The 72,089-nt window shown below is 37.6% G+C and overlaps 1 protein-coding gene across 1 annotated transcript; it reads left to right on the top strand.

Annotated features, from left to right (window-relative positions):
* The first annotated feature begins 38,364 nt into the window (after positions 1 to 38,364).
* Positions 38,365 to 41,335, top strand: LOC118485967 (U-box domain-containing protein 16-like). Its single transcript, XM_035982522.1, has 2 exons — positions 38,365 to 39,192; positions 40,158 to 41,335. The coding sequence occupies exons 1-2, from the start codon at positions 38,453 to 38,455 to the stop codon at positions 41,095 to 41,097; spliced, it is 1,680 nt and encodes a 559-aa protein (XP_035838415.1). The 5' UTR covers positions 38,365 to 38,452; the 3' UTR covers positions 41,098 to 41,335.
* The last annotated feature ends 30,754 nt before the right edge of the window (positions 41,336 to 72,089 follow it).

Below are 72,089 nucleotides of genomic sequence, written 5' to 3'. Positions count from 1 at the left end.
TTTTAAAGTATATTTAAAGATAAAATGTATTACGGTTGCAGCTGTTTGTAGCAATGAATTGACACTGCTCCTCATAAACTTCTTGCCTTCTTTCCATCCCAAAAATCTTGGAATCGTCTCACCTTGATACCATTCCCTTGAATTCTTAAAATGAGGAAAAGTCTCCAACACCCACATCTACACAAGAGAATTTATTTAAGGGTTATTTATATTTAATTTTATAAGTTCTCAAAAATAACTATATTCATAAACATTTACGGGTACCTTGAACGGCCACACAAATCCAGCTAAAGAAAAACCTTTAGCTTCATCCATTTTCCGATTGGACAAATTGTATATAGCACTATAAGTACTTTCCCAAAAATAATTACCCCACGGATATTGTCTGAATTCTTCTAAGTTATCCACAAGGTCTAAAATCATATTATCAACTGCATTGGTTTTTTGCCAACCCAAAAAACCTTGACCGATTAGCATTAGAAGACATATCCTCGTGCGGTCAGCATCATCAAAATGGCTAATGTTACCGAACATGTTCATTATTTGGCCAAAATTAACAGTTGATCCAGCTCCAAAGTATTTGTTCCTAAATGAGTTCGGATGGTCTATAGGTGACCAGGAACTGTGCCCAAAACGTAGCCCCGTTATTAAACAAAACTGTTTCGGGGTGAATGTAAATAGCTGCCCTCGTAATTTATACGAAATCCCAATACGGGGAAAAGGCGTCGGTATTTGTAGTTGTGCAACGCCATATAAAAGAAGGCTATCGCATATGGTGCACCTATTATCTAAGAATGGACCGAAAGAAGTTTGCCTAATAGCTGATTCAACCGCCGGAGTCATCACTTCACGCAAATTTCTTAAAACCAACCACTTCTCTCGAACTTTAATAGTTATTTGCTATATAAAAAGAGAAAAAATTAAAAATAGCATACGAATTCAATTAAAAAACTTATCTTTATTTTATCGGCAAACATTTTACCGGGCACAAAGGGGGGTCCATGAAAGCATCTTGCATCTCTTGGTCGTTTGGTATATTCTCGAAAGCATTCGGCATGTTCTCGTGTCGGTTGAAGTCCATAGTGGGGGCCCACAATTATTGTCGAAGAAGTCAGTGGTCCCGGAAGAGTCAACGATCTTTCGGATGTTGAAAGTTGCGGTCTTCAACTCCTTTGCTTTGCTCCAACGTGGTGAGTTGCTTTGAAAATGAGAAAATGAGGAAACGACATTGTTGACCCGATTTGAATTTTCGTTGATGTGGGGAATAGTTGTTTATTGGAACACGCGCCGTGAAACGGCTCAACCTGACGCCGGAAACGGCACTACTTGACAGCGGAAACGGCTCGGCCTGAAATCGGAAACGGCTTAAACTGACAGCAAAACGACGCGCCTGAAACGGCTTGCTGTAGCAGAGGAAACGGAACGGCGTTGCAGCTGTAACGGCTTGAAGTTGCAGTGCAAACGGCTCGGCCTGTCGGTAACGGCATAAACAAGAAACGGAAACGGCTTGAATATTACTTTATTGAGGCACGTGCCACGAAATGGCTCGGGCAGTTATATGTAACGGCTCGGGCAGTACCTTTATTGAAAGTTGTGATGAAAACTATTAAAAAAACAATTATATAATAAATTATTTTCAAGTTAAATAAGATCAAAAAATTTTCTTAGAACGCCGCTCATAGCACTTGAAACAGTCTTAAAACCAATAATGGCTGACAAAAACAACGTATACTGCTCTCAACCAGTTAATAAATCATCAACGTGGATTCTTAAGAAATGGAGAGCACCCAGACAGTCCGGTGAATCTTCCTCGTCTGAAACGGTCGTGCCGGAAGAAAACAATTTTTTAAATAACCGTCAAAGCTTGCACTTAAAGAGAGCCGGAAGATGGGCAATTCCAGACGACGAATCTGAGAATTGGTCAAAAGATGTTGCAACATTTTACAGTACTGGCGACGCCCCATTCTGTTATTCAGCTGTTTTCACTCGTTATGTGGAGTTGGACAAAACATTTTGGGGTACTTTGTTAGGCTATCGTTGTAATGGCTACCTAACAGCAACGGTAATTTCATTATAAATTTTTTATTATCAAAATTTGCATTTTTTCGTGTTTATTAATATATAAATAATCATTAAACAGCATATTGAGGGATGGGCTGGACGACTAATGGCTTGGAGAAAAAGAAATTTACAAAAGGATCCGACGTTAAATTTGCGGTGGACAATTCTCCCACCTCAATTCTATGACACGTTACTACAATCGGTTCCTAAAAGCGTGGTTGGTTATGGAAATGGTAAAGTAAACCCATTTCCTTCCTTTGTTGACGTGGATTTTGTGTTTTTCCCACTGTCGATTGACAATAACGAATGGATGTTAGTACGGTTAGAGTTGGCGTCCCAGGAATTAGTTTTGTACCCGTTTGAAAACTTTTATGGACGAGGAGACAAATTTAGGGCAGTTGTTATTCCACGGTTGACGAAGCTTAAGGTGTATTTAACTGGGTTGCTTGTGCATTTGAAGTATTGGAAAAAGACAGGAAAACCAGAATGCTGCATAACTCATGAGCTAAACGATAACTACGTGATTTCTAACAGGTCAATCGTAGGAAATGAAGCTGTCTATCTGTGTATGCTTATGGAGCATCTGGTTACAGACAAACCCATTAACATTACTGGAGACGTTAAGCAAATATGTTTGTCATATAGACGATTCATGGCTGATAAACTGTATTTTTGGCGGTGTTTACCACGGCCAAATGTTGTTAAATAAAAAAACTGTTCTTTGTAATATATTTAATTTAATATTAAATCTTCCCATTTTACCCTTTTCAAACCTATAAATACATACATTACTCCCTCCTATTAAACAACATTCTCATCCCAAAACTTCACACTAACAAAATGGACTCTTGGACCGACGAGGAAGATATTGCTGCTGTCGTTTCGTACATTGCCGCTCGTGAACTGGGCACTTACTCAGTTTCCGATCCTGCTTTCTGGGAGCAGGTTTTCAACAATTTCTGCATTCACCTACAAGAGACGTCCCGAAGCGTCGAGGCGTTGATGACTCGTCTTTCTTTGGTACGCTTTAAATGTACACGTTTTCTAGGAAGGTGCAAAAATGTGAAAAAAAAAAATCCGAACATGGAAGAAGAAGAGATCATACAAGCCCTGCTAGACTACGCAATACTTTACGACGAGGACTTTGAACACCTTTCAGTGTTTGAAATTTTAAAAATCTATCTGTAATTCACGAAAGAAGTTTGTAATATTCTATCGTGCAAGTTAATGTTTGGGCCAAAGAGCCGTTTGTCGATATGCAACGTGCAAAAATAAATTAATATTTTAATTAATTAAACTAATTAATAAAGTTAAATAAAAATAGTAAAAAACGGCCCAAAACAAGCTACATAGTTTGGGCCCAAGAACCCACAAAGTTTTAAAACAAATAATTTTAAAATTTATTAATTAATAATTTAACTTATTAAACTAATTTAAGAAAGTAAAATAATAAAAACGGATAAAAAGGGGGTTCTTCTTTAAAGAAACGACCCCTCCGTGGTTCGAACCTGCGCCCATTGTGTGAAAGCCAAACATGTTAACCAGTTTATCCTCCTACTCGGAGCTGGTAACAATGTTAACTAATTAATTTTTATACAGTACTTTAAAACGGCCCAGTTGACAATTATTTTGAGTCCACATTTGGGCCAGGTTGGGCTTCACGTTAGGCTTAACGTGACAACTAGTTGCAGTCCACTATTTTAATTAATAAAAACGGATAAAAAGGGGGTTCTTCTTTAAAGAAACGGCCCCTCCGTGGTTCGAACCTGCGCCCTTTATGTGAAAGCAAAACATGTTAACCAGTTTATCCTCCTACTCGGAGCTGGTAACAATGTTAACTAATTTATTTTTATACAGTACTTTAAAACGGCCCAGTTGACAATTATTTTGAGTCCACATTTGGGCCAGGTTGGGCTTCACGTTGGGCTTAACGTGACAACTCGTTGCAGTCCACAATTGGCAGATAAAAAAACTTTTCGTCGCAGTTAACAAAACTTATAACTTTATAACATGCAAAACTTTAGAACATGCAAAACTTTATAACATCCAAAATATTTTTTATATAAATATTAAACATAAACATAAAAACACTAAACAAAACATACTAAAAAAAAAACTAAAAATAAATCCTAATAGCCTCCCACTCCGAAACATGCTTGAAATCCTGTCCCTCGTCATGACGATAGTTGATCAGCGCCACCGCCTTCTGATCATCCTCTTCAAGGTCGGGCATCTCTCTCTCCACCCTCTGGAAATACCGGTCAAACCTCTCGCATTCCAACCGGACCACACGAAACCTAGAAGATAAGGCGTCCACGCTTCGGTTATGGTCCGGACCACGAAGCTGTCCAAAAATTTGTTGAACACGGACCCAAAGGCCACCCTGTCCCCGTGGTGGAGGATTGGTCACTGCCTCCTCCCAGGCTTCGCACAAGGCGATGTCGTCAACTTCTGTCCACGAATTTGCCATTTGAACAGATGAACGGAATGTATTGTCGAAATATAAAGAGTGTTAACGGGGACGGCGTGGAGAAATGAGAAGTTTGGGGGGGTTTATATAGTGGGTAATAGGTGTGGAAGTAATAATGGTTAGCCGTTTACATGGGAAGATGGAAAGGCAACGGGTAAAAAGCCCGTTTAAAAAGCCCAAAACAGTTTATTTATTTATTTTTTCTTTTAAATTGTTACTGTATAGCCCATATAAAAAGCCCAAAGCAGTTTCGTGAACTTGTTAGTGAACAGCAACAGTTTATTTATTTTTTTCTGTTAACTTGTTAGTGAAAAGCCCAAATAAAAAGCCCAAAGCAGTTTCCTTAACTTGTTAGTGCACAGCCCGTATACATAGCCCAACACAGTTATGTATTTTTTTTTTCGTTAACTTGTTTTGTGAACAACCCATATAAAAAGCCCAAATCATAATTAAAAGTGAACGAAACACATAATTTTTATTACTAATTATTACAAATCACATAAAAGATATAACATGAAAAAATTACAAACAAAACTTCGTCAAACCGCTAGTAAAGTGATTCAATTTGATCCATAACATGTAAAAATTACAAACAAAATTTCTCATCGGAACCCTTTCTCATAACAGCAGAAACGGGTAGTAAAGAAAAAATCTCGGTCTCCAAGAAAGCAGTCTTCAGATAACTTGACCAAACCACTGCTTAGAACTTAGAACCTCCCCGAGAACAAATTCAAAGTTAGGAGTGAATCAAAACCCTTCTTCTAGAATTCGAGTCAAAACGCTTGTAGCAATGATAGAGATGCGTCTTTTGCTCGATAGTTCCATCCGGACTAACTGGGTAGTTAGATCCGGCATTTCTGAAGAGTAAGACACTCCAATATGATAAGCAATATCAAAACCGAATTTGATAACTAAAGCCAAGGAACACGTCACTAGCAGATACATGTGATTTCATAAATATTTCTTGCATTTGATACACAAAAACATCTATGCTAATAACATAAAGAAACCAAGATAACATTTTATTTGAGATTTAAGTGTGTTAGATGGATTCGTTAAACAAGCACACCAAAAAACAAGTGGGTAAATATATAGTGAGAACATAAGCTCAAACGCCTTGAACAACACGTTGTGTCACACCCCAACCAATGGCGGAAACATCGGGATGAGACGAAGTGTGAAGATTGCTCGAGACATCAAAACGTTAATAATTGTGACAAGTATTTAAATAGTCATTTCATTCCATTTCTAAAGAATCAATTACAAGGTTTTGAAACAAAATACAACAACATGAATAATAAAATAACACCATATGAATACAATTCTTTTAGGTGTGTATCTAAGCATCCTACTAGATTCCAAGCATCGTCAACATCCACCTGTAACATGTTAAAATAAAGTCAATGCAAAAGCAAAGGCGAGTATACAAGTTTGGTACATACATAGCATAAGATAAAAGTGTGAACAATTCCTCATAGCAAGCATGCGATTCAAGATAAACATTAAATATGGCATGTGTCTAACATATCAAACCAAGAAAACGCAACTTGCTCATGACATAACCAAAGTTTCAGTAGAGGCGGGTCGTTAATCCTATAGCGCTACATATGTCAAGGTTTGGCTCGTACGAAGTTAATGATAAGTTCAACACATAAGAATCACCCAAATTTAAAGTATCAAGCCATCACATATACAAGCATGTTATAGGAATGTTCATGTGTTTAGACAAAAGTTCATGTGTAAGTTTCAATAGGTAAACATGTTACGCCCCAAAAGTGGTAAAAGTAAAAAGGGGAAAAATGCGAGTATACTCACATAATTGCTAAGTCTTCCGATTATCCAAATGTTGACGAGTGTGAGAGAGTAGGAGTATGGAACACCGAGGTCACCCTATAAGGGCAAACGATGGCGCATGAGTAAACGGAATTACGACAGAGGATTTGAATTGGAATTTAAGGAATGTCACGTTGATATATAAATACATGTAAATGTTTTATCTAGTTTAAGAAATAAATCCTAAATTAACCCATTAAGAGTATTACGGAAGTGTTACCCAAAATAAATATATGTTTACATTTATTGTTATAAAAAAATTCGAATTCGATACGGTTTCATTTGTGGTTTGACTATAAAGTGTGTGTGTGTATGTATAGGTATATATGAATACAAATACGTGTATTTTATATAGTTTAAGTAATAATTTAAATGAAGTCTATCGAAAAATATTATGGAAGTATTGTCAAAAATAAATATTCATATATACCTATTTTATAAAGTTTAATAGAGTTTAATAGATTTCGATTTATAAAACTATTGCGTTTCGTTTTACGGGATTTTACGAAAAACGGGCAGAGTTTCCTCTGTTTTTGGACGATCCCGACAACCAAAGTGTTGATATAAATTTCAAAATTCAACAATTATTTGCAATATACACAATATATATTTAAAAATTCTCGTTAAATGTGCGAAAAACATAAATAACCGCTACATGTATCGGTTCGAGTAATTAATGTTTTATGACTAAACAGTAATTATATACAAACAATATTCAAAAAAAACGCGTCACTTAAATTTTTACCAAATCTCAAATGAATCGTCGACCCGTCAGTTGACCGGGTCTGACCCGTGTTGACTGTTTGACCGTTGTTGACCAGCTTTGACCACGTTGACCCGGACGCGAAAACCGACCCGAAGTTGTTTTGCTGAACCAAGTTAAACCAAGTTTGAACTGAACCCAAACCAGATACGAGACCCGAACCGAAACCGAGTTGGACCGTATGGACCTGAACCGAGACTCTTGATGAGTCGAACCCAAAACCGGTTGGAACCACCATCGCTCCAAACTCCACCATCACTTGGAAAACAAAAGAAAAATTACGTTTATAGTTGATTAACTTGAGATAAAAAGAAAGTTCTCAAAGAAACGAGAAGAGTGGGAGGTGTTTACCGGAACTCGTCGGAGTAAAAAGGAAAAACAAACACCACTGCCATCGTCGGTGTCTACTACCGCCGCCGACAGCGGTGGCGCCGCTGTCATCCTTCCCTTTCTCTCTCTCTACAGTACTCTCTCTCCTCTTTCTTCGCACCAGGGGTCCTCGCCGGAACCAGAGCCACCGCAGACGACGACGACACTGCCGTCGTCGCTCTTTGTCTGTCGTCGCCGTTCAATCGAGCAGGTGGGGGGGTGTATCAGCGATGAAGGAGGTGGTTGGGTCGTGTGTGGCCGGAGAAGCTGGTGCCGGAGTAGTCGCCGGTGACCACAGGTGAGAGAGGCGGGAGTTAGAGTGAAGGGGGCTAGGGTTCTTTTGTATTTGAAGAAGAAGATGGGTTAGGTTTAAGCCAAATGACAACTTTAGTCCCTGGTGTTTTCATGTTGAGTCATAATTATCCAAACATAATTAAAATCTTATCTTTCTTTTTAAATTTCAAGTTTCAAGAAGTACAAGGAACTTCGTTAACTTGAAGGCTTAACTAACTTGATAAGTTAACTCGGTTAACTTATGTAACCTTAAAACTCTAACTAAACCTAACGGAACTAACTAGGTTATTTAATAAATTATAGAGTTTTTAAATTGAGAAAAGAAAGAAAGAAAAAAAAAAGTTAATTAGTTACAAATAAATAATTATATCGATAATTGAGTCGCGAAAATTCCAGAGGTTTCAAAGGTTAGGATTCAAGTTTTAAAACGGGTCGGATTTGGGAGTCCGTTTTGACGGATGTTACAGTCTCCCCTACTTTATGAAATTTCGTCCCGAAATTTATTCATGAGAATGATCTTGGAGGAAAGCATTTTGGGTAAAAGAATCGAGATATTTAGCATTAGCAAGAGCGTGCACATGTGTGAGTTTACACAGTTTTGAATCAACTTGGAGAGGTATAAATATAAAAATGTGTCGCATTTAAAAGGGAAAATTTAGTATACAAAAATGGTTTTCGAGGTAACGACCAACTACGGGTGTTTGCAGAAGAATAAAGAATAGAGAGGTAGTTTCAAAAGCAAGGACGTAGATTAGGATTCGAACGTTTAAATAGACTTGATTACGAACGGGGTTCATATAAAAGACGGAGAATAATGGGAGTATGACAGTAAATGGTTGATTTAATAAACGAATGCGATTATGAGAATAGCGTAAGTATCGTATAGACAAGGTAGTGTGTCAAGAATGAAGTCTCGTCATGGATAATCGGATATAATGCGTTTGTGAGTTATTTAAAGTTTACGTGTCAGGTCTAAGTAGGTCTGCAAAACACTGAATTTCTTATGGCACGTTTTACGAAATCTTTGTAACATAGTGAAAAACACTTATATATAGGAAGTACCAACGGCGTATCCACCATGTTTTAACCACGTTACGTCGATCTCGTATTCGGTGTCATGTTACGTTCCGTGTCTTACCATACGCAGTAGTACACTCTATGGTTTTCATACGCCCATCACTATAATCCCGTGTGCACCCGCGATTATGTTGATCGTCGCATGATCCGCATAGCTTGTACTATTGTGTATGAATCAGGGTATTCATAAATGTGAAAAAGTAAGATCATGTACGTATAAGAATGTAGTATGTACGCAAGTCCATGCTTAAGTATGTATGGGACCCACGCAAGCGAATCCCTCGGATTACGCTCGTGTATAGGTACGAATGTATAAATCATGTTTATGAATGAAAGTATGTGCATAAGTTTAAGTATGAATACGCATGTATGTATGAGCATAATCATAAACGTATAAGTAGTATGTGTACAAGCATAAGCATAAAAAACATATAAGTAGTATGTGTATAAGTATAATAATAAAACGTATGAAAAAAAATGAGTATAAATGCGAGTACAACATGAGTATAAGTGTAAACACAAGGCGTATGAGTATAAATACAAGTATCAGTGTGAACATAAGTTGTATGAGCATAGATATGAATATGAATATGAATATAGGTGTAACAAGGTTGTGTAAGTGCAAATGGGAACATAAAGCGTATGAATATGAATATGAATACGAATGTAGTATAGACATGAATGTAAGGACAACGTAAGTGTATAATTGTGAGTGTATTTATTAACGTAAAACGTACGAGTTTTGAATCGTGAGTATAACATAAATGTGTATGTGTGAACATAAGTGAAGGCGTAAAATGTATAAGCATGGATGTAGAAAATAATGATTTTGTTTATAGTATAAATCGAAATACACGAGTTTATGCGCGTAAAATATCAAAAGTTTTGAGTATGAAAGAAAAAGTGAACGAGTGACACGCGTGAGATTGTTGTGAGATATTGACTAAAATGTATAAAATGGTATGCATATGTAGTTGTTTGCGTAAAACGCGAAGTTAAATAGATTGAGTTGTCATGAAATGTAGAATCTAGTTTGTGAATGTAAGGGAATATAAAGCAGCTATTGGTTACGTGAAACGTGCTTAATAAAAAGAATGGAAATGCTACTACGGTTTTAAAAGAGATTACATAACTTGAAAATTTGTCGGTCCTTATGAAGTTTCCTTGCCCACGTGTTTTGAAGTTAATTGACGTATCGAGTGAGGTTTTGAAAAGTTCTAGAGATTAATAAGTTTGCGTCGTTTTAAGTAACTTTGTATTAGAAAGTTTCGAAGTTTACGGATTTCCGTGAAAAGTTGATCCTTTAGAAAAAGGAATTTGGTATATGGACTTAGTGTTTGCTGAAAAAGCGTCTTTTAATAAAATGTTTTATTGCTTTTGAAAGAAGTTTTAGTAAATGTTGAATAATATTTGTAATATCTTATAAGTGTTTCCATAGTTATGTTGAATACAAAAGTTTGTGAGCAATGGTTTTGTGGGACCGATTAAGTTGATGAGTAGCATTTCGTGAAATTTTGAATGTCGGGGAATAAGTGTTTATGGTAAAAGCTAAGAATTTTGTGTACGCGAGTGAGGTGAAATTAGATTATAGAATAAGAGGTACGTTTAAATAAATGAAGCATTTGAAATACATGATAAACGATTTAGGTGTAAACATGATTGCGTTTACGTAATATAGCCTATTAAAAGAAAGCGTTGGTAACGATCACCTAAGTAAGGGAATCACCCCAAATCCGTTGATGATGTCGTTGTAAGATGAGAAAAGAAGCGGAGTTAATCATCAAGTTAAGGAAATCACTCCTATCTCGATGATATGTCTCTGCTCGTTGTTATAAAAGCGTAAATAAAATTACGTGAAATCATGCATGCTAATAATGTATAATCGTATGAAAAGCAAGAGTATGATGTTGCGCAAAAATGAAATCTCGAAAAATTGTTCAAAAGTGACAAAAGATCGAAAATAATAAAGCGTAAGCTCGAATAAAATTTGGACGGTTCCAAACGGAACATTGACTAACCAAAGTGGTCGAAAGATCTTTTGAAATTGAGAAACATGTTTTGGCCTAATAGGTGGAATACTCTCGCCGATATCTCGGCTAACGGTATTCACCCTTCCAGTTACTACATGTTCCCAATCCATCAAAAATTCGAGACTTGGCGGGATTAATGAAAATCAAGGAGTGGAACTAGTCGACAAGGTGCGGGTTTCACCCCTAACTTGGCGATTTAGTATCCTAAGTGTGGTTGGTACTCGTCGGGTCAAAATTTGATTTCAACACTTTGACGAGGGTCCACTAGAATTCAAAATTTGAATTTCTCCATCAAGGTGAGGATTTCACTCCTATCTTGATCACGAATTTCATGTAAAAAGGAAAATTAGATGGATTGAGAGTTGTTCACCAAATTGTGGGTTTCACGCCTATTTTGGTGAAGCCGTCTCGTTTGTGTATTATGAGTGTTTTCGGATTTAAAAAAAATATCGAGTAAAATGCATGAGGGAAAGAGTATGTTAAAGGAATAAACAAACAAATATAAACGCATAATGAAGCATATCAAGAATAGCACATAATGAGTGGGACAATAAAACATGTATTAGCACATAATAAAGCAAGTATAGAATGTCAAGTGTTAACACATAAGCGACATATATGCTTAAAAGATCAAAAAAAAAAGAATAAATAAGAGCAAATAAGGTAGCATGCAAGTAGTTTCAAGTAAAACATAAGAATAAAGTTCTACAACTATAGACTAGGTTAAAGCATTCCTACTTTTCCTAATTCCCTATAGTTATGGCTCTGATACCAATCTGTCACACCCCAACCAATGGCGGAAACATCGGGATGAGACGAAGTGTGAAGATTGCTCGAGACATCAAAACGTTAATAATTGTGACAAGTATTTAAATAGTCATTTCATTCCATTTCTAAAGAATCAATTACAAGGTTTTGAAACAAAATACAACAACATGAATAATAAAATAACACCATATGAATACAATTCTTTTAGGTGTGTATCTAAGCATCCTACTAGATTCCAAGCATCGTCAACATCCACCTGTAACATGTTAAAATAAAGTCAATGCAAAAGCAAAGGCGAGTATACAAGTTTGGTACATACATAGCATAAGATAAAAGTGTGAACAATTCCTCATAGCAAGCATGCGATTCAAGATAAACATTAAATATGGCATGTGTCTAACATATCAAACCAAGAAAACGCAACTTGCTCATGACATAACCAAAGTTTCAGTAGAGGCGGGTCGTTAATCCTATAGCGCTACATATGTCAAGGTTTGGCTCGTACGAAGTTAATGATAAGTTCAACACATAACAATCACCCAAATTTAAAGTATCAAGCCATCACATATACAAGCATGTTATAGGAATGTTCATGTGTTTAGACAAAAGTTCATGTGTAAGTTTCAATAGGTAAACATGTTACGCCCCAAAAGTGGTAAAAGTAAAAAGGGGAAAAATGCGAGTATACTCACATAATTGCTAAGTCTTCCGATTATCCAAATGTTGACGAGTGTGAGAGAGTAGGAGTATGGAACACCGAGGTCACCCTATAAGGGCAAACGATGGCGCATGAGTAAACGGAATTACGACAGAGGATTTGAATTGGAATTTAAGGAATGTCACGTTGATATATAAATACATGTAAATGTTTTATCTAGTTTAAGAAATAAATCCTAAATTAACCCATTAAGAGTATTACGGAAGTGTTACCCAAAATAAATATATGTTTACATTTATTGTTATAAAAAATTCGAATTCGATACGGTTTCATTTGTGGTTTGACTATAAAGTGTGTGTGTGTATGTATAGGTATATATGAATACAAATACGTGTATTTTATATAGTTTAAGTAATAATTTAAATGAAGTCTATCGAAAAATATTATGGAAGTATTGTCAAAAATAAATATTCATATATACCTATTTTATAAAGTTTAATAGAGTTTAATAGATTTCGATTTATAAAACTATTGCGTTTCGTTTTACGGGATTTTACGAAAAACGGGCAGAGTTTCCTCTGTTTTTGGACGATCCCGACAACCAAAGTGTTGATATAAATTTCAAAATTCAACAACTATTTGCAATATACACAATATATATTTAAAAATTCTCGTTAAATGTGCGAAAAACATAAATAACCGCTACATGTATCGGTTCGAGTAATTAATGTTTTATGTGTAACACCCCGTGTTTTCCAAAGTCAAAGTCAAAGTCAAGTGTTGACTGTTATTGGAATTAAAGATTAATAAAGATTAATTTCATTTTAGTTTCATTTTGATTTTCGTATTATTTGGAGTAAGTGTTGTATAATCAAACTAACCGGCCGATAATCGAACTGTGAATCAACGACCGACTGTGAATGATAGGAAGTAACAACGCAATAAAGCTAGTCAATCAATAATCAAGCTAATCGAATCAATCATCAAACTCAAGTGTGGGAATTTTTAGTACTTTTTACACGTGTGTGTGTGCCTTATGTGTTACTTGTGCATGTTTACTTTGATGTTAAAGTGTGCGGTGAATCAATCAAATCAATCAAGACTCAAAGGTGAATCAAACTCAATCGAAATCGAATCCAAATCGTGGTGTAAGGATGCTTGTATGTTAGATATAGTAGTTGGAACTAAAAGTAATTTGATTAGGAATTCTATCATTCTCAAATCATCGTTCATCGAACTCGAAATATCAAAAATCGTCGCAAAACACTCAAGACTAGGCAAGCCGTTCGAACAGGGCAACCTGATCGAACAGGCTAGCCGATCGAACAGGGCAACCTGATCGAACAGGCTAGCCGATCGAACAGGCTGTTCGATCGGACAGCTACTCGATCAGGAATGCTGTTCGATCAGCTGACCCTTTCCTCTTTTGGAAGCCTATAAATAGGGCTGTCTTTGTCAACCTTTCCACTTTTGGAAAAGCTCTGACCGACCAGCCTCTTCTTCTCACTAAATCTCAGATTTCTCTCAAACCGGTAAGTATTTCACTCTAATCCTTGTACGTTTTTGTTCATTAATCGATTCTCCATCTTTCTATCTTTCAAAATCTGAATTTCATCCATGAAATCACCAAGATCTAGGTGTTCTTGAGTGATGTCATCATGGTGTTCTTGGTGTTCATCAAGAACTTCATGTTCTTGACTTCATTCAACCATGAATAAGCTAGATCTAACCGATTTCCACATAAATAACCTAAAAATCTTCCAAAGATCTTAACATTTCACGGTGGGAAAGGATTGGAAGATGGGTTTTCATCTATCTTTCAACTCTTTTACACTCAAACCGGTGAAAACGAAGCTCGAACCGATTTATAAACCATCTAAACAAACACATGGTTCAAGATTCGGGTTCTACCGAGAGATATACCGATTCCGGGTTAAACGTTAGACTTGGGTTCCAAACCGTCTCTGACCGAGTTTGGGTGATTCCTGCTCGAGTCAGTAGGCTAAATGGGGACTTCAGTTTTGTGGTTCAACTCGTAGTCAAAATATCTCTAAAACATCAACAAATAACGGGAATAACCAAGTGTTAAGTGATGGGTTAACTGAATCGAGAAGCTGGCCGAACGGCTAGGCTGTTCGATCGAACAGCCCAACCGAACGACTATGCCAGCCGATCGGCTAGGCTAACCGATCGACTAGCACTTAGTCCCACAAACTCATGAAGTGTAGTATTGACGAGGTACTGTTCGATCGACTACGCCACTCGATTGTAATCATTACTGCTCGAATCATGAAATACTATACTTCAAAACACTTAGACTTTTTGAAACATTGGAATGTCACCCGATCGAACATGCTAACCGATCGAGTGACATCTTGCCAAGTCCGAAATGCTAACCGATCGGTTGGACTAACCGATCGAACAGCTGTTCGATCGGCCAACCTGAAAGGTAGTACAAACCATCATACACAAACACATCCTTCACATCAAAGGAAGAAACAATCCACTTGAAGAAACCAGCCGATCGAGCCAGCCAGCCGATCGAATGGATGTTCGAACGGACTTACAAACCAATCGAACAGCCCACTCGATCGAACTGCTGTCCGATCGAATGGCCTACTCGATCCAAGTACATTGTTTACTTTTCCGCGTTACTCATCGTTGTGTTATCGAACTATTCAGGCTAACCTATTCTCAGTGCTCCCTTCAATCCACAACCAACCACTGTGAGTATACTCGATCCCTTTTTGCTTTCAGCACTTTTGGGTGTCACATACGTAATCTATCAAATTCACAAACGACACAAACCATTTGAACGCTAACCTATTTGCATGTAATACTTGTCTAAATGATTGCTGTTTATTATGTTTACACGTGGAGTGCTATCTACCTGCTTTAGCAACATAGTACTATAGTTTGGACTCAGCACCCGTTCACACGGGGGTTGCTAAGGACAATTACTTGCATGGATTACGGTGGTAATCATGTATTGCGAACTGTCTCGGACAGTCAACTCGAAGTCGTTGGTATCGATGGTCCCATGTTGATAATTTACATGCATCGTTTGCCCTTGTGTACGTGCTTGGTTATGCGTAAACTATTCGAACTCTATATGCTATATCAAACTTGTGTACTCACCTTTACATTATATGTATTGACTGTTATTTTAACGTATGTGACAGGTGTTTAAGCTACTAGCGTGCTAGGGAAGCGAGGCAATAATAAGCTTCTAGGAGCCTGTGACCTTAGGACAGTGCCCACGTATCTGTTCCAGGGCCATAATTATCTGTAGATCCTGTACTGGCACCTGTAGTCAGTAAGATTTACGGATAACCGTCTAGAAGTCTTAAAACGATATTTACTTTCGGTCTGTAATAATTAAGAATTTGAGTTGTCGGAACAGTTCCCATATTGTTTGGTTGATTTCTATGATAACTTGTTATTATTTGGGACACGGTATGGGACGTGTTATATAACTGAATTGTATGATAGTTGTTGTGGGAACTTCTGAACAATCTGTTTCGCTCAGTGCCGCGCCCCGATGATTCCGCCATCGGTTGGGGTGTGACAGATTGGTATCAGAGCCATAACTATAGGGAATTAGGTTAGACACGATCTAGTCCGGATCGCTGTCTTAGAGACCTAGACTATAGTTAGGAACCAAGAGACCAAGTTTATGTGTTCATTTTATGTTGTTTCCTTCTATTCTATCAATTACATCCGAACTCCGAGCCAAATTTCATAATTTGGACGGGATTAGGAGTGAAATCCGCAAATTCCTGCCTAAATTACAAAATTTTGCCAATTATTTTGTGCGATTTTCTAACAACAAACGGGGGAGAATTATACCAAATTAGGGCTGAAACCCGCAATTTGATGAAAACTTTCCTCTAAATTTTCTTAAAACAAGGAAGAAATTGCTGAGCTAGGGGTGAAACCCTAACCTTGGCAGTTATTCCAACTTTATTTTATCTCGCCAAGGCAATTGACGGACTCCAACGACCTGAACTCACGAGTATGACCTAGAATGCGCATGCATAATGCCCAAGAATCGAGGCAGGAACATGTCCCCTAGAGTCGAAAGTGACAACAAGTCAACTGTGAATAGTTAAATTGCCATGGTTAGTCGAAGTCTAGTAGCTGCAGACAATCCATTTTCCGATTTTGAGTGTTGTTTTGTTGATTTTATGTGATTTACCTGTTTACGTGTTTTAAGATTTGTTGGTTACTCCATTTGTTATCAATCTGTGTGACTTTTGTTGCTATCCTATCTCGATTCGAATCCCTGTTGATGTGATCTAAACGAAACCAGTGTGCTATGCTACGCTATACGACTAAGTTAGACGATACAATGTGATGCTATCCGATACGCAAAACGAACAACACTCGACTTGTGGTTATAGGTTTCTGTTTTCTGACAACCTCTGTGATAAAATTTCGTACGTGTTTAGGAAATTAAGTGCTCTACTTGCTTAATTGCTTATGTGCCCTAATTGCTTCTGTGCTTATGTGCCTCTATGACTATGTGCTTATGTGATTATATGTGTTACGTGACGAGAGATGCGACGTGATTCTAAGCTTTAGAGATCTAAGAACGTGTGAGATTCGAATTCGTTATGTTGAGCCTGTGACGATGTCTATTGCAGACCATGTCGTCATCTGGACAACCTAGATCACGCTCGCGTCTTACCCGCCAGGAGAAAAGAGATCGACGTCTGGCTGCTATCATCTCTAAGACCCTGGCGAAAGCCGTCAGTGATGTGTTCGAGAACGCAAGCAAGTCATCTGAGGAATCCCGAACCCTCACGCCCAAGGATCCCAACAAAGCTACTTTTAGCTTCAAACAATTCAAGGCATGTGGGCCAAAAGAGTTTACCGGTGAAGATGGCCCTACGGCTCTGTTTCATTGGTTTGACTCGGTAGAAGTCACCCTTCGTCAAAGCGGATGCCCAGATCACCTCCGTACTCTCAATGCTACCGGTGTCTTCCAGTCGCGAGCTTTGGACTGGTGGACCGCAGAAAGGAACAAGCGCGGGAACGACGCCGCATACGAGCTGACGTGGAAGGAATTGAAAGCGATCATGATGGACGAGTTCTGTCCTCCCCACGAACGCCAAAAGTTGGAGGATGAGTTCTGGGGTATCAAGCAAAAGGAGGGAGACAATGCTGGTCTCACCGCTCGCTTCAAGCAATTGAGTATCATATGTCCCGACCAGGTCAAGACTTCTGACATGACCATCAAGAAATACATCCGTGCTCTTCCGGATTGTGTCGCAGATTTTGTTCACGCCTCCAAGCCCGCAACGATTGAGGAAACCTACCTGCTCGCCGCTGAGATTAATGACAAGCGGGTGAAGGCTGGTTTCTGGGATAAACAAACCAAGTCTCTGCATCAAGTCACTGCAGCATCAACCGATAACACCACTGCCCAAGCCTCCAAGTCTTCGAGAAGAAGAAAGAAGAACAAAAGTTGCGCTGCCGCAACCAATGCTGCTCCTCTTCAGTCAGTACCGCCACAACAGCAGCAACCACAGCGCACTGCGCCAGTGATCAATGCGCCGCCGGCGAAGCGTGCGTACACCGGCCCCCACCCACTCTGTGCTACATGTTCTTATCATCACCCGGTGGGTGTGGCCTGCCGATTCTGTGCCCACTGCAACGTTTACGGGCATTTCACTGCGAGTTGCCGCTATGGTCCCCGTCAAGCTCAAGCTCAAGCCGCTGTTAACCAGGCTCTACTCCCAGCTCCTCAAGCTCCTCAAGCTGCACAGGCCCCGGCAAACAATGTTCGGACCTGCTTTGCATGTGGTGACCCTAACCACTTCGCGAACCGGTGCCCGAACAGGGTGGTGAAACAAGAAGCCCAACAACCCCAGCAACAACAACAACAGCCTCAACAACAAGCCGCTCACGCCAGAACTTTCAACATCAATGCACGCCAGGCTCAAGCTGATAACAACGTGGTCAATGGTACGTTCCTTGTGAATGGTATATATGCATCATGTTTGTTTGATACTGGAGCCGATAACTGCTTTGTGTCATTTGAATTTGAGAAGCTTCTTAGACGTAAGCGCTCTTATCTTTCGTCGTCATTCGAAGTAGAAGTCGCTACCGGAAGAACCATTGCTGTCAATTCTGTGCTCCGTGATTGTACTCTCGAGCTCAACAATCACATATTCCCGATTAATCTCATTCCAATGCAACTCGGAAGTTTCGATGTCATAGTAGGCATGGACTTTCTTCGTGAAAACCATGCTGAAGTTGTGTGTGCCGATAAGATGATTCGATTTGTGTTAGCTAGTGGTGATATTCTATGTGTGTACGGTGAAACTACTGCAAAAGATCTCAAGCTCATGTCCTGTCTTCAAGCTCGCAAATATCTCCGCAAGGAATATCGAGCCTTCTTGGCCAACATTGTTGTAGCAGAGACGGACAAGAAAAAGAAAGTTGAAGTCAATGATGTTCCTGTTGTCCGAGAATTTCCTCAGGTGTTCCCTGATGATCTTCCTGGATTACCTCCAAGTCGTGATATCGACTTTCGAATCGACCTTATTCCAGGAGCCAACCCAGTGGCCAAGGCTCCGTATCGACTCGCTCCATCTGAGATGCGAGAACTCTCGAACCAACTCCAAGAGTTACTTGAAAAAGGCTTCATTCGCCCGAGCACTTCTCCATGGGGCGCACCAGTCCTTTTCGTCAAAAAGAAGGACGGGTCGTTCCGAATGTGCATCGATTACCGGGAATTGAACAAGCTGACCATCAAGAACCGATACCCCTTACCAAGAATCGATGATCTGTTTGACCAACTACAAGGTGCTCAGTGTTTCTCCAAGATTGATCTACGTTCAGGCTACCATCAGTTGCGGATTCAAGAGGAAGACATACCCAAAACCGCTTTTCGAACCCGATACGGCCACTACGAATTTGTTGTCATGCCTTTTGGTCTGACCAACGCACCCGCGGTCTTCATGGATCTGATGAATCGCGTGTGTAAACCGTTCTTAGACCGTTTCGTCATTGTATTTATCGACGATGTCCTGATCTATTCCAGATCGAGGGCCGAACATGCGCAGCATTTGCGATTGGTTCTCGAATTGCTTCAGGGAAACCAACTCTACGCCAAATTCTCCAAGTGTGAGTTCTGATTAGAGGAGGTTCAATTTCTGGGTCACATTGTGAATAGTCGGGGTATACACGTTGATCCTGCAAAGATTGAGGCAGTCAAGGGATGGGTTACGCCAAAGAATCCGTCAGAAGTTCGCTCTTTTCTCGGACTAGCTGGTTACTACCGGCGATTCATCGAAGGATTCTCAAAGATTGCTGTACCGCTTACCTCCCTTACTCATAAAGACAAGCCTTTTGTGTGGGGAACCGCGCAAGAGACTGCTTTCCAAACCCTCAAACACATGCTGTGCCATGCACCAGTTCTTACACTGCCGGACGGAAGCGATGACTTCGTTGTCTATTGTGATGCTTCAAACCTTGGACTTGGCTGTGTTCTCATGCAACGAGACAAGGTTATAGCTTACGCATCTCGACAGCTCAAAATCCACGAGAAGAACTATACAACCCATGACCTCGAGCTAGGCGCAGTTGTCTTTGCCTTAAAGATTTGGCGACACTACCTGTATGGTACAAAGTGTACGATCTTCACCGATCACAAGAGCCTGCAACATATCTTTAACCAGAGAGAACTCAATATGCGTCAACGCCGATGGATAGAACTTCTCAACGATTACGACTGTGAGATCCGTTATCACCCAGGCAAGGCGAATGTAGTTGCAGACGCCCTCAGCAGAAAGAATTACGTGATTGGTGTTCGAAACATCCAGGCTCAGTATAACCTCGAAGCTCTCATCCGCGAAGCACAACACGCTTGCTTTAACGAGCGTACGTTGAAGAAGGAACGAATCTATCACGATGGAACTCAGCTCGTGAGTAAAGCCAACGGGATATTCTATTATCTGGACCGAATCTGGGTTCCGAGGAGGACAGATTTGCGAAAGATTATCATGAACGAAGCCCACAAATCCCGATATTCCATTCATCCCGGTGCGGACAAAATGTACCAGGACCTTCGCTACAAGTACTGGTGGCCTGGGATGAAAAGGGATATTGCTCTATATGTTGGTAGCTGTTTAACTTGTGCAAGAGTCAAGGCTGAACACCAAAGACCTTCAGGCTTACTCGAACAACCGCCGATACCCGTATGGAAGTGGGAAAGCATAGCTATGGATTTCATAACTAAGCTTCCGACCACGCCATCAGGTCACGACAGTATTTGGGTTATAGTCGACCGTCTAACCAAATCAGCCCACTTTCTGCCAATACGAGAAGACTATAAGGTGGCCAAGCTAGCCCAAATCTACACCGACGAGATCATTAAGAATCATGGTACGCCTCGAGACATCATTTCGGACCGCGATGCTCGGTTTACATCGAGATTGTGGGAAACTTTTCAAGCAGCTCTAGGCACGACGCTGAATTTGAGTACCGCATTCCACCCGCAAACCGACGGGCAGACTGAAAGAACGATTCGTACTATTGAAGACATGCTCCGTGCGTGTGTTATTGATTTTGGTGGTAGTTGGAGCAAACACCTACCGTTGGTCGAATTTTCGTACAATAATAGCTATCACTCCAGCATCGAAATGGCACCTTTCGAAGCCTTGTATGGTAGGAGATGTCGCTCGCCTATTGTATGGCACGAGGTCGGTCATTCACAATTGACTGGGCCCGAGATTCTGCAAGAAACGACTGACAAGATCCACCAGATAAGGGAAAATTTGGTAAAGGCCCGGGACAGACAAAAGATGTACGCCGATAAACGACGCAGGCCCCGCGAATTTGCAGTTGGCGACTACGTGCTCCTAAAGGTATCACCTTGGAAGGGAGTAGTCCGATTCGGCAAAAGAGGGAAACTTGCGCCTCGATTTGTTGGACCTTTTAAGATTCTGGAAAGGATCGGTAAAGTTGCCTACAAACTCGAACTACCGGAGGAACTCAGCAATGTCCACCCGACTTTCCATATTTCAAACCTTCGAAAATGCGTAGCTGACCACGACGCAATAATACCACTCGACGATCTTCAGGTCAATAAGACTCTACACTTCGTGGAAAAGCCTGTCGAAATCATGGACCGACAGACCAAGCAACTCAGACGCTCTCGCATTCCTATTGTGAAGGTACGATGGGAAGGCAAACGAGGCGCGGAGTTCACTTGGGAACTCGAAAGTGACATGAAGGCCAAGTACCCGCAGTTGTTCAGATAGATCTGAAGCATCAAATAGGTAAAATCACACGGCGATGTACGGTTCTCGGCCTAATTTCGGGACGAAATTCCCTAAAGGAGGGGAGACTGTAACACCCCGTGTTTTCCAAAGTCAAAGTCAAGTGTTGACTGTTATTGGAATTAAAGATTAATAAAGATTAATTTCATTTTAGTTTCATTTTGATTTTCGTATTATTTGGAGTAAGTGTTGTATAATCAAACTAACCGGCCGATAATCGAACTGTGAATCAACGACCGACTGTGAATGATAGGAAGTAACAACGCAATAAAGCTAGTCAATCAATAATCAAGCTAATCGAATCAATCATCAAACTCAAGTGTGGGAATTTTTAGTACTTTTTACACGTGTGTGTGTGCCTTATGTGTTACTTGTGCATGTTTACTTTGATGTTAAAGTGTGCGGTGAATCAATCAAATCAATCAAGACTCAAAGGTGAATCAAACTCAATCGAAATCGAATCCAAATCGTGGTGTAAGGATGCTTGTATGTTAGATATAGTAGTTGGAACTAAAAGTAATTTGATTAGGAATTCTATCATTCTCAAATCATCGTTCATCGAACTCGAAATATCAAAAATCGTCGCAAAACACTCAAGACTAGGCAAGCCGTTCGAACAGGGCAACCTGATCGAACAGGCTAGCCGATCGAACAGGGCAACCTGATCGAACAGGCTAGCCGATCGAACAGGCTGTTCGATCGGACAGCTACTCGATCAGGAATGCTGTTCGATCAGCTGACCCTTTCCTCTTTTGGAAGCCTATAAATAGGGCTGTCTTTGTCAACCTTTCCACTTTTGGAAAAGCTCTGACCGACCAGCCTCTTCTTCTCACTAAATCTCAGATTTCTCTCAAACCGGTAAGTATTTCACTCTAATCCTTGTACGTTTTTGTTCATTAATCGATTCTCCATCTTTCTATCTTTCAAAATCTGAATTTCATCCATGAAATCACCAAGATCTAGGTGTTCTTGAGTGATGTCATCATGGTGTTCTTGGTGTTCATCAAGAACTTCATGTTCTTGACTTCATTCAACCATGAATAAGCTAGATCTAACCGATTTCCACATAAATAACCTAAAAATCTTCCAAAGATCTTAACATTTCACGGTGGGAAAGGATTGGAAGATGGGTTTTCATCTATCTTTCAACTCTTTTACACTCAAACCGGTGAAAACGAAGCTCGAACCGATTTATAAACCATCTAAACAAACACATGGTTCAAGATTCGGGTTCTACCGAGAGATATACCGATTCCGGGTTAAACGTTAGACTTGGGTTCCAAACCGTCTCTGACCGAGTTTGGGTGATTCCTGCTCGAGTCAGTAGGCTAAATGGGGACTTCAGTTTTGTGGTTCAACTCGTAGTCAAAATATCTCTAAAACATCAACAAATAACGGGAATAACCAAGTGTTAAGTGATGGGTTAACTGAATCGAGAAGCTGGCCGAACGGCTAGGCTGTTCGATCGAACAGCCCAACCGAACGACTATGCCAGCCGATCGGCTAGGCTAACCGATCGACTAGCACTTAGTCCCACAAACTCATGAAGTGTAGTATTGACGAGGTACTGTTCGATCGACTACGCCACTCGATTGTAATCATTACTGCTCGAATCATGAAATACTATACTTCAAAACACTTAGACTTTTTGAAACATTGGAATGTCACCCGATCGAACATGCTAACCGATCGAGTGACATCTTGCCAAGTCCGAAATGCTAACCGATCGGTTGGACTAACCGATCGAACAGCTGTTCGATCGGCCAACCTGAAAGGTAGTACAAACCATCATACACAAACACATCCTTCACATCAAAGGAAGAAACAATCCACTTGAAGAAACCAGCCGATCGAGCCAGCCAGCCGATCGAATGGATGTTCGAACGGACTTACAAACCAATCGAACAGCCCACTCGATCGAACTGCTGTCCGATCGAATGGCCTACTCGATCCAAGTACATTGTTTACTTTTCCGCGTTACTCATCGTTGTGTTATCGAACTATTCAGGCTAACCTATTCTCAGTGCTCCCTTCAATCCACAACCAACCACTGTGAGTATACTCGATCCCTTTTTGCTTTCAGCACTTTTGGGTGTCACATACGTAATCTATCAAATTCACAAACGACACAAACCATTTGAACGCTAACCTATTTGCATGTAATACTTGTCTAAATGATTGCTGTTTATTATGTTTACACGTGGAGTGCTATCTACCTGCTTTAGCAACATAGTACTATAGTTTGGACTCAGCACCCGTTCACACGGGGGTTGCTAAGGACAATTACTTGCATGGATTACGGTGGTAATCATGTATTGCGAACTGTCTCGGACAGTCAACTCGAAGTCGTTGGTATCGATGGTCCCATGTTGATAATTTACATGCATCGTTTGCCCTTGTGTACGTGCTTGGTTATGCGTAAACTATTCGAACTCTATATGCTATATCAAACTTGTGTACTCACCTTTACATTATATGTATTGACTGTTATTTTAACGTATGTGACAGGTGTTTAAGCTACTAGCGTGCTAGGGAAGCGAGGCAATAATAAGCTTCTAGGAGCCTGTGACCTTAGGACAGTGCCCACGTATCTGTTCCAGGGCCATAATTATCTGTAGATCCTGTACTGGCACCTGTAGTCAGTAAGATTTACGGATAACCGTCTAGAAGTCTTAAAACGATATTTACTTTCGGTCTGTAATAATTAAGAATTTGAGTTGTCGGAACAGTTCCCATATTGTTTGGTTGATTTCTATGATAACTTGTTATTATTTGGGACACGGTATGGGACGTGTTATATAACTGAATTGTATGATAGTTGTTGTGGGAACTTCTGAACAATCTGTTTCGCTCAGTGCCGCGCCCCGATGATTCCGCCATCGGTTGGGGTGTGACATTATGACTAAACAGTAATTATATACAAACAATATTCAAAAAAAACGCGTCACTTAAATTTTTACCAAATCTCAAATGAATCGTCGACCCGTCAGTTGACCGGGTCTGACCCGTGTTGACTGTTTGACCGTTGTTGACCAGCTTTGACCACGTTGACCCGGACGCGAAAACCGACCCGAAGTTGTTTTGCTGAACCAAGTTAAACCAAGTTTGAACTGAACCCAAACCAGATACGAGACCCGAACCGAAACCGAGTTGGACCGTATGGACCTGAACCGAGACTCTTGATGAGTCGAACCCAAAACCGGTTGGAACCACCATCGCTCCAAACTCCACCATCACTTGGAAAACAAAAGAAAAATTACGTTTATAGTTGATTAACTTGAGATAAAAAGAAAGTTCTCAAAGAAACGAGAAGAGTGGGAGGTGTTTACCGGAACTCGTCGGAGTAAAAAGGAAAAACAAACACCACTGCCATCGTCGGTGTCTACTACCGCCGCCGACAGCGGTGGCGCCGCTGTCATCCTTCCCCCTCTCTCTCTCTACAGTACTCTCTCTCCTCTTTCTTCGCACCAGGGGTCCTCGCCGGAACCAGAGCCACCGCAGACGACGACGACACTGCCGTCGTCGCTCTTCGTCTGTCGTCGCCGTTCAATCGAGCAGGTGGGGGGGTGTATCAGCGATGAAGGAGGTGGTTGGGTCGTGTGTGGCCGGAGAAGCTGGTGCCGGAGTAGTCGCCGGTGACCACAGGTGAGAGAGGCGGGAGTTAGAGTGAAGGGGGCTAGGGTTCTTTTGTATTTGAAGAAGAAGATGGGTTAGGTTTAAGCCAAATGACAACTTTAGTCCCTGGTGTTTTCATGTTGAGTCATAATTATCCAAACATAATTAAAATCTTATCTTTCTTTTTAAATTTCAAGTTTCAAGAAGTACAAGGAACTTCGTTAACTTGAAGGCTTAACTAACTTGATAAGTTAACTCGGTTAACTTATGTAACCTTAAAACTCTAACTAAACCTAACGGAACTAACTAGGTTATTTAATAAATTATAGAGTTTTTAAATTGAGAAAAGAAAGAAAGAAAAAAAAAAGTTAATTAGTTACAAATAAATAATTATATCGATAATTGAGTCGCGAAAATTCCAGAGGTTTCAAAGGTTAGGATTCAAGTTTTAAAACGGGTCGGATTTGGGAGTCCGTTTTGACGGATGTTACACGTTGACCCCGGTAACGGCTTGAACAACACGTTGACCCGGCATTAGACAGCTGTATCGGCTTCAATTCAGTTCAAACGGCTTGAGCCAGCTGAAACGGCTCGAACAGTGTGTTGAAACGGCACGGACCTTCTGTAACGGCTTGGCGCCAGCTAAAACGGCTTGGAGCCAGCTAAAACGGCACAAGTAGTTCACGGAAACGGCTCGGATGTCAGCTGTAACGGCTTGGCCAGATCGTACGGAAACGGCTTGGCTATCTCGTAAGAACGTGGCTTGGCTCGTTGAAGGAACATGGCTAAGATCTTTCCACATGAGCCGGTTGTAACGGCTTGGCTAAGATCTTTCCACATTAACAGCCACGTGTCGTTCACAGCTTCCTTCTCAAGCCGTTTCAGGGATTGTCGGACACGTGTCAACCGGGGAGTGGACGGCCGTTAAAAAAAACTCCTGTGCCGTTTCAGGATTTTGAACCGGCTCGGCAAGGGGTGTCCGGTGGCCATTTTCGCAAAGACGGCGTTGCAGTGGCCAATTTGGTGATTTTCCCTTAAAATAAACACGCTAGCGAGAGGTTACAGACGATGGAACATATAATGGAAGACAAGGGTAGAATTAATCACACACCTATACAACCCATATAATGCTATATGGGTCGTATAAGTGTTAGTGGCGTCAATGGTTATCTGACGGATGGCCTATACGACTCATATAGCCTATGAGTCGTATGGGTTTCTTATAAAGAATGATCAACTTTTATTTGGGTAGGTTAGGCAATGTATTTCGTTATACGACGAGTCGTATGGGTTTCTTATAAAGAATGATCAACTTTTATTTGGGTAGGTTAGGCAATGTATTTCGTTATACGACTCGGACTTGTATAGCAGTATAAGAGTCGTACATAGTGAAGTTTGTACGAGTAGTATAGTACTAAAATTTGTATAACTTCTATAAAAAATGGGATACTTTTATATAAATCTGTAAGTTTTATTATTTAACTTAATAAGTGTTTGTTTTTTTCTTTGTGACTTAATGTTTGACTTTGTTAAACAATCGTATGTTGAACGTCTTTTAAACTCTCAATAACCAGAGTCCAAGTCAACCGTGTCAAGATATTGTCCGCTTTGTCCATCCATCGGGGAACTCACGGTTTTGTTTTCATCCGACGAGTTGCCCGCACAGGCAAAACATGTGTTAGTAGAGAAAGTTTCCACCCTTATAAGAAAGACTTCGTTCTACTCCTCAACCGATGTGGGAGTTACATATAAAATCATCTACTATAGACAAATAACTAAAACAGTGATGAACAGTAACTTTGATAACAACAACATCATCATCATCATACATCATAGTATGGTCGTGTTGGATGTAAAGGAGACATCAAACGCTAATCACCTTAAGCAACTATATGCCATGATAGCAAACAAATATTTTTATAGACGAAAACTAGATTTAAATTGCATTGTACTTGGTAATTGAGAGGAGCTGGTACAAACTTAACATCATTGATAAAGATCTACTTGGTTTATATGACAAGAAAAAACAATCTAATCTAACTGCAATAATAAAAGAAATCAACTTTTGAACACGTGTAATTCATTAGAGGTATCTCAAATTTATATTTATCTAAATAAATAAATAATAAATTAATATTAAATCTTGTTATACTTTAATAAAATATTATCCTCAAATCTAAATCGTTAATTTAATATATTTTTAAAACAAATACCTCTCTTATCTACTTATCTTATATTAAATATATAAATAATAAATTAATATTAAATTTTATCCTAATTATTTAAAAACATAACTTTTTTTTTATTATTTGGTATACAAAGTGTAACAACCCTCGTCAAAAACCATTATTTATTATAGTATTTTATTCAATAGGAAAACCTAATTAAGACACCCAAATGATTCTGCACAAACCCTAAAATTTTCAGAACAATCGGAATCAGTATCAGGGCCCCTAAAACTCAGGGGGGGTATTTCCTAGTTAGTATTATACAAACTGTTTTCGATAGAAATTGAATTTTAACGAACCGTCGACTCACCCAAGCTACTGAGACGCGTGGCTACCTCATATTAAAAGTGACCTCTCGCGCCACGCGCCAGGACCAGGTTTCCCTGTCGTGACACGCGAGGGAGGACATTTTTCAGCTATAAATAGGAGAGGTTGGGACTTGAAATTCTGCGTTTGAACGACGAAGAAATTCGTCTGAGGCACGGAGTTATGCTCTGTTTACCACAATTAACACACACAAACCTCGAATCGCTGCCGCAATCAGGGTAATAACTCGATCGCTATTACGATTCAACGTCCGATCGATTGTAACTATCCAACGATTGTCCGGGTGCTGCTCAAATTGAGCTTATACTTTGTTATTCATCGTGATTTCGACTTGAATATTCGAGTGCTGTTCGAATTCGGACTATGCTCTGTTATTCGTTGCGAATCCGATTGAATTGTTAAGTATTGCACTTGTTAATCGTTGTGGGGGTTTAATCTCGTGAATTGTCGTAACTGCTGTATTAGTTACAACCCCGTTTGTGTGAATTAGGCTAATCAGTAGACTAGACTCTGCCCAAATTGAATCAGCAATATATCAAGGCTTATCTGTAGACTAAACCTTGCCGGTAGAAATCTGCAATGTGAGTTCATTTCTCTTTTCTCACCGTTTGTGAGTCCATACTCTTTTATCACAGTTTTATCACCTTTTTGTGAAACAATTATATTACAAAATGCTTTCTAAAATCCTAAATGGTTACCAGTTATACTTACAGTAATTAAGTTATTATATTTTACTGGTATAGGAGGTATTATACATTATTGATTCTCGTTACTATTATCCAGGAAGTTAGCATGACCACAATTATAACTAATATTACTCTTAAATTATTAGGTATAAATCTAAATGGTGCATGCCATAATAAAATAGTCAAGTATAATACTTTTAGTCAGGTTACTATACACTGATATTACAATTAGTGAATTAATATATTTTGATAAGTTATAATAATTGACATAAAATGTCATTATTCTGGATTGCATGATTTAGTGCTAGAGATAATATATTTGACAAAGTAATAAGACATCATTATGTCCAAAGTCACTAGCTGAAAGAATGATCAGCAGTGATATGTCCAAAGACACTAGTTGAAAGAATGATCAACAGTGTTATAATTAGAATCACTAGTTGAAAGAATGATCAACAGTGATAATGACCAGAAGCACTAGTTGAAAGAATGATCAACAGTGCCATGAATAGAATCGCTAGTTGAAAGAATGATCAACAGCGATATGACCAAAGACCCTAGTTGAGAGAACGATCAACAGTGTTATAATTTGAATCACTAGTTGAAAGAATGATCAACAGTGATATGGCCCAGTCACAAGAATCACCTAATGACAGATAAAGTGAATAATAATAAAGTATAGTTATTTGATAAATTCACTATTGGACGAAAGTAAGCCAATGAGTGATACTATTGCTGTTATGTTGGAATTGCCATTATGTGACAAAATACTGATTGAGTAAGGTAAATGCAAATAAATATAAAACCTTAATACTGTAAGGTATAACAATATATTTGTATAAAAATGGAATGAATTCACTCAGCATTCCCGCTGACAAAACCTTTTTCAAACATGTTTCAGGTAATTATCATAAGGCTGGATACGGCACTGAAAGGCATCAAGAAATGGCTTATTAAAGAAATATTGTTTTATAAAATAAAATTTATCTTTATTAAAGCTACCATTTTAAAATAGGGATTTATCCCATCTATTTAAATCAAATCCGGTGTTTTCTAAACTCTGATATTTTTCCTAAGTCACGGTCCTGATGAAAATTCCGCTGCAATGTTTTTCAAAAATAATCACCGGTACCACGGGACTGCTCACGGCACCCGATTCCGTCCAGGGTGGGTCGGGGGTCGTGACAGAAGGTGGTATCAGAGCCACTGATCGAGCCATTACTTTGAGCCTATAAGTGTTGTGACAATTATACTTAAACTTAAATAAAAGAGTTAGGACATTGCTATTAACTGGTAGCATATCTGACTTGAATATAAGAAGAGATGCATTAGTATAAGCTAAGCCACTTGTTTAAGCTATTTAGGTGTTCCTTTAATACCTAAACAATAAAATTAGGAAACTAATACAAATTAACTTATGTGTTGTACATGAATATGTATATGTCAATATACACACATAATATCCTGGAGGTATTATTTTGTTTAATTATTCTATGATATTAATAAGTGAAAATATTTGCAATCCAGATGTCGAATGAAGTATCACATAATCCAGAAGTTCATGCTAATAATGAAAATCCTTTGGATAAAAATGCTATAGAAAATCTAATAGCTCAAGGAATAGCTAATGCTTTACCTTTAATAATTAAAGCTGTTAAAAATCCCGTAGAACCCACCAAAGCTATGAACAGTAAGCATACCCGTGACGATAGTTTTAACCATAGCGTCAATAGTGATAATAATGATATTACCAAAACCCCATTTCCCAAGAAGAAGAAGGCGATGACTCTCGGGTGTACCTACAAAGAATTTCTAGCCTGTAAACCAACCGAGTTCGCGGGCAGTGAAGGTGCCACGGCTACTTTACGATGGTTGGAAAAGACAGAGGCTGTTCTTACGATCAGCAAATGTGCTGAAGAAGATAAGGTGATGTATGCATCTAATCTCTTTAAGGAAGAAGCCTTAGAATGGTGGAATACTATTCTTCAGGCAAAAGGAAGGACCATGGCTTATGCCATAAACTGGGAAGAATTCAAGGAAGTAGTAGAAAGAAAATTTTGTCCTCCTTATGAAAAGGAAAGAATAACTAACAAGTTCCTAAATCATAAAATGATAGATGTGAATTGTCGTGAATATACGACAACATTCTTCGAATATGCAAGAATGGTACCAACTCTGGCTTCGCCAGAACCCGTACTAATTTCTCGTTATATTTGGGGATTAGTTAGCGAAATCCGAGACATAGTCAAAGCCGTTAGACCCCAGACTATTGAGGAAGCAGTTGAACTAGCTAACATGCTGACAGATGGACTAATCCGCACAAGAGAAGAAAACAAGAAGAAAGAATTAGCCCAGAAAATTTCCCAAGAACTCAAGAAGAAAGAAACTGAACCGTCATTGGAGCAACCTATCTGCAGAAACAGTAACAAAACGCATTCAGGACGATGTCGTTTTAGGAACACACCCTACTGTGACTTCTGCAAGACGACTGGGCACCTAGAAGAAGAGTGTAGAAGGAAAACTAACGTCTGTTACAATTGCGGGGAAACCGGACATATCAAACCATATTGCCCGAAACTAACCAAAGCATCTGACAACAAGGCTAGAACAACAGACGGAGCTAAGAAGAACGCGCTAGCATACGCACTTACTACACAAGAAGCAGAAATGATACCAGACGTAGTCACTGATATATATCTAAGTTAAGTTATTATTTGACCCTAGTACAAATAAAAGTTCATAAATAAATACATTCCGTCAAATATTTCATCCATTTCAGATCCATAACAAACTTGTTTGGTTTTCACTTTCGTTGAATCATTTATTTGGTCACGATCACCTTGTGGTGACGTTTTCACAAATTTGAAGCTTGTGCTACTCTCGTTGCACCTCTTACATACGGGTTTAATTATTCATTCATGTTAAATCCGCTTTGATTTATTCTATCAAAACAATCTTAACACAATCATGTGCTAAGATAATGATACACAAATTCATTTCATATTTCCGTGTATCTATCGAGCGTTTCGTAATCCTTATTGCCTTATCATTTTCGATCGAAAAACTTTCTTCAATTATTTCAATTTCAATCCAAAATAATTTATTTGAAACATTCGGATTTACTTCATTTGATTTACATCATGGTGAAACTCGTTTCATTCACCGCTACTATTTCAATCACTGTGACACCTTGTGGCGTCATAATAAATTTGTAGCTTGAGCTATTTTCAATTTCACTCCTAATATACGAATTTTAATTTTTGGTTCATATTCTTAATCAGTCTTAATACAACTATGTGTTAAGATAAAAGTACACAAATTCGTATTATATTCCGGTGTACTTCTTAAACGTATCTTTCATTATTTATCGAAAATTTTAGAGTAATTCAATTGGTCTTTTAAAACTTTCAGTTAATTATACGGTGAAATTGTTCGAGCACCGTAATTATTGAAATTATTCCAAGCATTACGACACCTTGCGAAGTCGTAGCTTATCATAAACATACAAATCATTCAAAACCCACGTATATCTTTCGTTTGACTCATCATTTGAAAATAGTCTTGATACAATTGTGTATTAAGACAATGATACACTAAACTTTATTGCAGTCCAGTGTATCCTTGCAATGTCAACACACTGATTTTTCTCTTGATATGATTCGATAATTAACAATCATCTTCGTGCTATTATTTCATTCTGACCTTATTGATTCTGAGTCTTCCTCAGTTGCCAATCAAAGTAAGTTTTCTTTTGACCATGAATTTTAAAAAGTCATTTCACTAAACAGATATCTATTTGATCATATATCTGTTGACTTGAACCTAGTCCTATTCGAAACTATATCATTTCATCTCATTCAGTTGTCATCGATTTCTTGAACTATTTCAGTTGAACTTTTTGAACCCAACCTATACGACTAGTATTCACAAGATCTGATTCTGTGTCATTTACCTTAAGAATCTAGTTTTATTAACTAAATTATGACATATATCTAACAGAAATATCATAACCCAAATCTCGAGGACGAGATTTTTATTAAGGTGGGGAGGATGTAACAACCCTCGTCAAAAACCATTATTTATTATAGTATTTTATTCAATAGGAAAACCTAATTAAGACACCCAAATGATTCTGCACAAACCCTAAAATTTTCAGAACAATCGGAATCAGGATCAGGGCCCCTAAAACTCAGGGGGGGTATTTCCTAGTTAGTATTATCCAAACTGTTTTCGATAGAAATTGAATTTTAACGAACCGTCGACTCACCCAAGCTACTGAGACGCGTGGCTACCTCATATTAAAAGTGACCTCTCGCGCCACGCGCCAGGACCAGGTTTCCCTGTCGTGACACGCGAGGGAGGACATTTTTCAGCTATAAATAGGAGAGGTTGGGACTTGAAATTCTGCGTTTGAACGACGAAGAAATTCGTCTGAGGCACGGAGTTATGCTCTGTTTACCACAATTAACACACACAAACCTCGAATCGCTGCCGCAATCAGGGTAATAACTTGATCGCTATTACGATTCAACGTCCGATCGATTGTAACTATCCAACGATTGTCCGGGTGCTGCTCAAATTGAGCTTATACTTTGTTATTCATCGTGATTTCGACTTGAATATTCGAGTGCTGTTCGGATTCGGACTATGCTCTGTTATTCGTTGCGAATCCGATTGAATTGTTAAGTATTGCACTTGTTAATCGTTGTGAGGGTTTAATCTCGTGAATTGTCGTAACTGCTGTATTAGTTACAACCCCGTTTGTGTGAATTAGGCTAATCAGTAGACTAGACTCTGCCCAAATTGAATCAGCAATATATCAAGGCTTATCTGTAGACTAAACCTTGCCGGTAGAAATCTGCAATGTGAGTTCATTTCTCTTTTCTCACCGTTTGTGAGTCCATACTCTTTTATCACAGTTTTATCACCTTTTTGTGAAACAATTATATTACAAAATGCTTTCTAAAATCCTAAATGGTTACCAGTTATACTTACAGTAATTAAGTTATTATATTTTACTGGTATAGGAGGTATTATACATTATTGATTCTCGTTACTATTATCCAGGAAGTTAGCATGACCACAATTATAACTAATATTACTCTTAAATTATTAGGTATAAATCTAAATGGTGCATGCCATAATAAAATAGTCAAGTATAATACTTTTAGTCAGGTTACTATACACTGATATTACAATTAGTGAATTAATATATTTTGATAAGTTATAATAATTGACATAAAATGTCATTATTCTGGATTGCATGATTTAGTGCTAGAGATAATATATTTGACAAAGTAATAAGACATCATTATGTCCAAAGTCACTAGCTGAAAGAATGATCAGCAGTGATATGTCCAAAGACACTAGTTGAAAGAATGATCAACAGTGTTATAATTAGAATCACTAGTTGAAAGAATGATCAACAGTGATAATGACCAGAAGCACTAGTTGAAAGAATGATCAACAGTGCCATGAATAGAATCGCTAGTTGAAAGAATGATCAACAGCGATATGACCAAAGACCCTAGTTGAGAGAACGATCAACAGTGTTATAATTTGAATCACTAGTTGAAAGAATGATCAACAGTGATATGGCCCAGTCACAAGAATCACCTAATGACAGATAAAGTGAATAATAATAAAGTATAGTTATTTGATAAATTCACTATTGGACGAAAGTAAGCCAATGAGTGATACTATTGCTGTTATGTTGGAATTGCCATTATGTGACAAAATACTGATTGAGTAAGGTAAATGCAAATAAATATAAAACCTTAATACTGTAAGGTATAACAATATATTTGTATAAAAATGGAATGAATTCACTCAGCATTCCCGCTGACAAAACCTTTTTCAAACATGTTTCAGGTAATTATCATAAGGCTGGATACGGCACTGAAAGGCATCAAGAAATGGCTTATTAAAGAAATATTGTTTTATAAAATAAAATTTATCTTTATTAAAGCTACCATTTTAAAATAGGGATTTATCCCATCTATTTAAATCAAATCCGGTGTTTTCTAAACTCTGATATTTTTCCTAAGTCACGGTCTTGATGAAAATTCCGCTGCAATGTTTTTCAAAAATAATCACCGGTACCACGGGACTGCTCACGGCACCCGATTCCGTCCAGGGTGGGTCGGGGGTCGTGACACAAAGTTATGTTTATTCAACTCGAGTAAAACGCAAGGTTTTTAAGAATATATTTTTTTATTATTTGGTAGATTTTTCAACCCGACTATACACGTGTTTTTTTAAGATACAACGTTTTTAGTATTTAATATACAAAAATACATTTATTTAATCTGTGTAATACACATGGTTTTTAAAGATATAACTCATTTTTATATCAATTCAACACGTGTAATATACGGGGTTTTTAAGGATGTAATTTTTTATTATTTGGTAGATTTTTCAACCCGATTATACACGGTTTTTTTTAAACGACGTTTTTAGTATTTAGTATACAAAATTACATTTATTTAATCTGTGTAATACACATGGTTTTTAAAAATATAACTTTTTTTTATTATTTGATATATTAAATTACATTTATTTAACCCGTACAGTATACAAGGTCCATAAAAATATTAATTTTTATTATTTAATATATAAAATTACATTTATTCAATCCATGTAATACACGAGGTTCTAACCTAGTTATACATATTTAAAACAATGATTATTATACGAGCCTTATTTTTTAATGAAAAAAGAATCACTTTATTTTTATTTAATAAGATTTATGTTTTTTATGCATGAAAAGAAACATTGGTCAAACTTGTATAAAGTTTTTCTATAATTCTATGCAGCCCTTAAGGTGTAAAAACGGTTACTATTCCATCCCACTAGTGAGGTGTTTATGCAGTGTGTGTTTTTTTATAAATTTTATTGGGAACATTAATTAATTGATGATTAAAGGCCCCTCTTTATTGCATAACTTATGTGTTGAGATAATTAAAATGAGTATATAAACTTGCTTTTGGTATTTCAGAAGTTTAACTCAGCTGATCAATGTACGTACTTTTGCTTATGAATGAATTTACATTATTTATTGTTTTGCAACTAACATGGTCACATTTGTAATACTGTATGACACCAATTAGTATTAGCAAGCACGACGCCTATTTCTTGTAAGTAAAGCTCAAAGGTATTCTTCACACTATACATTACATGACTTGGGTAGGTTTTGACATACATGTCGGTGACTATTTAGTCCAATAAACACGTGTGTACTCACATATGATTGATTGAATTGAATCGTCCATAAATGGTTGGACCTACCTCTTGAACTAGCATACCAATAGGACCATCAGCGAGGCTCCCATAAATGGGCGTACTATATCTCTTTCCACATAAACGCAACAAATATCTTATCTTAGTGACATAATAAAAGCATATCAAGAATGATTCATAGACTCGCCTTAACAAATTTGAGCCGATTAACAAGAGGTGGCGCCCTCCTAATGAATATATCAACAAAAAGTCACTTGATGGATATATTAACATTTGAGATATCATCACATGTGTAACATGTGAGCAGCAAGAAGCAATCAAACCATATAAAGAGACTAAACCTTATGAAGAACCCTACACCATCAAAGACCAATATGCATTCATTAGACAAAATTAATTTTCATTGTCTCTTTCCAAACCACTACTTTTTCACATGATAGAATAAAACTTTTATAAAAAAAAGTAACATTTCCTTTAATAACTTTACCATAGCTAATGCTTTTAGCACGTGTGCATTTATCATTTATGATAACGGTTGAAGTAAATATATCATACCAATAAGTGTAGGTGGGGTAGAAGAAAAAGAAGTAATCCACAAACATAACAATACCAATATTCTAACTATGTTGGGTGCAAACCTGAATAAAGAAAAGATCTATGAGGTTATAAATAGTAATCAAAACACATTAACTAAGTTAGGTAAGTGTAATATAATCACATATCACGTAGACTCCTAAACCAATATAGAGTGCTCGATCTAAAAGAAAAATTCAAGTATGGTAGTACGAAAAACATCTACATTGAAAGTGAGTAAATATATAAACACTACGAGTACAAAAAACACCGAAGCAGAAATTGAGTATAAATATAAACAAAATGTTGTACTTTTATGGCAGTACGATAAAAGTAGTGTAAAACACCGGAAATCGAAAATCATAAAAATGAACAGCGACATTGATACCAATCTTGTATGGTTGTCTTGATTCAATACCGGGACTCAATAAAAATGTCCATCCCTACCTCTGTTAGCTTTCTCTCTTGAAAGCGAGTTTCTCTGCCTAACAAAGTACTGAAAATATCAAAATTTAAGAATAAGTAAAGAAACATAGACCAAATTTCGTACCAATCATGACAGTATGCAAATATACCAAAACCAACTACTACCAAAACTAAAAACCATAAAAATAAATACCGATATCAGTATCAATCTTAGGGGCTATTTGTTTCAGCTCTTAATGGTTCATACATCTTACTAATTCAGCACTTAATGGTCCAGATTGTTTGTTTCGCGATCAGGTGTCTGAACGGTTCAAATATTTACATCTGAATGGTTAAAAGGGGCAATTTCATATATACCCCTACAAACTTGCAAAATATCATATATACCCTTACAGAACTATAAATATCATATATACCCTTACAAAGTAGTTGAAATATCTTATATACCTAATTTATTAAAAACAACTTAATAAAGATAATTTTATCCTTATTTTTCTATAACTTAAAATCTCATATATGACCTTTAACTTCAAATATTAAATTTACTTTTTCGTAACTTAATTTATTTAGCTTAAATATTATATATGGAGAATACTATTGTTTATGGGAAAAATGAAAAGAAAAACGGGCAAAAATAAATTTACGCTTAAAATATATGTTATATAAAAACATATGAAGTTAAAACATGAGCATATATGAAAACTTAGAAGATAAAAAAAATAAGTATAAAATGATAATTTATTAAATTGTTTTTAATAAACTGGGTATATTTGATATTTTAACTATTTTGTAAGGTCATATATGATATTTTTAGTTTTTGTAAGGTCATATATGATATGTTTCATTCTTGTTAGGTATATATGAAAATTTTCAAGTTTGTAGGAGTATATATGAAATTAATCCTAAACATTAAAGCAAGTCTGAATGATTAACACCTCTTATCTGAATTGGTCAGACATTTATCTCTGAATGGTTAAGCATTCTACTCGCTCTTAAAGGTGCGGACCTCTTACTGATTTAACACATAATGGTTCAGACATCTTACTGGTTCAACACTTGGGTGTTATTTGTTTTTTAAGATGTAAAATGTCTACAGTCTGCCGATCACATCTGCATACATCTGTAGAAGAAGAGATTGACCAAACCTCTGTAGTCTGCAAGAAGAAGGTTGTTTGTTTTTTAATGTATGCAGACTTCTAAAATAAACCGGTGGTGATGTACGGACGGTGGTGGTGAGTGGTGGTCAGTGGTGAAGCTTGACCCGAATGACGGGGGGTCGAAAACATATATACCCAAAAATTTCTAAACGAAAACTACATATATAACACTACTGAGCGAAAAGTTCAGGGGGTCGGGCGCCCCTACCCGCCCCTTCTATACTTCGCCCCTGGTGGTGGGTGGTGGACGATGGTGGTGGTGATGGACGGTAGTGGGTAGTGGACGGTAGTGGTGATGGACGGTCGACGGTGGTGGTGCTGGACGGTAGTGGGTGGTGGACAGTGGTGGTGTTTGTGATGGGCGATGGTGGGGAATGATGGTGTTTAACTCTTTGCAGACCTTAGAAAATTTTAAAAGTGGTTGGGTTAAGTCTACACCAAAAATAGCTCACGTTAACGTTTTCTAATAAAACATATTCAGAAAAACAAACAATCTACGCGCAGTGGTCTGTGCGTAGAGATTCAGAAGTTGTAAATAAGCCTGTTCTTCAACCTGGATCGGTTACGGATACAAGGTATTAAATATTGATGCCTACTCCCCACCTCAGCATTCTCTCTCTAAACTTTCCATCTGACACGAATCACTATACTTCCCTCCCTCCATCCCTTCTTTCAGAAGCCATTAACACTCCTCTCCTCTGCTACTTTTACTTTTCTCATCTAGGGTTTCCATCGCTGCAATGCAATGTATATGCTTCATTTGATCATACCCTATTTTCATTCCTACTAATAATCATGAAATTTCAACAAAACACTATTGGATCGCTTGCTGTTGACCACCTACCCGCCGGTGCCCGGAATCACAACCTCTGGTCAACATGCCGGCGCAAAATCATCGACACGATCAGCTGCGGCGGCGCCGGTTACCGCCACACTCACACCGTCCATTCTCCGGTGGCGCTAAATCCAAACACCGACGAAACTAAACCTAAACTCGAATCCAGATCTGATAAAAAATCTGAGAAGTTATCGGAGTTGTTGAAGGTATCGGAGGTTATGGAAGCAGAAGAAGAGGAGGTGAAGAAGAAGGTGGAGGTATTGGAGGAGATGAAGCAGGTGGTGAAACGGTTGCAGTGTGGCGGGAACGACGACGTTTTGGATGGCGCGAAGGAGGTGAGGCGGTTAGCGAAGGATGATTCGGATGCTAGAACGACGTTAGCGTTGCTTGGTGCTATTCCGCCGTTGATTGGAATGCTTGATTCCGGTGATCTGGATTTCAGAGTTGCTGGACTTTATGCGATTTTGAATATCGGAATCGGCAATGACACGTAAGCACCTCCATTGATGTTGATGTTAGGGTTTTGATTTAATTGTTTTCAGAATTTGACATGTTTATGTTGGATTTGATGAAATTTAAATGAAATTTGGGGTTTCTGTTTTAACTTAATTTTATAGTTTTATATTTGTTTTTTTTTTTTGGGTCAAAATCAATTTCATTCGAATCATCAGGGCAAATTACATAAAGGATAGCAGGTAGACGAGCAACAAACTGCGCCGCCATCCCTTTTTATGTTTTTCATTTCAGATTTTGACTCGGTTTTACTGAAAATGGGGATTAATGATTATGTTTTTCATTAAAGATTATGATATAAAAAAAACTCAATTTCTTCTAACTTGATTTTGACTCAATTTTAATGAAATTGGAGTTTAATGAAAATGTTTTGATTTTGATTCAACTCAATTTTGAAGTATTATACTTGATTTCGACCAGGGGTGCAAACGAGCCGAGCACAAGACTAGGCTTGAGCTCGAGTTTGTTTAAATTATGAAAGCTTAAGCTCGGCTCGATTAGAGCTTTGTTTTTTAAGCTTGAGCTCAGCTAGTAGATAGTTTTTCAAACTCGGGTTGTCTCTTTCATTGTTTATTAATTTATTTATATTGATTGTAATTATTATTTTGTATATAATTTAATTATTTTTCATAATTTTATAAATACTAATTATTATTCTTTAAATATATGTGTAATATATTAATTAAAATTTATATAAACAGTGGACTCGTTTAGGCTCGCGAGTCAGCTCGAGCTTATTTAAGCTTGGCTCGTTTTGAGTTTTTAGAGCCGAGCTCACGTAGCTCGGCTCGTTTGCACCCTTTTTGACTCAATTTTGGGGCGCTTAGTGATTGTTTTTTTTTTTAATTTCGGATTCAACTCAATTTCACAATTTCAAACTTAATTCTGGCTCAATTTCAGGAAATCAAACTTAAATCTTACTTAATTTGTATATAATTTCAGGAACAAAGCTGCCATTGTTAAAGCAGGGGCAGTGCACAAAATGCTTGATCTAATCAACTCTCAAACTAAAGGTTTACCTAACCCGGATGTGTGTTCAGCAATAGTAGCAAATTTTCTTGGGTTAACTGCGCTCGACTCTAACAAACCCATTATCGGATCATCAGGAGCAGTCTTGTTCTTGGTCAAAACCCTCCGGAGTTCAGTTGAAGGTGAAGCGAATTCACAAGTTGTTCAAGATTGTTTAAGGGCACTCTATAACTTGTCACTCTTGCCTTCAAATGTCTTACCGATGATCGAAATCGATGATTTTGTTCCGTTTTTGTTGACCACATTGGGAGATATGGAAGTTAGTGATAGAATCTTGGCGATCTTGAGCAATGTGGTGACTACACCCGAGGGTCGGAAGGCGATAAGTAGTGCTCATGATTCGTTTCAGATATTGGTGGATGTTTTAAGTTGGACGGATTCGCCTGATTGTCAAGAAAAGGCGACATACATATTGATGGTGATGGCTCATAAGTCGTATCGAGACCGACAAATCATGATTGAGTCCGGGATTTCATCTACGCTTCTTGAACTAACACTTCTTGGTAGCACCTTAGCACAAAAACGAGCATCTCGGATTTTAGAAATTTTAAGAATCGACAAAGGTAAACAAGTGTCTGAAACCTTTGTAGGTAGTAGTGGGGCAAATGTTTCAGCGCCCCAGTGTGGGTCTGTTGATTCCAGACTAGTGAGATCAACAGACCCCTCAAAGGATTCAGAGGACGACACGATGATGAGTGACGAGACTAAAGCGGTTAAGCATTTGGTACAACAAAGTTTGCATAGCAATATGAGGAGGATGGCGAAGAGGGCGAATTTGCCACAAGATTTCGTGCCGTCGGAGCATTTTAGATCGCTTACATCTATGTCAACTTCAAAGAGTTTGCCATTTTGAGATGATGATCATCAAAAATGTGTTTTTCTACCTCGTTACTAGATTAAACTTGTCTTTGTTTTGTATGTTATCTTTTTTTGGTTGTTGGTCTTAGAGTACTACTAGAATGGCCAATGTTTTTTGAGATCTATATATTTATGGTAGGAATAGAATCTTTAGTGTACAAGTTCTGTCTAGAGACTATGTAATTTATGTTTTTTCTAGTTTTTAAGATGCTCTAGGTTTAATCATATGCAAACCCATGATGTTGATCAAGTATTGGTAATTAAAGTCTCATTTGAGACCAATAGGTCATGGGTTCGATTTCCACAAGGGGGTTTTCTCATATTTACTGAGTTTCCTTCTGAATTGGTGGTGTATAAGCATTATGCCTAGTCGAGATGGATATGATTGAGTGGCTCTGCTGTTGAGTACATGTTACTTAATACCCATCGGGTCTACAAGTGGTTGTCTAGATGTCATTATTTGAAATGCGATCTTAAACTCAACCAAAAAAAACAGGCATTTGTAATTTTAATTGTTTTAAGTTTTTAACAACGTCAAAATACTATTGAAGTAATGCTAATTAACATGTTGAGATTCTTAGTTTGGGATAACTTTTTAGTTTTTTTTTTAATTCAGTTTTTAATATAACTTCAACTTTATTTTTGGAGTAATGCTTAGTAACATGTTAAAATTCTTTCCAATGAATACATGATTATTCTTTATGGATAATTTCAATAATTTAAACATGTTTAGATCTTGCTAACTGTTCTTACAGATAATGTTTAGGGAAATGTTTAGCATCACTAACTATAAAAATCATTGTTTTTGCTCAACTTGGTTTGATTACTGATAACACTTGTTTTGTTTATTAAAAAATAATACTAATAATTAAATAATGCATAACCATTCATGTCCAAAGAATATCAAATAATTTAGTTTTATAATTAAATAATCATACTCATATCCAAACCGTCACACTTAGAGCATTCACATCCAACCCTCTAAATTATGTGACGTGGGTTTTTATTTTATGAAAAGTGATTATGAATAGAGGAGGAAGAAATTATTACCGTTCATATGTAAATTTGAGGGTGCATTGTTCATTCCTTATAATTTTTTAATATATTTTAAAAGTAGTTATTGTTAACCCTGCATACATATCATAATTTCACATAAAGTTGTACACTCCAAATTAGCAAAACGTACCACAAAATGTATCGTGGGGTGTTGACATTGTATAAGTGTCCCCCAAAGGTCCAAAACATTATATAAAATGTTGAGGGATATTGGATTTAAATAATCCTAATTTTTATCATTTGATCGATAACACTCCTAACTTTTGATTTGTACCACAGTATTCCCAATTTCAACTTATTTTTCTCTGGGATTTCCAAACTAACTGAAACCTAACCTAGTTAGTTGATGACAGATGGCACATCAATAACAAGTGCCACATCAGATGCCATGTCCTCATAAAATGCCCCATCATCAAATATGTCATGTCAGCTGCCACGTCATAATTGCCATATAAGATGTTACAACATAAAAAAAAACTACGTCATATGCCACGTCACCACACAAAGTGTCACAGCAAAAAAAAAACTAATTGGGTTAGAGTTCAGTTAGTTTGTGAGTGCTAGAGGAAAATAAGTTGAAAGTTGGGAGTGTTGTGGTACAAATCAAAAGTTAGAAGCCCTATCAGACAATTGATGAAAGTTGGGGTTATTTAAATCTAATATCTCAAATGTTGTAGGGTTAATTCATACATATCCTATCAAAATGACAAATTGCAATGACAAAATGTTGTCAAGAGTACTAAACACAAAAGACTAATTAATGACAAATTACAATGAACAAATGTTTTCAAGAGTACTAATCACAATAGACTAATTATATGTCATAAACCAGTAACATGATTATTGTATCCCTCATAAGTGGTTAATAACATAATACAATTGCTAATTATGCTATCATAAGACTTCCAATAAACTATGGTTCATATTATTTAGATACTCTTTTCTTATTTCAACACCCTCTGTACGAGCCGTATAGCTTTTTCAATTTATAATAAAAATTGATGTGTGAGATTTTGTCTAGTAGAGCTATACGAGTTGTATAGGCCTATACTAGTTTGAATTTTTTTGTTATGTTTTTTTACAAAAAAAAAAAATTATACAATCATATATATAGTTTTAATAAAGTTTTCTAAAAAACGTTTATTTTTTTAACAAAAAACATTCTTAAAAATTTATTGTGTAGTATAGATCCCGTATACCCCTTTTATACGCCTATAAGTGTAGTATAGATTTGGTTCATATAACGTATAGTTTAGTATAGTATATATAGTATATGTAAAGTATATGTCCAGTATATGCCTATAGGTGTATTCAGCGGCGGACCCACATTGGTGCCATCGGGGTCCTCGGACCCCAATCTTTAAAAAAAAATAGTAGATTCGGTATATTAAATTGTATATGGACCCCATAAATACAATTAGGTGGACACCATAGAATTAAAAAGAAAGCTGGTGTAGTGGTAAATCTCCCTCTTTTCCACCAAGAGGTCATGGGTTCAATCCTTGTTAAGCCCATTTTTCTTATTTTTTTTAAAAAACTAGTTCAAACCTCACTTTAACTCGACCCGAACGAGGACCGACCCAAAAATGGACCCCATTGAAATAAAATCCTGGGTCCGCCACTGGGTGTATTATAGGTCCCGTATATGTTTATAGTTGTAGTATAAGTATAGTGTAGCTTATACATAGTATAGGTGTAGAATAAATTTTGTTTTAAATTTATACCTTCATTAAAACAGATACAAATTTGATTTTGTTTTATATTTTCAGATGCTTTTGTTTACCTGAATGATAATTAGTACAAGACATCCACCACAAAATTTGTATCCGCATGGACCAATCGAACGGTCAACTTTCGCCACAATACGCTATAATACGACACATATAGACCATAAACGTCACAATAAGCCATAATATGCAATAATACAACATGTACAGACAATCTACGCCATAATACGACACATATAGACAATAAACGTCACAATACCGAACGTCACCAATACAACACGTATGGACAATATACGTCATAATACGACACATCGAGACATTATACGTCATAATATGACATGTCATAAATACGACAAGTATGATACGCTATGACGCGTATAAATACGATACGACACAACACGTAAGAGTACAAGTGGATTTAAAACAAAATCACATGTAATCATAGAATATGATAGCACACGTAATCGAACGTCACCGATACGACACGTATAGAGCATATGCTTCATAAAACGACATGTAATGACAAAATACTTCAAAATACGACACGTATACGCATCGAAAAGCTAAAACCTAAAAGTTTAAAATTTCATTTTACCCATATACGCATCGTATATGTCAAAACCGTGTCATATAATATCGTTATACGACACGTATAGGGTGTTGTATTTTGAAAAAAAAGTTTTGTATCATCATAATATGATACCCCTTATACAACATAGTTTTAATCTATACGAGTCATATAGAGGTAAAACATTTTATATTTAAATTAGGTTTTGGCTTTTAATGACATATACATGTCGTATTTTGACGTATTTTGTTATTACGTGTCATTTTATGAAGTATATGGTTTATACTTGTCGTATTCGGTTACGTATGGTATCGTATTCTATGATTACATGTCATTTTGTTTTGAATCCAATTGTACTCTTGCATGTCATATTATATCTATACGTGGCTTACCGTAGTATTTTGTCATTACATGTAGTTTTGTGACGTATGTTGTCTATACTTGTCGTATCAGTGTCGATCAGTTACGTGTGGTATCACATTGTATATTGTATGATTATGTATCAATTTGTAACAAATCAAATTGTATCATTACGTGTCGTATTGTATTGTACTATGCGAGGCCTATACTATACTATATGATACATATACTACATATATACGATACTACACCTATACTATACATACTATACTATACTATACTATACTATACTAGACCATACTATACAATAACATACTATACGATACATTTACCAAACTTCTACAAAATATGCATGATTAGTCCTTCCTAGCTTCAATGAATCACTACGAGTCCCTCAACTTTTCAGTACAACAACATTAGTCCCTCGACATACAAAACAAGTATTTAAAACATATCAAGTTAGATATCAACCACAAAATGTTTGCTATTGAATTAATAATTTAATGTTTTTTTAACGGCAAATTTCTTATGTTCTACCTCCTTTTGTTATATTGTTTTCTTAATATAAATAGATTATGTATGTTCTGTCTCCTTTTGTTATATTGTTTCCAACATAACATGATTTATGAAAACATATCGTCACATTATACTCCAGTGGTCTGTCAGTAATCCAAATTTACCGTTCAAAAAAATATAACTTTTTACTATGTAGTCTGGTTTGGCTGTATTGAAACCATTTATCTTCTTGATGATAATTTTAGAGACAATAAAGACTAAAGTTGATTTTGTCATTCATTATTAAAAGTTGCAGCAAGGTTTAGGACTATAAAAGGGAAAAATTGATTTTGTCAATCATTATTAAAAGTTGTAGCAAGATTTAGAACTATAAAAGGGAAAAACATTATTTGATGTTCACCAATCTAATTGCTTTTCATTATAAATCACTATAAAAGTGTTTTGGTGGGCCGATTTTATATTACTAAATCTGTATACAACTAGTATATTTATTATTGTTAAAAATATCTTCAATCATGCTTAGTGAAAATAAAAGTGGTCGGTGTACGACATTCCACATGGGCACAATGGGCGTGACACATCGCGTTGGGTTGGTGTGGTTGTGTTGGGCGTGAGTGTGATCACGAGAAACTTGCTCAAAATGTGAAATGTTGGGTGTGGGGTTTGATGCAACTAGCCAATCAAATATTTGATAAATATATTTCAAGTTAAAAGATAATGGATAAATATTGATTAGAAAACAATTACAAAACATCTTCGCACTTATTTTACCGTCACGCATCTTCAAACAAGTGAGTATGAGTATCCGTTTTGCCTTCCTGAGCTGAGATTACATCACTTTTTTCTTTCACACTCGTCTAATAAATACGGATAGTCCTATCTTAGTCTTAAATCATATTAGAAATTATTACACTAATGATTATATTTATGTGTGTCTACTTATATATTTATAATGATTATATGTGTGTGTTGTTGATTATATCATAAGAACATGGGTAAAACATAAACCCTAATTATGTAAATTCAATCATGAACAATAAAATAAGGCGTGTGTACCTGATTAGCCAGTCACCACACCAGAGAGGGAAGTAGACGTCATGTTCGTCAGATTGGTCTGGTTCCCCTTTAGGATGTATCTTCTTGATGGTAGTACCGAGTTCTTTAGGGTTGAAGAACTCGTAGTAATGGAGAGAGAGGAGGGGCGATATTGAGTGTGATGTTATGAATGTCTAACCCTAATCCCTCTCTAGTAATCTCCTTATATACACCCAAGGGGAAACCCAATTAGTTAATTAGGGTAATCTAGCCCATCAACAATTACCAACTAATTTATTATAGGTTTTAATATATTTTGATCCATATTATATAAATGATAATGATGGCTACTAGTTTAAATATATAAATAAAATATTTAATCTTACATTCTCCCACTTAGCCGAATGATCATTTATCATGAGTATTAGATTAGTCTGATCAGAAGTTAATACTCATTTTAGCCTTAAACAAGTACTATAGCAGAGAAATACAGCCGTTGAATCATTATGCGACTCAGGACCCCCATTAGTCATACTATAGCCTTAATTTAAAACCTAACAGTTATGATCAAAATACAAACAAGCCCTTTAGCGTTTGATTTGTATTTATAGTTGTCTATATGTCATTACACCGGCAGAACATATGTAAGAGACATACAAAATCAAACTGATGAGGAAAATTAATTAATAGTTAGTCATTCATAGTACGATATGCAGTTGTACATAGTCATCAATATACCCGTGATTATTATAAGCGCTTACATAATAGTTATGGGTGATAGACTTTTAGTTATAGGATCCTTAAGCACATCATGAATGCATTCGATACAAAGATTTAGTTTCCTCAAGTCGTTCATAAACGAATAATTAATTGTGTATCGAAATTTAATGCAGCACCTCTCGAACTGTTACTGTTCAAGGAGACATGGTAGCTGACTTTATCACAATAAGTCTTCAATATATTAATTATATGGAGTTAATAAACTTATGAGTCCACTGATAAATTTTCAACAACATTTAGTGACTATTGCTTTGTGATCAACAATATATTATGTCGTTTTAACTTATGTTGTTATCAGTTTATTATGACTCCTCCATGAGATAGGTTTTGTCTGCTGACATAAAGATATACCCGAAATTACATTCTATCATTTTTTTAATATCACAAAGTTAGAGTAATCAACCGGTTTGAGTTCTCACTTCTTGTTTAAAATATAATCTCTCGTTTCTTTTAAAGATATTGTAATACTCTATTAAATGCTTCACGTTAATCTAGACATATCTAGTGTGTTGCAATGTGAGTAATACTTAAACGAGTATAGACTTAAACTTACATAAGGCTTCTAATTAATGAAGCGTAAGAAATAATCTCATTTATCCTATTATCCTCTAAAGGAGAGCAGTACTGTTTGTCACATATGTAAGGACCCATTTAACCTTAAACTTATGGAACGGAAGTAATGTCCCATTTGGTCTATCTCAACATGTTATGATATCTTTTATGTAAGAGATATCTCTGAGATCTATTATATCAAAGTTTGTGACAACAATACTTTGACTTATGTAACATATACTTGTCAAAAGAATGTCATCTATATAGACAAGTTTAATTTAGTTGCTCCCACTCATCTTGAGGTAGGTACATTAATCCACTTGATTCTTGATGAAAATAATTACGTTAAGATTTCATCACATTATGATGTTTGCATTAACCCATACATGGATTTTATTGGCTTACAAATAAAGTGTTCTTTAACCTTCAGTTTGGAACTTTCAGGTTGTTTTATGAACATGTAAATATCTCAGCCATTTGTTAGGGAAAATTGTTTTTAATGTTCATCTAATGTAGCTCAAAACTATTATAAGCTACTAGAACAGTGATGATCCTAAAAGAAAACTTTTGTTAGATATGTAATAACGATTCTTTAATAATTTATCTCTTCCTGAGTACAACCTTTGATAATCATTCATGCTTCTTTATGTCGTAACGTTTATATCAGGATTTGGTTTAGTTATGAACACTCTTAGGTAATTCAATCATATCCCAAACGTTATATGAACACAAAAAATCAGTTTTACTAGAAAACAGTTTTATTCCATTCAGAAGATTGATTAACACTAATGGCTTAATTAGAAGAGATAGGATCGGTAAACTTTTCCAAAATCCATTTCAACTTCAATTAGGGAGGTTATGTAATCATCAAAGTTAGTAGGCTTTTAAACCTAGATGACCTCCTGAGTTGATTATTGGGTTTGTTAGAAGTTTCAGTTTTATGGATTAGCTCTTGGTTAGGTTGCTATCATTTTCAGGATTCTAAGTTTGTAAGAGTTGGTGCAGTATGGTGTAAAAGAGGTGTAAACGGAGTTAAATTCAGAGTAAAATTTAATGACACTCTTCCCCCGGCTCTTGTATTCCTTGCAAAACTTTGACTACTCCCACTTACCTTAGAAATCTTTAGGAACTCAGCATGCTTAGGGTCAATAGTTAACGGCCAAACAAATTCTAATAGAGAAAACATATTAATGAACATATTAATGACGTTAGTCATTGTAGTTTCTCTTGTTGAGGATTATGTTAGGTTAGATAAGATATCTAAGTGTGCCCACAATTAAGCAACAATGAAACTTTTGTAAAGGTAGCTTTAGATTTTAAGGAGACAAGTTTTGATAGAACAGTGTCAAGATGGAGCAGTTACTTGTACAAGAGGTGTGTAAATTGAAGTAATATAAAGTTTTCACTCCCCACCTCTTGCAACTATTGCAAGTTATTATTAAGACACTTAATGCTCCCATTGATCTTTAATATCTCTAGAATGCTACAAGAGAAGTTTCAATGAGCTACGTGACGTGGGAACCTATCACATATACGTTAGACTTTATTTGATTCCTTTAATGTCCAGATATCATGAGAAACTTTAGGGACATATTTAATAGAAATCTTATTAAGTACATTATGAATAGATTTCTTTTAAAAAATTGTGGGCCATATACGACAAAATTTAGATACAAGTAGATAGTCTTGTGAGATTAAATATATAAAATGTAATATTTAATCTTGTAGCCTATATAATCATTTATATTATATTAGATCAAAATATATTTATTAACCTATTAATAATTAGTTGGTAATTGTTGATGGACCATATTACCCTTATTAACTAATTGGGTTTCCTCTTGGGTGTATAAATAAGGGGCTTATTAGAGAGTTAAAGGGTTACACAGTTACACATATTACACAATCACAACCCTCATTAACATCAAGAATTCGTGACTCTCTCCCCTAACCGAAATTACCCTACTTCGGTTTCATCACCATCATAATCTTACACCCTAAGGAGGAACCAGATCATCCTGACAATCATGTCAAACTCCATGGCTGCATCTCTGACTGGATTCTCTGCTGGCATGTCTGCTGTAACAGGTATTATTCATGTTTTCCATTACATTTAAACAGAACTGATACAACATGTGGTATCAGAGCATATGTTGATAAACCAGTTCTGTTTTCGTATCCATTATTCTTGGATCAAAATCTGGAAAACGGAAGTTTTTTAAGCCTTAAAATCAAAAACTGTTTTCGGGTTGTTTATGACCGAAATCCCTGTTTTCGGAAACTGTTAATTGATAAACCGACTCGAAATTATAAAGATTAAACTTATTATCACGAAATCCTTTACAAAACCATTAAAATCAGGTTTCGGATTTCCAGATTATGTTCTTATTTTATTAGGGTTCATCATAATGTTCTAAGAAAACTCGAAAATTCCCTAAGATTTGGAATATAATTTGGATTAGTGGGTGTTTTTTACTGTTTTGATCTTATTTTTATCTAATAAAATTCCGAAAACTGTTAAAGAGATATCAGTTATTATTTTCGAAATATTTTGATAAGTTTAGATCAGCATTAAAACAGGAAACATTATCCCACAATCCCTTAAATTTCGAGTTTTCAGTTATTATCACAAAACAGCTGTTAACGAGGTTGCTACTCGCAACCATGAGGTTGCTACTCGCAACCATAAGGTTGCGACTCGCAACCATAACGTGATTTATCGCAACCATGAGGTTGCTACTCGCAACCATGAGATTGCGACTCGCAACCATAACGTGATTAGTCGAAACTAAGGTTGCGACTCGCAACCATAACGTGATTAGTCGAGACTAAGGTTGCGACTCGCAACCATAACAGCACAACTCGAGACTAAGGTTGCGACTCGAGACTAAGGTTGCGACTCGAGACTAAGGTTGCGACTCGATCCGCGCTAACAGGTGGTTTGCTATTAAATACTTGGTTTTGTCAATACTTAATTCATTAATCAGAATCAGATAACTTTTTTACAAAACCAAAATAGCTTAACTTGGATGAGCTTCTGATGTATTAATTCTGGCCAAAGCTGATTTAATACATCTATTTATTGTTCAAGTATTATAAAAGGCTATGTTAAGTATGCATTACAAACCTGAAATGTCTTAATTCTGGCCAAAGCTGATTTAATTCATTTATGTTTAGCATGCTTGACAAGTGCATAACTAAAGTGATTATCTCATTTCTGGCCAAAGCTGATTTGTCATGATTGCTTTGCACACATACTTAAATGATTACACTTCTGGCCAAAGCTGATTTGTCTTCGTTTAAGTAGAATTTTACTAAGTCTATTATTTTGATGTTAGTAATAGACATTATCACAGCTTCATAATTAAAATGGTCATTATTTATGCCTGCCTTAGTATAACATGCCCATTAGATCACATTAGGACTTCTTCTTTTGTATCATAACTTGCTCATCTTATTTCCATTATCAGCACCCAATTGCGGGATTCCACCTTTGACTGGTGATAACTTTGCTGAATGGAAGGATGCTCTCATGCTTACGCTTGGGCTGCTGGACTTTGATTATGCCCTAAGAGAGAATAAGCCAGCGGACCTTACCGCCACCAGTACTGCTGCTGAGCAGATAGTCCATGATAAATGGACTAGGTGTAACCGCATGTCTCTCATGTTCATGAAGCAGTCTATTCATAACTCAATCAGAGGAGCCATTCCTGATTCTGAAAATGCTAAAACCTATCTGGCTTCTGTGGAGGATCAATTCAAGGGAACATCAAAAGCACACGCTAGCACTCTTATCCTCAAGCTGGTGACAACTAAATATGATGGGAGGAGCGGCATTCGCGAACACATCATGATGATGCATGATATGGCCAATAAGCTGAAGGGCCTAGAGATGGAAATCAGTGATGGTTTTCTCGTTCACTTCATCATCACTTCGCTTCCTTCGTCCTATGAAGCTTTCAAGATCAATTACAACACTCAGAAGGACAAATGGACGATGAGTGAGCTGATCGCTATGTGCGTGCAGGAGGAAGAGCGTATGAAGATGGATCGCACTACTGATGTTGCTAACTTCACCACTTCCAGCTCAAAGAAGAGGAAGAACTCTTATCATAGAAAGGATGCTTCTAAGGTTCAAAAGCCAAATCCAAATCCTAATACAGGTGCACCTTCCAGCTCTAAGAACTCCTTAGGCAAACCCTATTGCAAGTTCTGTAAGAAAACAGGACATAAGCAAAAGGAATGCCCTGACTTTAAGGAGTGGCTGGCTAAGAAAGGTAACGATTTTTTCATGATACTTGAGTCCTTTAATTTAAATGTTCCTGCTAATTCTTGGTGGTTTGATTCTGGTTCTATGGTTCATGTAACCAATTCACTTCAGGGATTCCTTACAATCCGGAAGCTGGGAAGAAACCAAAGAACACTTAAAGTTGGGGATGATCGGGAATTAGAAGTGAAGGCCATAGGAACATTACAATTATTTTTGAAAACTGGTTTATGTATTAAACTTTATGATACCTTATATGTTCCTGAGGTAACTCGGAACCTTGTATCAGGACCAAAGTTAGACATGGACGGTTTTGTCGTTTCTCATGGTCATCGCAAACTCTCTATTCTCTATGATTCCGTTGTTTATGGTACTGGCATTCTGGATGGTGGTCTCTATAGATTAGAACTCGATGATAATTTTTCCAAATCTTTGTTGTCATATAATATTAATGAATCACTCACAAAGATGGAAAAGAAACAAATTCGAGACTTAGAGACTTCATCTATGTTGTGGCATCAACGTTTAGGCCACATCTCAAGAGAACGATTAAATCGTCTCGTAAAGGATGAAGTCTTACCTCCTCTCGATTTCACCGATTTTGGAACATGTGTCAAATGTCTTAAAGGCAAAATGACATCAGCGAATAAGAAAGGTGCCACTAGGAGCTCTAATTTATTAGAACTCATTCACACTGACATTAGTGGTCCCTATCAAATCGCTGGCATCACAGGACATACTTCATTTATCACTTTCATTGATGATTATTCTCGTTACATGTACTTGTATCTTATAAAGGAAAAGTCTGAATCTCTTACAACTTTTAAAGATTATAAAGCTGAAGTTGAAAAGCAATTAGATCGTCAGATTAAAGTTGTGAGATCAGACAGAGGCGGTGAATATTATGGAAGACATACTGATGTGGGTCAAGCTCCTGGTCCATTTTATGAGTTTTGTAAGGGCCAGGGGATTGTGAACCAATACACCATGCCTGGTACACCTCAGCAGAATGGTGTCGCTGAACGAAGAAATCGTACCCTTATGAACATGGTGCGCAGTATGTTAGCCAACACTAATTTACCATTATTCCTCTGGACTGAAGCGTTAAAAGCAGCTGTTCATATACTCAATAGAGTTCCTTCTAAGTCTGTCCCTAAAACTCCTTATGAACTTTGGACAGGAAGGAAACCGAGTCTTAAATATATGAAAGTATGGGGCTGCATTGCTGAAGCAAAATTATATAATCCTTTCCTAAGGAAACTTGACCCTAAAACAGTTACCTGCTTCTTTATCGGGTATCCTGATCATTCAAAGGGTTATCGTTTCTATTGTCCTTCCCATGTCACCCGCATTGTTGAAACCAAGCGTGCTGCGTTCCTGGAGGATTTCAAGGTCAGTGGGAGCAGTACTAACCCTTACGAAGAATTGCAAGAAGTACAAGACGCGGGGGGGAGAGACTCGTCGCTTACCATTACTCCGTTTACTCCTCTTGTACCACATGCAACTGCACCTGAAGCCACTGCACAAACTCCAACTCCACAACCAGAACCCATTATACCTCATAACGAAGGCACATCAAACGCTCAAAACCAAGACAACGCTCAACCCGAAAATCAGCTCAGGAGGTCATCTAGGCAAAAACGGCCTACTAATTGGGATGATTATATTACCTACCTGACTGAAATGGATGCTGGAAAGCTCAATGATCCTATCTCTTATAATGAAGCCATTAGCAGTGATCAGTCTTCTGAATGGAACAAAGCAATGATTGATGAGCTTGAATCCATGAAGAAAAATGACGTTTGGGATTTGGTAGAATTACCCAACGGTGTCAAACCTGTAGGTTGTAAATGGGTGTTCAAAACAAAACTAGATCCGAATGGGAACGTTGAACGCTACAAAGCGAGATTGGTTGCAAAGGGCTACACTCAGAAAGAGGGAATTGATTATCAAGAGACGTTTTCACCTGTCTCTCGTAAAGATTCATTAAGGATCGTTATGGCCCTAGTAGCTCATTTTGATTTAGAGCTACATCAGATGGACGTCAAAACTGCTTTCCTTAACGGAGACTTAGACGAAGATGTTTACATGAAACAACCTGAAGGCTTTAAACCTGAAGGTCAGGAGCATCTAGTCTGTAAGTTGAAGAAATCCATTTATGGGTTAAAACAAGCATCACGTCAATGGTATCTCAAGTTTGATGAAGTCATGAAGAGGCAAGGTTTTATGAAGAATCAAGTGGATCAATGCACCTACCTCAAGATGAGTGGGAGTAACTTTACTATACTTGTCCTTTACGTAGATGACATTCTATTGGCAAGTAATAGTTTAGACATGTTGCATGAGTCGAAGCGGTTACTCTCGCATAACTTCGACATGAAGGATCTCGGAGATGCTTCTTACGTCATTGGCATCGAAATTCACCGAGATAGACACAAAGGGATCTTAGGATTGTCTCAAAAGACTTACATAGATCGTGTCCTTACACGTTACAACATGCAACAGTGCAAACCCTCCGTCGCTCCAGTAGTTAAGGGAGATGTTTTCGGTTCATTCCAGTGTCCGACAACAGAGGTTGAAAAGGAGCAAATGAGCCAGATACCTTACGCGTCAGTAGTCGGGAGCCTGATGTACGCTCAAGTCTGTACTCGCCCAGATATCGCTTATATTGCTGGAATGCTAGGCCGTTATCAGACTAATCCTGGCCTAGATCACTGGAAAGCAGCTAAGAAGGTCCTCAGATATCTGCAAGGGACGAAAGACTATAAACTGACTTATAGAAGAAGTGATCACTTAGAAGTGGTAGGTTATTCTGATTCTGACTTTGCCAAATGCAAAGATGACAAGAAATCCACTTCGGGCTACATCTTTATGTTAGCAGGCGGACCTATCTCATGGAAGAGTCATAAACAACAGTTAACTACAACTTCCACAATGATGGCAGAATACATTGCTGTTTACAACGCAACCTGTCATGGAATGTTGCTTAGAAATCTGATCACTGGACTCAAAATTGTTAATTCCATTTCTAGACCATTGAAGCTTTACTGTGATAACTCAGCTGCCGTTAGTTTCTCGAACAGTAACAGTTCGACTGGAGCTGGTTTATATCTCGATACAAAGTACTTGTTCGTACGTGAACGTGTTGAGGAAAATAATCTTTGTATTGAGTATATTAGTACTAAAGATATGCTAGCGGATCCGATGACTAAAGGTCTCCCACCTAAAGTTTTCGAAGAACATGTATCGAATATGGGACTTACTAAAGACCTTGTTTAATGGCATATTGTACTAGCTTATGTTTTAATTAATAAAATTTCCTCAGTTTGATTTTGTATGTCTCTAACATATGTTCTGCCGGTGTAATGACATATAGACAAATATAAATACAAATCAGACGCTAAAGGGCTTATACATATTTTGATCGTAACTGTTAGGTTTTAAATTGAGGCTATAGTATGACTAATGGGGGTCCTGAGTCGAATGATGATTCAACGGCTGTATTTCTCTGCTATAGTTCTTGGTTTAAAGCTAAAATGAGTGTTAACTCCTGGCCAGGCTTACCTAATACTCATGATAAATGATTACTTGGCTAAGTGGGAGAATGTGAGATTAAATATATAAAATGTAATATTTAATCTTGTAGCCTATATAATCATTTATATTATATTAGATCAAAATATATTTATTAACCTATTAATAATTAGTTGGTAATTGTTGATGGACCATATTACCCTTATTAACTAATTGGGTTTCCTCTTGGGTGTATAAATAAGGGGCTTATTAGAGAGTTAAAGGGTTACACAGTTACACATATTACACAATCACAACCCTCATTAACATCAAGAATTCGTGACTCTCTCCCCTAACCGAAATTACCCTACTTCGGTTTCATCACCATCATAATCTTACACCCTAAGGAGGAACCAGATCATCCTGACAATCATGTCAAACTCCATGGCTGCATCTCTGACTGGATTCTCTGCTGGCATGTCTGCTGTAACAGGTATTATTCATGTTTTCCATTACATTTAAACAGAACTGATACAACAAGTCTTTAAATGATAAATGAATTATGTCTAAATGTTCCATTTAGAATAAGTTCCACGAATGTCAATGAATGCCTTATGATGGACCCATACTTATTCCTTGAGCCAAGTGATATTTAGGGCTATAACTAGGGCTGTAAACGAACCGAACGTTCAGTGAACAGTTCATGAACCGTTCGGCAGGAAGTTCGTTTATGTTCGTTCGTCTAATAAACGAATGAACACGAACAAGGAATTTCGTTCGATTAGTTAAATGAACGAACATGAACAAATGTCTCGTTCGTTCAATTGTGTCCGTGAACGTTCGGTAAGGTGTTCGTGAACGTGTTCGTGAATATTCGTTCATTTGCGTTTGTTTATGTTCGCATGTTTGTGTTTTAATGAAAGATTTTTGTACTTTCATATATTTTATCTATACTTTTATATAATTAAACGTAGATTTATTTTATTACCTTAAGTATTAAACTAGAAAACCCTATTTCACCTTGTTTATGTACCATTTCGCTTTCATTTCTTATTATTTACATCGACGAATACGATCGACCTCCGTTCCACAATGAGGAATTCAAGTTCTAGTGCTACTCTCTAGGCCATCCACCTTTATCCTTCGTCGCATTCGTCAAATTTATTTGTGTTCATGAACCGTTCGTGAACACGCCTATTTCCTTAATGAACGAACACGAACATAAAATCTCGTTCGGTAAGTGTTCATGAACCGTTCATGAACACATTTATTTCCTTAACGAACGAACACGAACAAGGCCTTGTTCGTGTTCGTTCGGTTCGTTTACAGCCCTAGCTATAACGTCATGATTTAAAAACACTTAGAATGAGATTAGATAAGAAATCATCCTCATTAACCATGTCATGATTTCTCATGAATTTTGGTTATAATGGATGAAATTTGTAAGTCTCATTTTCCTTCTGTCAAATTTTTCATTTGCATGATGACAAAAGTTGTGAAAGTGTAAGGTATCATCTAGTTTTATCTTAATAATGTTTCAATCCAGGTATTTAGAACAAATAAGATGAGAGTTTAAGATAAGTGTGACTTTATGTTGACTATGCAAACCTCACAACCTTCATAACATTGCTTAATTATGATACTATATTCTGATTAATACTCAGAATATATGTACGGTATCGAAAAACGTTGTTAGAAGATTGCTTATTATTGTTCTTATAGCCTTAACATTTAATCATGTCACTAACTCTCATTTTAGTTATTTGTTAACTTCTGGTAAGGAAACGTTTAAAACTAGAGTGAAGTAATCATGTGTTAATAGGAATATTATAATTAGTAGACTTAAATATCTTTAATAAGTGACTATTAATTTATCCAACTGTTCTTTAGAATAATGGATAGTCTCGTTGCTTATGTTTAGTCTAATGACATAATTATGCAGTGAGATTTTCCTTTGAAGAAACTTAGAGTTGGGATTTTGTACTTGTATTTTGTCAATGGACCTTAGAACAATCCTCTTTTAAAGTTTAAGTGGTTGTAGGGTGAGTAACAATTTATTTTCCAGCTTCAAACATTTATTTCTCTGTACATATGTTGCTTACCAACACACTCATTATACTTTGGTATTGTTGAGTGTTATAGTTGATTTATAAGGCATCAAATTGTACAAGTGAAATCTTAATATGTAATGTACTGGAAAATGTACTTATTTCCATGCGTAAGCCCTTAACTTTATGGGTCATGGTATTGTACATTATTATGTATTCACATATACCACTTAACTTTATAGTTTAGAATTTTAAAAGAAGGCATGCATCTTAGGAATTCTAGTGATTATTCCATATATAAGAGATTGGCCTTAGGAAAATCTTAATATGAAATAACTTTAGTGATAGCATTATGTTAGAGAGTTCTTGATTATCATAAGAGACATCATGTTCGATTTGTCCTGATCATCATGCTCTAATTTTCGTCTTTATAATCTTTATCAGAAGAGAGCAATAGGATTATCGTGTCTTAAGAAATAATCAAAGATTTAATTTAAGAGCTAATTCCAATAGAAACTTTAAATAAAGCAAACATTTTGGGTTTAGGAATTAGAGTGGATGAGATATATGTAGAAGTAAATTATAGTGAGTAAAATTATGGGTACTTAAAATAAGGCAGACGAAATGATCATAAAATTAAGTAAGGATCATTAATATAAGGATCATTATGTGAAGAGATTGTGATATGTCTATTACTAACATCAAAATAATAGACTTAGTAAAGTCCTACTTAAACAAAGACAAATCAGCTTTGGCCAGAAGTGTAATCATTTAAGTATGTGTGCAAAGTAATCGTGACAAATCAGCTTTGGCCAGAAATGAGACAATCACTTTAGTTATGCACTTGTCAAACATGCTAAACATAAATGAATTAAATCAGCTTTGGCCAGAATTAAGACATTTCACGTTTGTAATGCATACTTAACATAGCTTTTATAATACTTGAACAATAAATAGATGTAGTAAATCAGCTTTGGCCAGAATTAATACATCAGTAGCTCATTCAAGTTAAGCTATTTTGGTTTTGTAAAACATTATTTGATTCTGATTAATTATCTAATTACAAAACCAATTATTTAATAGCTAATTTTAGTTCACATTAAACAGCCTAAAATAATGAGGTTTCAAGTGAGATCTCGACTCAGTTATGAGATCTCGAGTGAGATCTCGAGTCAAGTCTCGACTCATCTGTAACATTATGAGGTCTCGACTCATTAAGGTCTCGAGTCGCAACCTCAGTGTCTCGAGTCGTAATCATGGTCTCGACTACTGTGTTTTATGAGATCTCGACTCAATGATGAGGTCTCGAGTCGCAACCACGGTCTCGAGTAGTGAAGATTGAAGCCCTTAGTCGAAACCTCAGTGGTCTCGAGTCGAAAACTTTATGGTCTCGAGTCGAAATCGTGGTCTCGAGTTGTAAAGATTGAAACCCTTTATGATTTCGAGTCGCAACCTTGTGGTCTCGAAACTCCTGATTAGCAGCTGATTAGTGTGATAAGTTTGAATCAGCTAATTTTAAGGGATTTGATTATAGTGTGAAAATATCTCTATCTATCCAAGTTAATTATTCGATTATAAATTAAAATAATATGTTATTCGAAACTTGGAGATGAAGATACATAATTTTAGGAAATATAATCAAATCCTAATCTATCACAATATTAGGTGATATTATAAGAAACACTATGGCAATAGTTGTAAATAAAACAAGTTAATTTCAACATAATAATAATAATTAAAGAATTGAAATAACCATTCCATGGAAACAAATAAATCCATTGTGGCCATTAATTTCAATTTAAAATACGAAGAAACCTTCAAGTATATCAATAGATACAGTGATTAACTTCAATAAAATATTCATGAAGTGTAATCCATAAAAGAATTCATTGAATTAATTGAACAACTAAAGAAAGCATAAAGTTACGATTTTGAATCACTGATGTCAAAAGATAAACTTTTAAACCATTAACAATACTGGTATCAAACGATTTCTATTATTTTCATAATACAATTTAGTGACCATCAAAGAAAAATAATTTTGATTGGTCTGATTTTCCAAGTAAATTCGAAGATCATAAATCACAAAACAAGAAAATTAACAATCTTTATGTTTCAGTTCCTTGATTGAATTGATGTAATCAACATATGCTCTGATACCACATGTTGATTATATCATAAGAACATGGGTAAAACATAAACCCTAATTATGTAAATTCAATCATGAACAATAAAATAAGGCGTGTGTACCTGATTAGCCAGTCACCACACCAGAGAGGGAAGTAGACGTCATGTTCGTCAGATTGGTCTGGTTCCCCTTTAGGATGTATCTTCTTGATGGTAGTACCGAGTTCTTTAGGGTTGAAGAACTCGTAGTAATGGAGAGAGAGGAGGGGCGATATTGAGTGTGATGTTATGAATGTCTAACCCTAATCCCTCTCTAGTAATCTCCTTATATACACCCAAGGAGAAACCCAATTAGTTAATTAGGGTAATCTGGCCCATCAACAATTACCAACTAATTTATTATAGGTTTTAATATATTTTGATCCATATTATATAAATGATAATGATGGCTACTAGTTTAAATATATAAATAAAATATTTAATCTTACATGTGTGTGTCTATTTATGTATTTATGTGGAATCATATGCATTTATGAGAAATATAATTGAAGGACCCTACAATAATTAAGAAATGTGGTCGTCATTAATTGATTTTAAGAACGTCACGGCACGTGGAAATGTCTATTTCTACTTGTTCTTTTACATTGCATTGTAACATCATTGTTGAGCCCCATTTTGCTCTCATAAGAACCAATAATTTACTTGTACAATATAGTGACTAATTTATTTGAATTAATTGGTTTTACTTTTACCAAAGTTCTTAACATAACACCTTCTCCAACGCGGTGAAGCATGGACGTATTCCACACCCGTAGAGGCAGCTAGTGGCCGACGTGATATGGATGTGGAAGGTCAAAGTGATCCGAGTTTAGTTTTATGTTTCGGTCTCACTTTTAATCTATATTCTCATTTTAGAATTATATCTTATAACATAATATACAATACAAGTAAAGCACATATAGAACATATAACATACTGAATTCTTGTTTGATGGGATATGAACTTAGACGGATATTTTCTATATATACATTTTACAACTTGAATGAACATGAACGAACAACTATTTGTTTTTACCGGTCCGCGTGGCATTTCTTAACCAGACAGGTTGCTATGCGTAGGCCACACGTCTCTTTTATTTACTTCATGTATTACTTTTTTTCATTGTCTTTCACCTCTTTCTTTTGCCCTCGTTTTCCTCTGTCACGTTTTGTTGCCTTCTATATCTCCATTTCTAGTTAATCTGATTTCGGATCGGGCATCGTTGTTTAAGACACATTAAATTAAATTAAATATAAAATTTAAAAAATAAATCAATATATACAAACAAATGTCATGTGGTCCATATGGAGGCATGCATTGATGTTGATATGGCCAAAGTTGGTATGTGATGTATGCCATAAAGACACACATCATATTTATGTGTACACCTAAAAAGGAAAACACACACCTATTAAACATTATACATATAATATTTTTAAACTGCTAAACTCATATAAACTCTATATATCCCGACCGACCCTTACCTCATATGTTATTTGTTTCTTGCTTGTATATTTTTTAAAACATAACTTTTAAATAACAAAAGTTGTAGACTATAAAAAAAGATGGGGACTCGTTGTGAAGCTCTAAAATACCTTCGTGATGACGTGATGCATAGTGAAAACATATTTTGTTTTAGCACCGGTTATGATACATGTTCAAGTTATGAAGTTATAAAACAAATTTTCTTTCAACTCATGTTTACGTTATCGAATTGATATCAACTTTGATTATGATTTTCAAAATTTCAAGTAACCAAAAATCCGTATAAAGCAGGCAATACCTAATGTCATTATGATTTATAAATACATAGATATCGATGGGGTATTTTCATTATTTGAAACAAGAGATAAATTAAATAAAACATAAATACATATGAAGAATATAATTGGCCTTGATGTTGTCATATGATTAATTGCATTACGATTTGACAACTAATGTGACAACTTGACCCATTACGTCATTAGAGCCATACTTAGATCCAGTTTCATAGTTGTATAGATTTGATTATAAATATACATTTATACTTAGATTTAATTTAAGTATATCAAATAAATGTTGAATATGTATTATTAAAGTAGATTTTCTTAGTAAGTCAACTTTTAAATATACTTAACTAGGTTATCACCCGCGAATACTCACGGATCAGAAAATTTAATTTGCATTAATCGAATTGTCATTAAATAAAATAAAAACACATGTTTTCAAAGGTTTTTGATGAACACATTTGAGAGAGAGGGAGAGAGAGAGAGTGAACAAATTCGTGAGTTCTTGATGTTATTGTGATTGTGTGACATTTATCTCTCTAGTTATCTCTCCTTATATACATCCAAATAGAAACCCTTGATTAGATAATAAGGGTAATTACGTCCATCAAATAATTACTAACTAATCACGGGTTGTGAACATGTATTAAAAGTTATAAGGTAACAATCTAATAGAAACATCAGTTTGCTAAAAACAATTTTAAAATGATCTTAAAGGTTTTGATCTATTGCAACCAAAAGCTTTCTTGACTCCTTGACTATTTTGAAAACAAAAATCTAACCAAATGGAACTTTCCATCTTTTATCAAATCAATCCAACCTAAAAGATTATATCTAAAAGAAACAATAAATTATAAATATAAATATGAAATAAATAATAAATAAAACAGATTGTCCTATACTATAAATCAATTGTAAACCTTGTAAAATCAAAAGCTTCTTTTCGAGAGATCTTGAATTCATCAATAATCTTAATAATTATTTGGGAATTGTTGTGTAAACCAGCAGAATTTGTGATGTGCTCGGGGAGCCACTACAAAATAAGAATAAAATGTTATTAATATTAGAATGTAAATTTAAAAAAACGTAATGAAACAACAAAAGAATATTAATTAAAAAATACTAATTTACCAAAGAATCGGTTATGACCAATATTTTTAAGGTTAAGAGTCCATTTATAACCATCAGATAAATAACGAACTACACGAGTAGTTGGAATAATAAATCCATGATGTTTAAAGATAAAAGATATAGGTAGAACCTATGCAACATTTAAGAAATACAAATTGCTAAAATATGAAATTATGTGTCACACCCCAACCGATGGCGGAATCATCGGGGCGCGACACTGAGCGAAACAGATTGTCCAGAAGTTTCCATAACAACTATATTTACCAAATATTTAAAGCAACACGTCCCATACCATGTCATAAATGATAATACAATTATTACAGAAAAGATCTAGTCAAATTGTTCTGTTCCGACAACTCAGATTTTTATTACAGACAATTGTTTATTGTTGACCTAGGTCTTTCCTAGCCTCGATTTCATAGCAAAGTAAGCAAATAAGCATCCTGAGCACCTGTCACATACATTAAAGTAAAAGTCAATACACATAGTGTAAAGGTGATCATACAAGTTTAATAGATATAATAGAGTTCGAAATCGATTACGCATAACCAACACGTACACAGTGTGAAATGAGGCATGTTAGTTATCGACATGAACCTATCGATACCAATGACTGCGGGTTGACTGCCCAAGGCAGTTCGCGATACACACTCACCACTGTGAGCCATGTAATTAATTGTCCTTAACAACCCCTGAGTGAACAGGTGATGAGTCCAAACTATAGTACTATCGTTGCTAAGGCAGGTAGACAACATTCCATGTGTAAACATAACAAACAAGCATTCATTAAGTCACATATAATATGCGGTAACGGTTAGCGTTAAAAGTATTGCGTAGTGCGTTCGATGTGTTTTAGAATAAGTAGCGCATGTAACACCCAAAAGTGCATAAAGCAAAAAGGGATCGAGTATACTCACAGCGATTGGTGGATTGAAGGGAGCGCTAGAGAGTAGGGTTAGCCTGATCAGAATGATAGCATGATCGGAGTGTCGCGCTCCGGTCAAAGATAATATTTATAAGCCCAAATTACCCTTAACTATGTGTTAGTGGTAGTAAGGGGTCGAACCACGAAGAGTATGTGGTTTGTGTGTGGATTCGATTGAATTAAAACAAATGTCACAAATTATGAAGCTTGCTAAAGTATTTTTGTATTTTTGTTTGATTGAAAAATTGTAAAGTAACTACTGAACTTGATTAACAATTAAGATTAATGATTGCAAGAAAGATTAATTAATAAACAATAATAAGAGAAAGGATTCACACTCGGTTTCGGTAATTGCCAACCTAGGGTTTCTACACGTTTTTAGATTCAACTCAATTGCATATGATTAGCAAATTTAGTGTACCGTGACTTAGGTGCTAATAACTATCAACGTCCCGAAGAACGGATAAGAATACACTTTGTAATCAACACAAGTAAAACCTAACCACGATAATGCACAATTACATATAACCATTTCGTAAAGTCATAACTTTTAACATCGTTCGACAATTTACGAATTCGCAACAAATGTAACACTATTATCAATGGTTTCAAAAATCAACACAATTTGTCACAAAGTTGAAGCAATAAACAATTCGAAACCCTAAATTAGACAACTACCTACTCCAGGGTGAAACCGAGATGATTAGCCGCTCATGGTTGAAGAAGCTTGATCACCGGATATGTGGAACTTGATGGAGATCATTTTGAAGCTTGAAGGATGGAGGAATGGTGTATGAGTAGGGATTTTGTGAATGAAGATGATGGTGGAAGGTTTAGGGTTTGTGGATGATTGGTTCTTGAGATGGTGATTGATGATCTTGATGATGCTTTCGGGTGATGTTGTGAGTAGTAATGGAATAGAGATGAATGATAGATGGTTCTTGACTCCACAATTGAGATTCAAACTTCCAGGAACTTGTAACTTACGAGTTTAATGCCTCCCCTCCAATCACAATCGATCTCCATCAATAAAACAACAAAATTCGCGTTTTCAGGAATCCTTAGCCGTCGCCGACGGCTTATAACCCGTCGCTGATGGGCTGTAAATACATCAAAGCCACCCGACGGCTTAATTGGCTGGATACGGGAGTTGGGTGCCGACGACACTTTTCAGGGGTCGTCGCCGACGGCTTGGGCCCCGTCGGCGACGGGCTCTCCATTGTGGGATCTCTGTTTTTCGCGTCTTATACTCCCGGTTGACCCGTAACGCATCCCGGTGCTCCGGTTTTTTGACCCGATGACTCGTAAAGCTCTCGAAAAGCTCCTTAAACTCCATCAAACCTGCAAAAACACATTTTTGATTAAAAGTAGGCTATCCGAAATTAAAACTTATGTAAAAACATCAAATTATGCAATAACAAACACTGGATTTCAACCACGTATCATAGCATAACGATAAGCGACGCGTAAAACGATACAGGTGTTAGTGGGTCAGACAGCAGGTCGATCGGATGGTAGTCCGATCGAGCAGCTGGTCGTTCGAGTGACAGTCCGCTCGGATGGTCATCCGATCGGATGCCCTTTCGAGTGGATTGTTTCTTCCTTTGATAAGGACGTGTTTGTGTATGATGGCTTTACTTTTGAAGTTTTTGTTGTAGCATTTTGAAAACATAGAAGTATCTCTACCTTTCAGGTCGGTCGATCGGACAAACGTTCGATCGGACGATAACCCGGTTGGTTAGACACTTTAGTGAGAACAAATTCACCGACGTGCGTCATTCGATCGGATGGCAGCCCACTGACACTGAACATGTTGAAAATTGTTTAAGTGTTGAAGTCTGATCATTACATGGTCGAGTGGTGGTCCGATCGATTGGTAACCCGATTGGTCGACCCTTCATTCAATGTTCATCCTTCAAGGTTTTGAGAACAAAAGTTAAGTGTAGGACCAAGGTGTAGATCGATCGGGTGACAACCCGTTCGGACGATAGTCCGATCGGACAATAGTCTGATCGGACGGCATTCCGTCCTGGTCGTTCCTTTCGTCTTGCACTTGGTTGTTTTAATAGTTTGTCATTTTATCGAGATGTTTTGATAACGTGTTAAGCAACAGAAACCTTGTCAAGACTTAGTAACCTGATCGGACAGGAATCACCCAACTCCGACCAGTTAACTGTTCGAGACGATGTTTCATGCCTAACCCGAAATCGGTAAACCTCGTGTATAGAATCCAGATCTTGGACCAACAAAACCACAAGAATGAGTAGGAAGTCGGTGCAAGCTCCGATTCTATCGGTTCTGAGTGCATTGAGTGTAAAAGAGTTGAACAAAAGTTGGAAACCATCTTTCAATCCTTTTTACTGTGAATATGTTTAGATATGTGAAAGATCTTTGTTTGTTTATGTGGAAATCGGTTAGATCTAAGTTGTTCTCGGTGGATTGAGGCCAAAACATGAAGTTCTTCAAGAACACCATGATGCCATCATCCTAGAACACCTCAAATCTATTGATTAGACGGTTAAAAGTTAAGATTTAAAAGATAGAAAGGTGTAGAATCGAGTGTAGATCAAAGATGTACAAGACTTAGGTTGAGATCTTACCAGAATTGAGAGAAATCGGAGGAAAAAGTGAGCAAGAGCGCTGGTCGGACGTCAGAGAGCAAAAGTGGAAAGTTTGATGGTGACATGGGGTATTTATAGGGTTACCCAAAGTGGATAGGGGCTGGTTGATCGATTGGCAGCCCGATCGACTGGCTGATCGATCGAGCTGTAGCTCGATCGAACTGTTGGTCGATCGGCTGGTCGCCTGATCGATTAATCACTGGGTTTGGGTGTTCGGTGCGAAGAGTTTTGCTGTTTCGATTGCGATAGCGAGCGTTGCGATGCGATAGAGTTTCCTATTCAAATTACTTTTAATCCCAACTACTATATCTTAATATACAATCATCGGTGAATTAGGATGATTCTATCTTGCGTCTAGTGTTTGCGATCCGATTGCGATTCGAGTTTCGATTGCGTTTCGATTAATCACCACAACATAGCATAAATAATCATGCACAAGTAACACATAAAAGGCACACACACGTAAAACAATATCCATAACGCGTAATTCGAGTTGCGAGCACGATTGCAATAAGCGATAAAGCGATAAAACTTGCGATAAATATTGAACAAACCTCGATTATTAATAGATACTCCACATAATACAACTAACGTTAAGCACAAATTAGACTATCTACGAGTCAAAGAAGTCAAAACAGGAATTGAGCAAGGAGTGACAGATCGCAATTAGCAATCTTTTCTTCCTTTGACTTCAGTCTTGACTTTGACTTTGACTTTCGAAACACGGGGTGTTACAGCCTCCCCTACTTAAGGCAATTTCGTCCCGAAATTAGGCCGAAGCCGTATCGAACAACTGCGGTTACTTCGTCTTCATGTCGCTTTCGAGTTCCCAAGTGAACTCTGCGCCACATTTGCCTTCCCATCGGACTTTCACAATAGGAATGCGCGAGCGTCTGAGCTGCTTGGTTTGGCAATCCATGATCACGACAGGCTTCTCCACGAAGTGTAGTGTTTCGTTTATTTGGAGGTCATCAAGAGGTACAATTAAATCATGCTCAGCCAGGCACTTTCGGAGGTTCGACACGTGGAAAGTCGGGTGGACGTTACTCAGTTCCTCCGGTAGTTCGAGTCTGTAGGCGACTTTTCCGATCCTTTCCAGAATCTTAAAAGGTCCAACATATCGAGGCGCTAGTTTACCTTTCTTGCCGAATCTGACCACACCCTTCCAAGGTGATACCTTTAGGAGTACGTAGTCGCTAACGTCAAATTCAAGGGGCTTGCGTCGTCTATCGGCGTAACTTTTCTGACGACTCTGAGCTTTCAGCAGATTGTCTCGAATTTGGAGAACTTTGTCAGTCGTTTCTTGCAATAGCTCAGGACTGGTTCATTGCGAATGCCCGATCTCGTGCCATACAATAGGCGATCAACATCGTCTTCCGTATAAAGCCTCAAAGGGTGCCATTTGAATGCTGGAATGATAACTGTTATTATACGAGAATTCGACTAACGGCAGGTAAGCATCCCAATTACCACCGAAATCTATGACACGCGAACGGAGCATGTCTTCAAGGGTACGAATCGTTCTCTGAGTCTGACCGTCGGTTTGAGGATGGAATGCGGTACTCAGATTAAGCGTAGTACCGAGAGCCGCTTGAAACGTTTCCCACAGTCGCGAGGTAAACCGAACATCACGGTCAGAGATGATATCGCGAGGCGTCCCATGATTACAAATGATCTCATCGGTGTAGATTCGGGCTAATCGTTATACCTTGTAGTCTTCCCGTATTGGTAGGAAATGAGCAGATTTGGTCAAACGGTCAACGACAACCCAGATGCTGTCGTGACCTGATGGCGTACGCGGGAGTTTGGTTATGAAGTCCATGGCTATACTCTCCCACTTCCATACAGGGATCGGGGGATGTTCGAGTAAGCCAGAGGGTCTTTGGTGTTCAACCTTAACCTTCGAGCAAGTCAGGTATTTTCCAACGTAGAGAGCGATATCCCTTTTCATACCCGCCCACCAGTACTTGTAGCGAAGGTCCTGGTACATCTTATCGGCACCAGGATGAATGGAATACCAAGATTTGTGGGCTTCATCCATCAAAATCTGTCGTAAATCGTTCCGCTTAGGGATCCAAATTCGGTCCAGATAGTGGAATATCCCATTCGACTTATTAACAAGCTGGGCTCCATCGTGTGAATCCTTTCTTTCTTCAAAGTGCGTTCGGTAAAACACGCATGCTGCGCTTCGCGAATGAGGGTTTCGAGATGATGCTGGGCGGGAATATTGGGAATACTGTGCAAATAGCTTCGTCGGCTGAGAGCGTCGGCAACGGCATTTGCTTTGCCTGGATGATAACGAATCTCACAGTCGTAATCGTTGAGAAGTTCTACCCAGCGGCGTTGACGCATATTAAGCTCTTTCTGATCAAAGATATGTTGTAGGCTCCTATGATCGGTGAAGATCGTACACTTGGTACCATAAAGGTAGTGTCGCCAAATCTTTAACGCAAAAACAACTGCGCCTAGCTCGAGGTCATGGGTTGTATAGTTCTTCTCGTGGATCTTGAGCTGACGAGATGCGTAAGCGATAACCTTGTCTCGTTGCATAAGAACACAACCAAGACCAAGGTTCGAGGCATCGCAATAGACGATAAAGTCGTCGTTTCCGTCGGGTAAGGTGAGGATAGGAGCGTTGCAAAGCATATACTTGAGGGTTTGAAAAACAGACTGTTGTTCGGTTCCCCAGACAAAAGGCTTATCTTTATGGGTGAGGGAGGTAAGCGGCACAACGATTTTTGAGAGCCCTTCGATAAATTGACGATAGTAGCCCGCTAGTCCGAGAAAAGAACGAACTTCAGACGGGTTCTTCGGCGTAACCCAACTCTTAACTGCTTAAATCTTCGCAGGATCGACATGAATACCTTGACTATTGACAATGTGACCGGGGAATTGAACCTCCTCCAGCCAAAATTCGCACTTAGAGAACTTGGCATAGAGTCGATTCCCTTGGAGTAGCTCGAGAACCAAACGTAGATGTTGCGCGTGTTCGGCTTTCGATTTGGAATATATCAGGATATCATCGATGAACACGATGACGAAGCGGTCAAGAAATGGTTACACACCCGATTCATCAGATCCATGAAAACCGCAGGTGCGTTAGTTAAACCAAAAGGCATAACAACGAACTCATAATGACCGTATCGAGTGCGAAAAGCGGTTTTGGGAATATCCTCCTCTTGAATGCGTAGCTGGTGATAGCCTGAGCGCAGATCGATCTTCGAGAAACATGTAGCACCTTGCAGCTGATCAAACAAATCATCAATTCGACGCAGGGGATAGCGATTCTTGATGGTCAGCTTATTCAATTCCCGATAGTCGACGCACATCCTGAACGACCCATCCTTCTTTTTGACGAAAAGGACTGGTGCGCCCCATGGAGAGGTGCTCGGGCGAATGAAGCCTTTATCAAGCAATTCCTGGAGTTGACTCGAGAGTTCACGCATTTCTGACGGAGCGAGTCGATAAGGAGCTCTAGCAATAGGGTTGGCTCCAGGAATGAGATCGATACGAAAGTCGATATCACGACTTGGCGGAAGACCAGGAAGATCATCAGGAAACACTTTAGGAAATTCACGAACCACAGGAACGTCTTTCACCTCTGTCTTCCCTTTCTTTTCCTTCTCCGCTACTACAATGTTGGCCAAAAAAGCTCTGTATTCCTTGCGGAGATACTTGCTTGCTTGGACACAGGACATGAGCCTAAGACCCTTCGAAGGAGTTTCACCATAAACACACTATACATCACCGTTAGCGAGCGCGAATCGAATCATCTTATTAAAGCACACAACTTCAGCATGGTTTTCACGAAGAAAGTCCATGCCTACTATGATGTCAAGCTTCCGAGCTGCATCGGAATGAGGTCAATCGGAAAGATGTGATTGTTGATTTCAAGAGTAAAATCACGGAGAACAGAATTGACGGCGACGGTTCTTCCGGTGGCGACTTCGACATCGAACGTCGAGTGAAGATGGGAGCGCTTACGATTAAGGAGCTTCTCGAATTCAAACGACACAAAACAGTTATCGGCTCCAGTATCAAATAAACACGAAGCATAAATACCGTTCACGAGAAACGTTCCATTAACCACATTGTTATCGGCTTGTGCTTGGCACGCGTTGATGTTGAAAGTTCTGGCACGGGCGACTTTTTGTTGTTGCTGCTGCTGTTGCTGGGGCTTTTGTTTCACAACCCTGTTTGGGCACATGTTCGCAAAGTGGTTGGGATCACCAAATGCGAAGCAGACTCAAGCGTTGACCACGGGTGCCTGAGCCGCTTGCTGGCCTTGAGGGGCTGGGAGCAGAGCTAGATGAGCAGTGGCTTGAGTTGGTGCTTGGCGGGGGCCAGTACGGCAGTTTGTAGTGAAGTGGCCGTACATATTTCAGTGCGCGCAAAAATGCAAGCTAGACGCACCGGGTAATGATAGGTGCATGTTGGGCAGGCAGGGTGAGGACCTGTGTATGCACGCTTTGCAGGCGGTGCATAGGTGATTGGAGCTGGAGCTGATCGATGTTGTTGTTGTTGCTGAGCTGGTACCGCTTGAAGTGGAGCAACGGTAGTGACAACACAGTTCTTGATGCTGGAGCTGCTGTTGTTGTTCTTACTCTTGCGACGGGAGGACTTCGACGACTGCAATGCGGTGACGGTGGTGTCGGTAGTTGGTGCGGCGGTAGCTTGGTGCAGGTTCTTTGAAGCTTTATCCCAAAAACCATCTTTTACCCGCTTGTCGTTCGATTTTAGCTGGCTTGGAAGCATGCACAAAATCTGCAACACAATCCAGCAGAGCGCGGATGTACTTCTTGATCGTCATGTCGGTAGTCTTCACCTGGTCGGGACAGATAATGCTGAGCTGCTTGAAGCGAGCAGTCAGGGCAGCGTTGTCACCATCTTTCTGCTTCAGTTGCCAGAATTCATCCTCCAACTTTTGGCGCTCATGGGGAGGGCAGAACTCTTCGAGCACAACGTTCTTCAACTCATCCCATGACAGACCATAGGCAGCATCATTTCCGCGCTTGTTCCTCTCGGCCGTCCACCAGTCTAGAGCGCGTGACTGGAAGACGCCGGTAGCATTCAGAGTGCGGAGATTGTCATGACATCCACTCTGACGCAAAGTAACTTCAATCGAGTCGAACCATTGAAACAAAGCCGTAGGGCCATCTTCGCCGGTGAACTATTTCGGTCTACATGCCTTGAACTGTGATGTGTGTAAAATGCAACATATAAATTACATCAAATGAGGCATAAAACTAACCCTTTTTAAGTACTAATGTTGGAAAAAGAGTGTTTTTGTCTTCCTTTTGTATTTTCAGGATTAAATGAGCTCAAATTCACAAAAGAAGCAAAAAGACAGCTAAATCTAACATAAATACAAGAAAAGGAACATAAGTGGATTGCCCGACCCCTCAACAGCATCCTCCCAAGCAAAATAGAGAAGGCAGAAGACTGAACACGCCCCGTGCTCAGCCAGCACGGGGCCGTGCCCAAGAAGCAGCAGAAAAGACAAACCTATAGAAGCTTCTATTGCCCACCACGGGGCCGTGCCCAGTGAACACGGGGGCGTGGCGAAAGTACAGCAGGCGCATTAATTGTAATTGCGAATTACAATTAATGAAGAGAGAGAGTGTCAGACAGGCACGGGGCCGTGTCCAGCAGACACGGGGCCGTGCCCAGCCTTCTGTTCAGCCTATAAATAGGAGTGCTTGGTTTCATTGCAACTCATCCCTTGGCACACCACCTCTCTCACACTTCATCCACCACCCACCACCATTACAACACCATCATCCACCACCATCATCCATTGTCCATCATAGAGTGTGTGAGTCGTTTCGGGATCCAAGATTGATCGTAAGAGTTCTTGACAATCAAGGCCATGTTTGCCTAAGTCTCTTACATCACTTGGTGAAGACAAGTGTTTAGTATAATACTTTTTATTTTTAATCTTTTGCACTTTTATTTG

This window comes from Helianthus annuus, chromosome 13 (assembly GCF_002127325.2).
Source record: "Helianthus annuus cultivar XRQ/B chromosome 13, HanXRQr2.0-SUNRISE, whole genome shotgun sequence".
NCBI classification, from domain to species: Eukaryota; Viridiplantae; Streptophyta; class Magnoliopsida; order Asterales; family Asteraceae; genus Helianthus; species Helianthus annuus.
This window is presented reverse-complemented; position numbering and strand designations above follow the sequence as displayed.

Bases quoted from the DNA above. Each gene is read 5' to 3' on its own strand.
- LOC118485967 (XM_035982522.1), top strand. From the start codon at position 38,453: ATGCCTACTCCCCACCTCAGCATTCTCTCTCTAAACTTTCCATCTGAC. The intron at 39,193-40,157 runs GTAAGCACCTCC...ATATAATTTCAG, and splicing joins ATCGGAATCGGCAATGACAC to GAACAAAGCTGCCATTGTTA.